The 72,089-nt window shown below is 45.4% G+C and overlaps 2 protein-coding genes across 2 annotated transcripts; both read left to right on the top strand.

Moving 5' to 3' along the window:
* The first annotated feature begins 26,250 nt into the window (after positions 1-26,250).
* LOC134965135 (IgGFc-binding protein-like) lies at positions 26,251-31,131 on the top strand. Its single transcript, XM_063941662.1, has 4 exons — positions 26,251-26,268; positions 26,486-27,053; positions 27,206-27,801; positions 30,469-31,131. The coding sequence occupies exons 1-4, from the start codon at positions 26,251-26,253 to the stop codon at positions 31,129-31,131; spliced, it is 1,845 nt and encodes a 614-aa protein (XP_063797732.1).
* Positions 31,132-33,288: 2,157 nt separating this feature from the next.
* Positions 33,289-48,669, top strand: LOC134965831 (IgGFc-binding protein-like). Its single transcript, XM_063942206.1, has 11 exons — positions 33,289-33,427; positions 33,910-34,238; positions 37,138-37,714; positions 37,814-38,415; positions 38,772-39,339; positions 40,734-41,329; positions 41,441-42,014; positions 42,134-42,333; positions 43,619-43,990; positions 45,121-45,401; positions 47,260-48,669. Exons 1-11 carry the CDS (start codon positions 33,340-33,342, stop codon positions 47,267-47,269), a joined length of 4,197 nt encoding a protein of 1,398 aa, XP_063798276.1. The 5' UTR covers positions 33,289-33,339; the 3' UTR covers positions 47,270-48,669.
* The last annotated feature ends 23,420 nt before the right edge of the window (positions 48,670-72,089 follow it).

Genomic DNA, 72,089 nt, shown 5'->3' on the forward strand with positions numbered 1-72,089 from the left:
ACATACATACATAGTAACATAGTAACATAGTATTTGAGGTTGAATAGAGGTAAATTGCCCATCGTGTTCAACCTGTTTTAACTAAGTTGTGATGTTTCTACATACTTGCTGAATTTTATGACTAGTTAGCTACTATAATTCATGTTACCCCCGGATTAACCACATTGATATTTTAAGTATTATAACCTTGGATAGCTTTTTCATTCAGAAATGTATCCATTCCTTTTGTAAATCCAATTACAGAGTCCGCCATTACCACCTTCCCTGGCAGGGAATTCCACGTCCAGATTGCCCTAACAGTGAAGAACCCTTTCCTCCGTTGCGTTTGGAACTTTCTCTCCTCCAGTCGCAGCGAGTGCCCACGTGTCCTAAACTGTGTTCTTTTAATAAATAATTCCTCTGATAACTCTTTGTGATGTCCCTTTACATATTTGAAGATATTAATAATATCTCCTCTTAGGCGCCTCTTTTCTAGTATATAGATATTCAGCCTAGTAAGTCTTTCCTTATAGTCCAGTCCTTCTAGGCCTTTAATCAATTTAGTAGCTCGCCTTTGAACACTTTCGAGTTCACTGATGTCTTTTTTATACAATGGTGCCCAAAACTGAACACAATATTCCAGGTGCGGACGTACCAATGCCTTATACAGCGGCATGATTACATCCGAGTCCCTTGTCTCAATTCCCCTTTTTATGCACGCTAGCACCTTACTTGCCTTCTTTACTGCATTTTGACATTGTGGTTATTAAGCCTATTATCAATGAATACCCCCAAATATTTTTCCAACTCTGTTTCCCCTAGGTGTTCCCCATTTAATATGTAGGATGCAAGTTTGTTTTTAGTCCCAAAATGCATAACCTTGCATTTGCCTGTATTGTCTGTATTGAACCCCCAACCTGTATTGACCCAGATTGGGGGTACACAGTTAGGGACAAGGAGGGGTACACAGTTTGGAACAGGGATGGGATACACAGCAAGTGACAGGCACAAGAAGGTGGTACACATATAGGGGGTACACAGTTAGGGATAGGGAGGGGTACACAGCTAGGGACAGGGAGGGGTACACAGCTGCGGATAGGGAGGGGGTACACAGCTAGGGACAGGGAGGATGTACAAAGCTATGGACAGGGAGTGGGTACACAGCTAGGGACAGGGAGGGGGTAGACAGATAAGGACAGGGAGGGGGTATACAGCTAGATATAGGGAGAGGTATACAGCTAGGGACAGGGAGGGGTACACATCTAGGGACAAGGAGGGGGTACACATAAAGGGACAGGGAGTGGGTACACAGCTAGGAACAGGGAAGGGTACACAGCTAGGGACAGGGAGGGGTACACATCTAGGGACAGGGAGGGGTACACAGCTAGGGACAGGGAGGGGGTACACAGCTAGAGACAGGGAGGGGGTACACATCTAGGGACAGGGAGGGGGTATACAGCTAGGAACAGGGAAGGGTACACAGCTAGGGACAGGGAGGGGTACACATCTAGGGACAGGGAGGGGTACACAGCTAGGGACAGGGAGGGGGTACACAGCTAGAGACAGGGAGGGGGTACACATCTAGGGACAGGGAGGGGGTATACAGCTAGGAACAGGGAAGGGTACACAGCTAGGGACAGGGAGGGGTACACATCTAGGGACAGGGAGGGGTACACAGCTAGGGACAGGGAGGGGGTACACAGCTAGAGACAGGGAGGGGGTACACATCTAGGGACAGGGAGGGGGTATACAGCTAGAGATAGGGAGGGGTATACAGCTAGGGACAGGGAGGTTGTACACAGCTAAGGACAGGGAGGGGGTACACTGCTAGGGAAAGGGAGGGTGTACACAGCTAGGGACAGGGAGGGGGTACACAGCTAAGGACAGGGAGGGAGTACACAGCTAGGGAAAGGGAGGGTGTACACAGCTAGGGACAGGGAGGGGGTACACAGCTAAGGACAGGGAGGGGGTACACAGCTAGGGAAAGGGAGGGTGTACACAGCTAGGGACAGGGAGGGGGTACACAGCTAGGGACAGGGAGGGGGTACACAGCTAGGGAAAGGGAGGGGTACACAGCTAAGGACCGGGAGGGGTTACACAGCTAGGGAAAGGGAGGGTGTACACAGCTAGGGACAGGGAGGGGGTACACAGCTAAGGACAGGGAGGGGTACACAGCTAGGGAAAGGGAGGGTGTACACAGCTAGGGACAGGGAGGGGGTACACAGCTAGGGACAGGGAGGGGGTACACAGCAAGAGACAGGAGGGGCACACATCTAGGGACAGGGGGGGTTAAAAAGCTAAAGACAGGGAAGGGTACACATATAGGGACAGCGAGAATCCGACCGCGGGATGATGACGGCGGGAAGGCGGGAAGATTCGAATCTGCCTAGGAACCGTGTAAAATGGGTGAAGTTCGGGGGGGTTCTGATTCCGAGGAACCGAACCCGCTCATCACTACCCTATACCAACTATAACAACAGAGCACTCAAACTAACTGTGGGTGTGGTGCAACAGAACTAGACACAAACTGTACAAACTAACACTTTGCCCTGCACGGTAACAACATACATCACAATACACAGTGCAAGATTCAACGGTGCCGTTCCTTTAAATCCCCACCTGCCACTAGGGGGGTGGGCGCCGTACAGCCTACCCACCTCCTGCACACTTCCTTAGCGGGCCTGCCTTCTTATCCACCTCGGGGTGGCCTGGACCTAGTGTCTATTGCCACCTGTATTACCCTTGGGGGGACACTTAGTCACTGGCCTAGCGCCCCTAACTGCACACAGGCCGGAGGCCTGACATCACCCACGGGCCTAGCGCCTGCCTAACTTGTCGCCCATTGGGTGACCTGGGCCTAGTGCCCAGGGTCACCTTATGTCCCTAACACAGCTGGGGGCAGGAAGGGGTATACAGATAGGGACAGGGAGGGGGCACACAGCAATTGACAGGGAGGGGGTAAACATCTAGGGACAAGGAGGGGGTACACATATAGGGACAGGGAGGGGTACACAGCCAGGGATAGGGAGGGGGTACACATCTATGAAAAGGGTGGAAGTACACAGCTAGGGACAGGGAAGGGGTTCACAGCTAGGGTGGAGGATGTACACAGATAAGGACAGGGAGGGGGTACACATCTTATGACAAGAAGGGGGTACACATCTAGGGACAGGGAGGGGGTACACAGCTAGGGACAGGGAGGGGGTACACAGCTAGGGACAGGGAGGGGTTATACAGCCAGGGACAGGGGGGGTACACATATAGGGACAGGGAGGGGGTATACAGCTAGAGACAGGGAGGGGTATACAGCCAGGGACAGGGGGGGTATACATATAGGGACAGGGAGGGGGTATACAGCTAGAGACAGGGAGGGGTATACAGCCAGGGACAGGGGGGGTACACATATAGGGACAGGGAGGGGGTATACAGCTTGGGACAGGGAGGGAGTACACAGTTAGGGACAGGGAGGGGGTATACAGCTAGGAACAGGGAGGGGGTACACAGCAAGTGAGAGGGTAACATACATACATAGTAACATAGTAACATAGTATTTGAGTTTGAATAGAGGTAAATTGCCCATCGTGTTCAACCTGTTTTAACTAAGTTGTGATGATTCTACATACTTGCTGAATTTTATGACTAGTTAGCTACTATAATTCATGTTACCCCCGGATTAACCACATTGATATTTTAAGTATTATAACCTTGGATAGCTTTTTCATTCAGGAATGTATCCATTCCTTTTGTAAATCCAATTACAGAGTCCGCCATTACCACCTTCCCTGGCAGGGAATTCCACGTCCAGATTGCCCTAACAGTGAAGAACCCTTTCCTCCGTTGCGTTTGGAACTTTCTCTCCTCCAGTCGCAGCGAGTGCCCACGTGTCCTAAACTGTGTTCTTTTAATAAATAATTCCTCTGATAACTCTTTGTGATGTCCCTTTACATATTTGAAGATATTAATAATATCTCCTCTTAGGCGCCTCTTTTCTAGTATAGATATTCAGCCTAGTAAGTCTTTCCTTATAGTCCAGTCCTTCTAGGCCTTTAATCAATTTAGTAGCTCGCCTTTGAACACTTTCGAGTTCACTGATGTCTTTTTTATACAATGGTGCCCAAAACTGAACACAATATTCCAGGTGCGGACGTACCAATGCCTTATACAGCGGCATGATTACATCCGAGTCCCTTGTCTCAATTCCCCTTTTTATGCACGCTAGCACCTTACTTGCCTTCTTTACTGCATTTTGACATTGTGGTTATTAAGCCTATTATCAATGAATACCCCCAAATATTTTTCCAACTCTGTTTCCCCTAGGTGTTCCCCATTTAATATGTAGGATGCAAGTTTGTTTTTAGTCCCAAAATGCATAACCTTGCATTTGCCTGTATTGTCTGTATTGAACCCCCAACCTGTATTGAACCAGATTGGGGGTACACAGTTAGGGACAAGGAGGGGTACACAGTTTGGAACACGGATGGGATACACAGCAAGTGACAGGCACAAGAAGGTGGTACACATATAGGGGGTACAAAGTTAGGGATAGGGAGGGGTACACAGCTGGGGATAGGGAGGGGGTACACAGCTAGGGATAGGGAGGGGTACACAGCTAGGGACAGGGAGGGGTACACAGCTGGGAATAGGGAGGGGGTACACAGCTAGGGACAGGGAGGATGTACAAAGCTATGGACAGGGAGTGGGTACACAGCTAGGGACAGGGAGGGGGTAGACAGATAAGGACACGGAGGGGGTATACAGCTAGATATAGGGAGAGGTATACAGCTAGGGACAGGGAGGGGTACACATCTAGGGACAAGGAGGGGGTACACATATAGGGACAGGGAGTGGGTACACAGCTAGGAACAGGGAAGGGTACACAGCTAGGGACAGGGAGGGGTACACATCTAGGGACAGGGAGGGGTACACAGCTAGGGACAGGGAGGGGGTACACAGCTAGAGACAGGGAGGGGGTACACATCTAGGGACAGGGAGGGGGTATACAGCTAGGAACAGGGAAGGGTACACAGCTAGGGACAGGGAGGGGTACACATCTAGGGACAGGGAGGGGTACACAGCTAGGGACAGGGAGGGGGTACACAGCTAGAGACAGGGAGGGGGTACACATCTAGGGACAGGGAGACGGTATACAGCTAGGAACAGGGAAGGGTACACAGCTAGGGACAGGGAGGGGTACACATCTAGGTACAGGGAGGGGTACACAGCTAGGGACAGGGAGGGGGTACACAGCTAGAGACAGGGAGGGGGTACACATCTAGGGACAGGGAGGGGGTATACAGCTAGAGATAGGGAGGGGTATACAGCTAGGGACAGGGAGGTTGTACACAGCTAAGGACAGGGAGGGGGTACACCGCTAGGGAAAGGGAGGGTGTACACAGCTAGGGACAGGGAGGGGGTACACAGCTAAGGACAGGGAGGGGGTACACAGCTAGGGAAAGGGAGGGTGTACACAGCTAGGGACAGGGAGGGGGTACACAGCTAAGGACAGGGAGGGGGTACAGAGATAGGGAAAGGGAGGGTGTACACAGCTAGGGACAGGGAGGGGGTACACAGCTAGGGACAGGGAGGGGGTACACAGCTAGGGAAAGGGAGGGGTACACAGCTAAGGACAGGGAGGGGTTACACAGCTAGGGAAAGGGAGGGTGTACACAGCTAGGGACAGGGAGGGGGTACACAGCTAAGGACAGGGAGGGGGTACACAGCTAGGGAAAGGGAGGGTGTACACAGCTAGGGACAGGGAGGGCGTACACAGCTAGGGACAGGGAGGGGGTACACAGCAAGAGACAGGAGGGGCACACATCTAGGGACAGGGGGGGTTAAAAAGCTAAAGACAGGGAAGGGTACACATATAGGGACAGCGAGAATCCGACCGCGGGATGATGACGGCGGGAAGGCGGGAAGATTCGAATCTGCCTAGGAACCGTGTAAAATGGGTGAAGTTCGGGGGGGTTCTGATTCCGAGGAACCGAACCCGCTCATCACTACCCTATACCTACCAACTATAACAACAGAGCACTCAAACTAACTGTGGGTGTGGTGCAACAGAACTAGACACAAACTTTACAAACTAACACTTTGCCCTGCACGGTAACAACATACATCACAATACACAGTGCAAGATTCAACGGTGCCGTTCCTTTAAATCCCCACCTGCCACTAGGGGGGTGGGCGCCGTACAGCCTACCCACCTCCTGCACACTTCCTTAGCGGGCCTGCCTTCTTATCCACCTCGGGGTGGCCTGGACCTAGTGTCTATTGCCACCTGTATTACCCTTGGGGGGACACTTAGTCACTGGCCTAGCGCCCCTAACTGCACACAGGCCGGAGGCCTGACATCACCCACGGGCCTAGCGCCTGCCTAACTTGTCGCCCATTGGGTGACCTGGGCCTAGTGCCCAGGGTCACCTTATGTCCCTAACACAGCTGGGGGCAGGAAGGGGTACACAGATAGGGACAGGGAGGGGGCACACAGCAATTGACAGGGAGGGGGTAAACATCTAGGGACAAGGAGGGGGTACACATATAGGGACAGGGAGGGGTACACAGCCAGGGATAGGGAGGGGGTACACTTCTATGAACAGGGTGGGGGTACACAGCTAGGGACAGGGAAGGGGTTCACAGCTAGGGTGGAGGATGTACACAGCTAAGGACAGGGAGGGGGTACACATCTTATGACAAGAAGGGGGTACACATCTAGGGACAGGGAGGGGGTACACAGCTAGGGACAGGGAGGGGGTACACAGCTAGGGACAGGGAGGGGTTATACAGCCAGGGACAGGGGGGGTACACATATAGGGACAGGGAGGGGGTATACAGCTAGAGACAGGGAGGGGTATACAGCCAGGGACAGGGGGGGTATACATATAGGGACAGGGAGGGGGTATACAGCTAGAGACAGGGAGGGGTATACAGCCAGGGACAGGGGGGGTACACATATAGGGACAGGGAGGGGGTATACAGCTTGGGACAGGGAGGGAGTACACAGTTAGGGACAGGGAGGGGGTATACAGCTAGGAACAGGGAGGGGGTACACAGCAAGTGAGAGGGTAACATACATAAATAGTAATATAGTAACATAGTATTTGAGGTTGAATAGAGGTAAATTGCCCATCGTGTTCAACCTGTTTTAACTAAGTTGTGATGATTCTACATACTTGCTGAATTTTATGACTAGTTAGCTACTATAATTCATGTTACCCCCGGATTAACCACATTGATATTTTAAGTATTATAACCTTGGATAGCTTTTTCATTCAGAAATGTATCCATTCCTTTTGTAAATCCAATTACAGAGTCCGCCATTACCACCTTCCCTGGCAGGGAATTCCACGTCCAGATTGCCCTAACAGTGAAGAACCCTTTCCTCCGTTGCGTTTGGAACATTCTCTCCTCCAGTCGCAGCGAGTGCCCACGTGTCCTAAACTGTGTTCTTTTAATAAATAATTCCTCTGATAACTCTTTGTGATGTCCCTTTACATATTTGAAGATATTAATAATATCTCCTCTTAGGCGCCTCTTTTCTAGTATATAGATATTCAGCCTAGTAAGTCTTTCCTTATAGTCCAGTCCTTCTAGGCCTTTAATCAATTTAGTAGCTCGCCTTTGAACACTTTAGAGTTCACTGATGTCTTTTTTATACAATGGTGCCCAAAACTGAACACAATATTCCAGGTGCGGACGTACCAATGCCTTATACAGCGGCATGATTACATCCGAGTCCCTTGTCTCAATTCCCCTTTTTATGCACGCTAGCACCTTACTTGCCTTCTTTACTGCATTTTGACATTGTGGTTATTAAGCCTATTATCAATGAATACCCCCAAATATTTTTCCAACTCTGTTTCCCCTAGGTGTTCCCCATTTAATATGTAGGATGCAAGTTTGTTTTTAGTCCCAAAATGCATAACCTTGCATTTGCCTGTATTGTCTGTATTGAACCCCCAACCTGTATTGAACCAGATTGGGGGTACACAGTTAGGGACAAGGAGGGGTACACAGTTTGGAACAGGGATGGGATACACAGCAAGTGACAGGCACAAGAAGGTGGTACACATATAGGGGGTACACAGTTAGGGATAGGGAGGGGTACACAGCTAGGGACAGGGAGGTGTACACAGCTGGGGATAGGGAAGGGGTACACAGCTAGGGACAGGGAGGATGTACAAAGCTATGGACAGGGAGTGGGTACACAGCTAGGGACAGGGAGGGGGTAGACAGATAAGGACAGGGAGGGGGTATACAGCTAGATATAGGGAGAGGTATACAGCTAGGGACAGGGAGGGGTACACATCTAGGGACAAGGAGGGGGTACACATATAGGGACAGGGAGTGGGTACACAGCTAGGAACAGGGAAGGGTACACAGCTAGGGACAGGGAGGGGGTACACAGCTAGAGACAGGGAGGGGGTACACATCTAGGGACAGGGAGGGGGTATACAGCTAGGAACAGGGAAGGGTACACAGCTAGGGACAGGGAGGGGTACACATCTAGGGACAGGGAGGGGTACACAGCTAGGGACAGGGAGGGGGTACACAGCTAGAGACAGGGAGGGGGTACACATCTAGGGACAGGGAGGGGGTATACAGCTAGAGATAGGGAGGGGTATACAGCTAGGGACAGGGAGGTTGTACACAGCTAAGGACAGGGAGAGGGTACACCGCTAGGGAAAGGGAGGGTGTACACAGCTAGGGACAGGGAGGGGGTACACAGCTAAGGACAGGGAGGGGGTACACAGCTAGGGAAAGGGAGGGTGTACACAGCTAGGGACAGGGAGGGGGTACACAGCTAAGGACAGGGAGGGGGTACACAGATAGGGAAAGGGAGGGTGTACACAGCTAGGGACAGGGAGGGGGTACACAGCTAGGGACAGGGAGGGGGTACACAGCTAGGGAAAGGGAGGGGTACACAGCTAAGGACAGGGAGGGGTTACACAGCTAGGGAAAGGGAGGGTGTACACAGCTAGGGACAGGGAGGGGGTACACAGCTAAGGACAGGGAGGGGGTGCACAGCTAGGGAAAGGGAGGGTGTACACAGCTAGGGACAGGGAGGGCGTACACAGCTAGGGACAGGGAGGGGGTACACAGCAAGAGACAGAAGGGGCACACATCTAGGGACAGGGGGGGTTAAAAAGCTAAAGACAGGGAAGGGTACACATATAGGGACAGCGAGAATCCGACCGCGGGATGATGACGGCGGGAAGGCGGGAAGATTCGAATCTGGCTAGGAACCGTGTAAAATGGGTGAAGTTCGGGGGGGTTCTGATTCCGAGGAACCGAACCCGCTCATCACTACCCTATACCAACTATAACAACAGAGCACTCAAACTAACTGTGGGTGTGGTGCAACAGAACTAGACACAAACTTTACAAACTAACACTTTGCCCTGCACGGTAACAACATACATCACAATACACAGTGCAAGATTCAACGGTGCCATTCCTTTAAATCCCCACCTGCCACTAGGGGGGTGGTCGCCGTACAGCCTACCCACCTCCTGCACACTTCCTTAGCGGGCCTGCCTTCTTATCCACCTCGGGGTGGCCTGGACCTAGTGTCTATTGCCACCTGTATTACCCTTGGGGGGACACTTAGTCACTGGCCTAGCGCCCCTAACTGCACACAGGCCGGAGGCCTGACATCACCCACGGGCCTAGCGCCTGCCTAACTTGTCGCCCATTGGGTGACCTGGGCCTAGTGCCCAGGGTCACCTTATGTCCGTAACACAGCTGGGGGCAGGAAGGGGTACACAGATAGGGACAGGGAGGGGGCACACAGCAATTGACAGGGAGGGGGTAAACATCTAGGGACAAGGAGGGGGTACACATATAGGGACAGGGAGAGGTACACAGCCAGGGATAGGGAGGGGGTACACTTCTATGAACAGGGTGGGGGTACACAGCTAGGGACAGGGAAGGGGTTCACAGCTAGGGTGGAAGATGTACACAGCTAAGGACAGGAAGGGGGTACACATCTTATGACAAGAAGGGGGTACACATCTAGGGACAGGGAGGGGGTACACAGCTAGGGACAGGGAGGGGGTACACAGCTAGGGACAGGGAGGGGTTATACAGCCAGGGACAGGGGGGGTACACATATAGGGACAGGGAGGGGGTATACAGCTAGAGACAGGGAGGGGTATACAGCCAGGGACAGGGGGGTATACATATAGGGACAGGGAGGGGGTATACAGCTAGAGACAGGGAGGGGTATACAGCCAGGGACAGGGGGGGTACACATATAGGGACAGGGAGGGGGTATACAGCTTGGGACAGGGAGGGAGTACACAGTTAGGGACAGGGAGGGGGTATACAGCTAGGAACAGGGAGGGGGTACACAGCAAGTGAGAGGGTAACATACATACATAGTAACATAGTATTTGAGGTTGAATTGAGGTAAATTGCCCATCGTGTTCAACCTGTTTTAACTAAGTTGTGATGATTCTACATACTTGCTGAATTTTATGACTAGTTAGCTACTATAATTCATGTTACCCCCGGATTAACCACATTGATATTTTAAGTATTATAACCTTGGATAGCTTTTTCATTCAGAAATGTATCCATTCCTTTTGTAAATCCAATTACAGAGTCCGCCATTACCACCTTCCCTGGCAGGGAATTCCACGTCCAGATTGCCCTAACAGTGAAGAACCCTTTCCTCCGTTGCGTTTGGAACATTCTCTCCTCCAGTCGCAGCGAGTGCCCACGTGTCCTAAACTGTGTTCTTTTAATAAATAATTCCTCTGATAACTCTTTGTGATGTCCCTTTACATATTTGAAGATATTAATAATATCTCCTCTTAGGCGCCTCTTTTCTAGTATATAGATATTCAGCCTAGTAAGTCTTTCCTTATAGTCCAGTCCTTCTAGGCCTTTAATCAATTTAGTAGCTCGCCTTTGAACACTTTCGAGTTCACTGATGTCTTTTTTATACAATGGTGCCCAAAACTGAACACAATATTCCAGGTGCGGACGTACCAATGCCTTATACAGCGGCATGATTACATCCGAGTCCCTTGTCTCAATTCCCCTTTTTATGCACGCTAGCACCTTACTTGCCTTCTTTACTGCATTTTGACATTGTGGTTATTAAGCCTATTATCAATGAATACCCCCAAATATTTTTCCAACTCTGTTTCCCCTAGCCGTTCCCCATTTAATATGTAGGACGCAAGTTTGTTTTTAGTCCCAAAATGCATAACCTTGCATTTGCCTGTATTGTCTGTATTGAACCCCCAACCTGTATTGAACCAGATTGGGGGTACACAGTTAGGGACAAGGAGGGGTACACAGTTTGGAACAGGGATGGTATACACAGCAAGTGACAGGCACAAGAGGTGGTACACATATAGGGGGTACACAGTTAGGGATAGGGAGGGGTACACAGCTAGGGACAGGGAGGGGTACACAGCTGGGGATAGGGAGGGGGTACACAGCTAGGGACAGGGAGGATGTACAAAGCTATGGACTAGGAGTGGGTACACAGCTAGGGACAGGGAGGGGGTAGACAGATAAGGACAGGGAGGGGGTATACAGCTAGATATAGGGAGAGGTATACAGCTAGGGACAGGGAGGGGTACACATCTAGGGACAAGGAGGGGGTACACATATAGGGACAGGGAGTGGGTACACAGCTAGGAACAGGGAAGGGTACACAGCTAGGGACAGGGAGGGGTACACATCTAGGGACTGGGAGGGGTACACAGCTAGGGACAGGGAGGGGGTACACAGCTAGGGACAGGGAGGATGTACAAAGCTATGGACTAGGAGTGGGTACACAGCTAGGGACAGGGAGGGGGTAGACAGATAAGGACAGGGAGGGGGTATACAGCTAGATATAGGGAGAGGTATACAGCTAGGGACAGGGAGGGATACACATCTAGGGACAAGGAGGGGGTACACATATAGGGACAGGGAGTGGGTACACAGCTAGGAACAGGGAAGGGTACACAGCTAGGGACAGGGAGGGGTACACATCTAGGGACTGGGAGGGGTACACAGCTAGGGACAGGGAGGGGGTACACAGCTAGAGACAGGGAGGGGGTACACATCTAGGGACAGGGAGGGGGTATACAGCTAGGAACAGGGAAGGGTACACAGCTAGGGACAGGGAGGGGTACACATCTAGGGACAGGGAGGGGTACACAGCTAGGGACAGGGAGGGGGTACACAGCTAGAGACAGGGAGGGGGTACACATCTAGGGACAGGGAGGGGGTATACAGCTAGGAACAGGGAAGGGTACACAGCTAGGGACAGGGAGGGGTACACATCTAGGGACAGGGAGGGGTACACAGCTGGGGATAGGGAGGGGGTACACAGCTAGGGACAGGGAGGATGTACAAAGCTATGGACTAGGAGTGGGTACACAGCTAGGGACAGGGAGGGGGTAGACAGATAAGGACAGGGAGGGGGTATACAGCTAGATATAGGGAGAGGTATACAGCTAGGGACAGGGAGGGGTACACATCTAGGGACAAGGAGGGGGTACACATATAGGGACAGGGAGTGGGTACACAGCTAGGAACAGGGAAGGGTACACAGCTAGGGACAGGGAGGGGTACACATCTAGGGACTGGGAGGGGTACACAGCTAGGGACAGGGAGGGGGTACACAGCTAGAGACAGGGAGGGGGTACACATCTAGGGACAGGGAGGGGGTATACAGCTAGGAACAGGGAAGGGTACACAGCTAGGGACAGGGAGGGGTACACATCTAGGGACAGGGAGGGGTACACAGCTAGGGACAGGGAGGGGGTACACAGCTAGAGACAGGGAGGGGGTACACATCTAGGGACAGGGAGGGGGTATACAGCTAGGAACAGGGAAGGGTACACAGCTAGGGACAGGGAGGGGTACACATCTAGGGACAGGGAGGGGTACACAGCTAGGGACAGGGAGGGGGTACACAGCTAGAGACAGGGAGGGGGTACACATCTAGGGACAGGGAGGGGGTATACAGCTAGAGATAGGGAGGGGTATACAGCTAGGGACAGGGAGGTTGTACACAGCTAAGGACAGGGAGGGGGTACATCGCTAGGGAAAGGGAGGGTGTACACAGCTAGGGACAGGGAGGGGGTACACCGCTAAGGACAGGGAGGGGGTACACAGCTAGGGAAAGGGAGGGGGTACACAGCTAGGGAAAGGGAGGGTGTACACAGCTAGGGACAGGGAGGGGGTACACAGCTAGGGACAGGGAGGGGGTACACAGCTAGGGAAAGGGAGGGGTACACAGCTAAGGACAGGGAAGGGTTACACAGCTAGGGAAAGGGAGGGTGTACACAGCTAGGGACAGGGAGGGGGTACACAGCTAAGGACAGGGAGAGGGTACACAGCTAGGGAAAGGGAGGGTGTACACAGCTAGGGACAGGGAGGGGGTACACAGCTAGGGACAGGGAGGGGGTACACAGCAAGAGACAGGAGGGGCACACATCTAGGGACAGGGGGGGTTACAAAGCTAAAGACAGGGAAGGGTACACATATAGGGACAGCGAGAATCCGACCGCGGGATGATGTCGGCGGGAAGGCAGGAAGATTAGAATCTGCCTAGGAACCGTGTAAAATGGGTGAAGTTCAGGGGGGTTCTGATTCCGAGGAACCGAACCCGCTCATCACTACCCTATACCAACTATAACAACAGAGCACTCAAACTAACTGTGGGTGTGGTGCAACAGAACTAGACACAAACTTTACAAACTAACACTTTGCCCTGCACGGTAACAACATACATCACAATACACAGTGCAAGATTCAACTGTGCCGTTCCTTTAAATCCCTACCTGCCACTAGGGGGGTGGGCGCCGTACAGCCTACCCACCTCCTGCACACTTCCTTAGCGGGCCTGCCTTCTTATCCACCTCGGGGTGGCCTGGACCTAGTGTCTATTGCCACCTGTATTACCCTTGGGGGGACACTTAGTCACTGGCCTAGCGCCCCTAACTGCACACAGGCCGGAGGCCTGACATCACCCAAGGGCCTAGCGCCTGCCTAACTTGTCGCCCATTGGGTGACCTGGGCCTAGTGCCCAGGGTCACCTTATGTCCCTAACACAGCTGGGGGCAGGAAGGGGTACACAGATAGGGACAGGGAGGGGGCACACATCTAGGGACAGGGAGGGGGTATACAGCTAGAGATAGGGAGGGGTATACAGCTAGGGACAGGGAGGGTGTACACAGCTAAGGACAGGGAGGGGGTACACAGCTAGAGACAGGGAGGGGTACACATCTAGGGACAGGGAGGGGGTATACAGCTAGAGATAGGGAGGGGTATACAGCTAGGGACAGGGAAGGTTACACATCTAGGGACAAGGAAGGGGTACAGATATAGGGACAGGAAGGGGATACACAGCTCGGGACAGGGAGGGGGTACACAGCTAGAGACAGGGAGGGTCTACACATCTAGGGACAGGGAGGGGGTATACAGCTAGAGATAGGGAGGGGTATACAGCTAGGGACAGGGAGGGGTACACATCTAGGGACAAGGAAGGGGTACAGATATAGGGACAGGGAGGGGATACACAGCTCGGGACAGGGAGGGGGTACACAGCTAGGAACAGTGAAGGGGTACACAGCTAGGGACAAGGAGGGGGTACACAGCAAGTGAAAGGGACAAGTAGGGGTACACATATAGTGGGTACACAGTTAGAGACAGGGAGGGGTACACAGCAAGTGACAGGGAGGTGGTACACAGCAGCGGACAGCTAGGGACAAGGAGGGGGGTACACAGCTGGGGACAGGGATAGGAACTTAGTAGACAGCAGTCACTCATTTCCTCTTTTGCACCTGGACACCTCCTCCTGATTCAGCACCAAGCAGCCATCCTTGCTGATGATCTGCTGCCCTTGGGTAGCAGTCATAGACTCTTCTGCGTAGCCATGAACAGATGAACTTACTCTCCTCCTAGCTCAGTCAGGCCTCACAGCCGCTCACAGCCCACTTGTGACACTCTTTCCAAGTCCAGGGTCCCTGGCATCGCCAGGAGTATTAATAGATTGTGGAGAATATAGGGATGACCATCGACCACAGAGGATCCCTAATCATCGATGGTTTATGGCCGATGTCAAATGCTTTTGCCATGGATGACAATCAATGAGTGAACAATCGAGGTCTTCCATAGCACAGTTGGTAACCATCGATGGTCACTCACGGTTTTACCATCGATTGTAACCATCGATTGCGAGCACACGATGGCCTCCCTAGGAAAATATCGAGCAGCCTGACACCTCATCTCTTGCTGGAAGTGCCCGATATATTTACCGGCACTGTTACTACTGCTAGTGCTGCTAGACTAAGGGGAAGGTGGTGTTAGGTGGCATTAGTTGCAGGCATCGGTCTTACCTATTAATCCAGCCTGTTCAGTTGGCGGGGAGGGCTGGCTTCTCCTGTTGGTTAACTCTGATGGTCAGAGAGCAGTATCCTTTCAAATTTAGTGCCTGCCGCTCACTGTCCTGCAACCTATCAAGAACGGCCGCTCCTGATTGGCTGCCAGTCCGCGAGCTGTGATTGTTTAACGGCCAGCTCCAAATTTTAAATGCCGGTGCTGTCTGTCCATGACTTGCTTCCAGAACATGGTCTGCTGTTGGCCCAGGCTCCCTCTCTGTCCCCCATGATGGTGGACCTGGCAGTAGCAGAGGGCAGGAACAGACAGGCGCCAGTGGGTTGACTGCAGCTGCACCCAAAGTCTGCAGTGCCCAGGGCAATAGCCCTGCTTGCCCACGGCTAGAACTACCACTGGTTAACAGTCCCAAGTGAGATGGGACTATAATGTTTCCATGCCATTTCAGCAAAATGTTGATGATAACCCTTCAATAGACTAATCTTACACTGCAACTCAGCACACCTGCCTCCCTCTCTGTACACTTCAATCTTCTCAATCTTTACTATAAGTAACCCCAAGCAGATCTTTGCTGAAGCCATCCAATCAATGACCATTGCTCCTTAATAATTTGACACTGTCCAGCCAGAAGCTGGCTGTTGTGTTGTGTGCACCAACATTCAGGAGCATGGGGTTGAGTATGCTGGAAAGAAATAACTAACTTGAAGATGTTACCAATACAAAAGAACTATATATTAATAAACTATATATACATATAAGAAGAGTAAAGGTAACTCAATAAAAATAAATAATATGCATAAAATGTGGATGGCAAGCCTTACTTGCACAATTTTCAAAGAATGTTTGAGGGGTTTAATAATTGTCTACTGAGTGGTCCCTACACTCAATGGGGGAGTTGTATCAAACTTTGGAGAGATATAAAGTGGAGAAGTTGCCCAAACCAGCCAATCAGCTTCTGTCATTTATCTAGTACAGCTTTTGTAATGACAGTTAGGAGCTGATTGGATTATTTTGATTACTTATGCACTCCATCCATCTCCAAGGATTGATACATCCTGCCCAATGAGAGAACAGTAAGAAAAGTATGTCTATTTGGTTACACTGAAAGCTATACCAGCCTTCCAAAAAGCATCAATGGAGTTAGCCATTGCTACACTAAGGCAAATCCATGGATATGAAAAAAGGAACTTTAGAAAATCTCTTCTTACAAAAAAAATGTTTCTCAAGAAGCATCTATACTGAGTACTTTATGTTATGTTTCCATTTTTGTTTTTCAGGAACTTGCTCAGCGGGTCCACTGGGCAAGAATTTTGTTACAGTCTTCATGCAGAACTTTTACGGCAGTGGTACCCTCAAACTCATTATTACTGGGTACAACCCTTCCACTACAGTAACCGTGTCGATGAACAAATCCGGCTTTAAACGGGTCTTAAGTGTAAATGAACAATCTTTGGCTATCCACATCCAGAAAAATGCAGAGTTGTCTGGTGTCACTAAGTCAAGTAATGTAATAGTAATCCAGGCTGATAAAGAGATCTCAGTCTTGTCTGTGAACTATAAGTTACTAAGTGCTGACACTAGCATTGTTTATCCTGCTGAAGACCTTGGCAATGACTACTATGTGGTGACACCTCTAGGTGGCCCTGATAATCAGTTTAAGGTATTCTCTGTAGTCAGTAATGAAGAAGCTACCAATGTAGACATATATCTCACAGGGGCAGTTACGTATCAAAATACACTCTACCCAGCTGGATCAAAGCTCAGTGTCCTTCTAGAAGCTTATAACGCTCTTCAGCTATTAAGTAGCGATGATCTGTCTGGGACCAGAGTGGTATCTCAGAAACCTGTGGCAGTCTTGAGTGGTCACACATGTACATGGAAGAACTCAAAGTGCAATCATGTATACGAGCAACTCAGGCCAGTCTCTAGCTGGGGTACCACATTCATCATACCTCCAATCTTCTTACAGACAAATCCTGATATTTTATATGTGGTGGCTGCTGAGAACACAAGGATCAGCTATCAAATTGGTCCAAATAAAATAACTCAGGACTTAAGTGCAGGGCAGGTAATTCAGCTGACGATTCCAGTGGCAACATCCATTTACCTTTCGGCCAGTGCTGGAATCCAAGTTATGCACTACTGTACTGGTTGGGTAGATAGGCTTTCAACACAATTTGACCCCCTGCTGATGACTATCCCACCAATAAGCAGCTATTGCTCTTCCTACAATATGTATGGCCAACAAGACTTTGAAAACTATGGAACAATAGTGGCAAAGACCACAGACTTCTCTAAAGTTCTCATCAACAAAGGCCCTGCTTATGTTTTACCATTGAATAGCATCAATGGAACCGATTACTCATGGGGAGCTCAGAGATTGGTAAAAGGCTTCACTTCCAACTTCGTTGAGAATCCGTCTTCACCTTTTATGTTGCTGTCGTATGGGTTTATCAGTCAAAACAGCTATGGATCCCCAGCTATGTGTGTTGACAGTAAGTTTTTTTCCTTTTTGCTTGTTTTACAAATATAGAATAATGTTGTATATAGTGAGATGTCTTGTCTAATAAGCGCTCTGATATAATGTCAGGAATCAAGTGTGTGTATACACAGATTGATCAAAACTTTCAAGATTTTAATATCAAGATTGTCAGCCTATTTCAATTGGTCAGGCTTAGGACCTAATTCAGACCTGATTACTGTGCTGCAAATTACACTGTCCTGCGATCAGATAGTCGCTGCCCAGAGGGAGTGAACATAGACAAATGCAGGGGGGTTTCCAGTTGCTCAGAAACCCCCCTCCTCTTGACAATTAGCTCACATTATGACAATAGCAATGGTATATAATATGATTACTAGAGCTGCCGCCACATCATGCAGTTTAAGGAACAGAGCAGAGCTGCTGCACATGCCCAGTGGTGGCAGCTTCTTCTACAAAGTTTGCTGTGTGTGTGGTTCTGAGTCGTCAATCAAGTGCACTGAACCAGAAAGTAGCTACCAGGAAGAGAAGACAGGAGCCTTACCATGAGGTGGGAGAATGTGTGCTTAGAAAGTGCAGTACTGATTCTATTATGTTTGTTAATGACCACTTTGTTTGATACAGCCTATACTATAGACCAGTGGTTCTCAAACTCGGTCCTCAGGACCCCACACGGTTCACGTTTTCCATGTCACCCAGCAGCTGCACTGTGTATCACCAACTGTCACATTTTAAAAATCTACAGGTGACCTGTAAAACATAAACCGTGTGGGGTCCTGAGGACCGAGTTTGAGAACCTGTGCTATAGACCATCTATAGTGTTAAATGTTAATACTGTATTCCATACAGTATCCAGTGTAAAAAAAAAGACCAATGTTTACATTAATGTCCAGGGTCGTTACTAGGTTCTTACTGCTCCCCCAGACTCCCGCACTTACTCCAACATTCCGCAGAGTGGGACTGGCATTTGGAAACCCCCCTCTAGAAATCCTGCATTTGCCACTGGTGAAAATTCGCACCCTGCAGGTGTGCGATTGCATGTGTACACTGTGCGAAAAATCCCCTTAGTCAGCGGACAGCTGCAAAACCTTTTTCGCATCACACTCACCATCAAACGTTTTTCCCATTCTGTGCAGTGTGTGCAGTCTGTGCGTAGCTCAATACTTACTCCTCCAGTGCAATGAAATCAGGCAGATCGGGGCAGGAGCTGATGTCACACACACTCCCTGAAAACACTTGGTATTGCTTGCGTTTTTCCAGACACTCCCAGAAAATGGCCAGTTTCCACCCACAAACATCCTCTTCCTCATCTGGCAAACGGCCATGCGATCCAAATTTTCTCACCATCCTGTCGCTGACTGGCGACGCGCCTGCGCATTGCGGTGCATACGCATGCTCAGCAGTTCGATAATCGCCCGCTCTGCGAAAACGCACAGCAGCGCTCAGGTCTGAATCGGGCCCTGAATCCATTACAAAAACCTAAATAGTGCAGTGACAATCATAATTTTTTGCAAGAATTCTAATTTTTAAAAGGGATAATTTAGCAAATTAGAGTAATATTTATTCTTCATTTTGCAGAGAACTCTGATCCATCTTGCAGCACCATAAAATGCAGCGCTAGAGAGACATGCAAGATGTCCAGTGGGAAACCAGTATGTGTTCCATACTCTGAGGCTTATTGTCATATTGTCAGTGATACCCATCACCGAACGTTTGATGGTCACCACTATGACTTCCAAGGCACCTGCAGTTACACCATTGCCAAGACTTGTGGTAGCAACAGTAGTAGCCTTCCAGCTTTCAATATAGAAGCCAAGAATGAAAATCGAGGTGATACCCGTGTGGCCTATGTCAGCTACATCACACTAGAAGTGTACGAGTACAAGATATCCATAGTGAGATATGAATATGGCTTTGTAAGGGTAAGTTGCATGGCTTGTGAGGGTGTGGATGTGAATGGATTATGTGTCTTAAATACATAAAGTTTCAATAAACAAATTGGGAATTCTACACACAAAACAATTCATCAAATCTTTCCCATTGTTTTAATATTATATTTTAGGTGAATAATCAACATCAAGGTCTCCCCTTCAGTCTGAATGATGGACAGGTCCATCTCTATCAATCGGGTAGCTTTGTTGTCTTTGAAACTGACTTTTCCTTGAAGGTATACTATGACTGGAACTCTATCCTAAAAATATTCATCTCCAGTAGCTTCTCTGGCAGTGTTTGTGGTCTATGTGGAAACTACAATGGAAACCCATCAGATGACCTGATGAAACTAGACGGCACTCAGGCTCCAGATTTAGTTGAGTTTGGCAAAAGCTGGAAAGTGGAAGATGGTGACCAGTTCTGCTGGCACAACTGTAATGGAGAGTGCAAGACCTGCCCTCTCGAAACCCCAAAAACATACACAAGTGAACAAAGTTGTGGCCTTCTATCTAAGGTGATGGATGGACCATTCCGACAGTGTCAAAATGTCATAGATCCAGAGCCTTACCTGGATAACTGTGTCCATGATCTGTGCATAAATGCGGGTTCCAAACAGATTCTGTGCCAGAGTTTAAAAGCCTATGCTGACGCCTGCCAGAGAAGCAATGTTCAGATTGCAGAGTGGAGACAAGTCTCCGGATGTCGTAAGTATAAAATGAACCATATAATCTTTCTCTAGGATGTGCTATTCAGTAGGGGTATTTACTTTAACTGTTATTTTGATTGGGATACTCTGAAAAGTTAAGGAGATTTGGCAGACTGGACATTTGATTTTTAGTAGAAAAATAAGTTTAAAATATAACTCATATTATTCCACAGTGACCTCAGTTCAGATTTTGCCACGCCATACCCTCCACGTAATCAATAGACTCTCATCTCAAGGGCATGGAAATGCAGATAGACATAAGAAGAAGGGGCTGTGGATAGAAAGGGATATGGGAGATGGTTACATAAATGAAATTAGAGACCAAATAAATGCCATCGGACCCCTCTGCATGCCCACTACAGTATATGTCATGACACACGTCCACATGGCTTTTATGTCATCACATGCCTTCACCTTCCCCTTACAGATGTGTTCTTTTACATCTTTGCTTGCGCTGCAGCATGCTGCAGCATGTATGCCATGAATGAAGGGCCTTCTGACGGCCGTGTTTGCAGCGTTCGTATACACAATCCTACAGGATTGCATAGTACAAATGGTTCAGCAACGTGGTGTATTGTGTCAGACACATGCGTGGAAATTGCATGCTGCAGTGTGCTGCAAGCAAAAACATAAGTAACACATCTGTATATGACATCAGATCCATCCACGTACCCCTGACATGCCATCATATCCATTCTTATGCCCCTTATATGCCATCAGATCTATCCCTATGCCCCTTATATGCCATTAGATCCCTCCACATGCCACTTTTATGACATCAGATCCCAGCCACATGCCATTATGCCATCACACTCTTCCACATGCTGTTGTACCATTTCACGCCTCCACTTGCCCTAGTCTCCATTACATTTGCCACTGGCACCCTGGGAGTTTGTTGGCATTCCTCACTTGTGCGCACTCTGCCATCTGTCCATTTACCATGTTTAGTACCGAGAGCCATAACTAGACATATTAGTACTCTGTGCCAAAAAGACAGTTGGTGCCACCTCCACCCCACATATATAAAATAGGGATAGTGCACTCTGAAGGCATGTGGATTCATTGGGAATGGGTGTGGCCACAGAATAATGCCAATTCAAATCACACCACAGAGTAGTGCCACTTATACACATTACACCATAGAAGAGACCCTTACACACGTTACGCCAGATAGAGTAACTTACACACATTATGCCAGGTAGAGCCCCTTACACACATTATACCATGGTAGAGCCCATTATACACATTATGCCATGGTAGAGCCTCTTATACACATTACACCAGGATGAGCCCCTTATCTATGTTATGCCAGGTAGATCCCCTTATGTACATTATGCCAGGTAGAGCCCCTTACACACATTATGACAGGTAGAGCACATTACACACATTATGCCAGGCAGTGTAATACACATTAGAGCAGGTAGAGCATGTTATACACATTATGCCAGGTAGAGCACATTACACACATTATGCCAGGTAGTGTAATACACATTAGAGCAGATAGATCATGTTATACACATTACACCAGAATGAGCCCCTTATACATGTAATGCCAGGTAGATCCCCTTAAATACATTATGCCAGGTAGAGCAATATACACACATTATGCCAGGTAGAGCCCCTTACACACATTATACCATGGTAGAGCCCATTATACATATTATGCCATGGTAGAGCCTCTTATACACATTACACCAGGATGAGCCCCTTATCCATGTTATGCCAGGTAGATCCCCTTATGTACATTATGCCAGGTAAAGCCCCTTACACACATTATGACAGGTAGAGCACATTACACACATTATGCCAGGCAGTGTAATACACATTAGAGCAGGTAGAGCATGTTATACACATTATGCCAGGTAGAGCACATTACACACATTATGCCAGGTAGTGTAATACACATTAGAGCAGATAGAGCATGTTATACACATTACACCAGAATGAGCCCCTTATACATGTAATGCCAGGTAGATCCCCTTAAATACATTATGCCAGGTGGAGCAATATACACACATTATGCCAGGTAGAGCCCCTTAGGAAGTAGTGTAATACACATTAGAGCAGGTAGAGCATGTTATATACACATTATGCCAGGTAGTGTAATACACATTAAAGCAGGTAGAGCATGTTATACACATTACGCCAGGTAGAGAACATTACACACATTATGCCAGGTAGTGTTATACACATTAGAGCAGGTAGAGCATGTTATACACATTACGCAAGGTAGAATCCCTTATACACATTATGCCAGGAAGAGCCTCTTACACAAATTATGTCAGGTAGCGCCCCTTACACACATTATGTCAGGTACAGCATGTTAAAATCATTACACCAGGTAGAGCATGTTATACACATTACACCAAGTAGAGCATGTTATACACATTATGCTAGGTAGAGTCCCTTATACACATTATGCCAGGTAGAGCCCTTATACACATTACACCAGGTAGAACCCCTTACACCCCCACCCTGCCCTTAGGGTTTAGTGTAGTGTAGTGTGTGTGTAGACACTTAAATTGTTTCTCCCTTCTGTGCTGCTGTGGCTCCTGACCCAGAACTCCCTCTGTCCACTGCAGGACAGGAGAGGGAGTGGGAATGCAGCACATGGGACAGAGAGTTGGCCACCAACACTGCCCAGCGCTGACTATCCTACTAAATAGATAGACCAGCGTCAGAGATTGGGTAGCTGCTTCCACTCAGTGAGCTTGGGGCTGCGGGTGCTAGATGGCAGATGCTGCAGAGAGCACAGGGGAGCGGGAGGAGCAGTCCTCCGTGGAGCACACGGGGGAATAGGCAACCAATCATGGTGTATGTGGAAGGTGCTCCCACAGGGCAAACGGTTGTGGGCAAAGAACCATCTGCACACACCTAGTTACGGTCCTGTTAGTACCGGTGTGAGTGACCTCCCTGCATTGTGTCAGATTGGCATAAGCGTGTGCTATTGGCATGAATAAAATACTGCCCTTAATATCCAACTATTTATGGTTTGGAGGGTGATGGTGGAGGCGATGTACTGTACCCTTGCAGGGGAGTGGTCCGGCCAATGCAGGCGTGGTTGGACCACTTTTGGGTTGGCTGCGTGACTGCGAAAGCAGGGGGCATCCACAGTTGCTGCAACCGCTATCTGATTGCGGCGCGATCACAATTACATTGCGACCGCAGCCGCTGGGCAGCAGCCTTGCCTTGCACTGAGCGACCCCCCAGCATACTATAGAAATTATTCAATCTGAACAGGGTCCATGGTCACTTTCTTGGGACATACGTGTAATGTTCTACAATACCAGTATTGTTTTGCATATGGTTTGTCCACTAACTGATTAACATATGAGAAAATAGACTCTGGCATTGAGCTGAAATGTCTCATTATTAATTTTACTATCCTACAGTATCAGCATATCCATTTATTAATTACAGACTGATCACTACACACAACATAAACTGGCCACAAATCTAAAGATTATCTTTACAACCAGCCAACTAGTTGGCTGTTTGGAACAAAAATCTCATAATGACATTGTTAAAAAAAAATATATTTAATTTTCATTTAATATTGTATCCAGCTATTTATACAGAGCTTTAACCTATGCATCTTTTCTGTGAAGTCTTATTGATTATGCAAGGGCATAGATGGACACACTCATTGGTGATACACCTACTGTACTATGGTGGTCATTCCGAGTTGATCGCTCGCTAGCAGTTTTTAGCAGCCGTACAAACGCTATGCCGCCGCCCACTAGGAGTGTATTTTGGCTTAGCAGAAGTGCGAACAAAGAGATCACAGAGAGGCTACAAAAAAAATTTGTGCAGTTTCAGCGCAGCTTCAGACCTACTCAGCGCTTGCGATCACTTCAGACCATTCAGTTCCGGATTTGACGTCACGAACACACCCAGCGTTTGCCCAGCCACGCCTGTATTTTTCCTGGCACGCCTGCGTTTTTCCGAACACTCCCTGAAAACGGTCACTTGACACCCAGAAACGCCCTCTTCCTGTCAATCACTCTGCGGCTGCCTGTGCGACTGAAAAGCATCGCTAGACCCTGTGTAAAACGACATCGTTCGTTGTAATAGTATGCCGCACGTGCGCATTGCGCCGCATACACATGAGCAGAAGTGCCGAGCTTTTGCCTGACCGCTGCACAGCGAACGAAAGCAGCTAGCGAACAACTCGGAATGACCACCTATATCTTCAGGCCTGCAAGAAAACCTGAAAAAGTAGGTGGAAGTACTGTAACTGCTGTATCCACAGTATAAATTGATATGTGAGGCATGGAGGTGTCTCCTAAGAGGATGATATTTTGGATATAATTTATTGTGTTTCTTTCTCAGCAATGCAGTGCCCTGACAACAGCCAGTACAAGCTATGCGCTCAAGCATGTCCACTTACCTGTAACGATGATGCTGTACCATCTGTGTGCTCTAACTCATGTGTGGAGACCTGTCAGTGTAAGGATGGATACGTGCTAGATGGAGGAAAGTGTATACCCAAGGCCAACTGTGGATGCGTCTACCAAGGGAAGCTGTACGCAGCCAATGAGAAGTTCTGGGGTGACAGTAAGTGTGAGAACCAGTGCACTTGTAATCCTGCCACCAGGAAGGTTGAATGCAAATCCACCCGTTGTAAGTCTTCAGAGAAATGTTCAGTGGTTAATGGCCTCCAAGATTGTTATCCCGTATCTTATGGTACTTGCTCGGCTTCAGGAGATCCCCACTACATCTCCTTTGATGGAGTGAGATATGACTTCCAGGGTACATGCCTCTACCAGTTTGCTGGACTTTGTAAGAAGTCACCAGATCTGGTGGACTTCCAGGTCAATACTCAGAATGATAACAGAGGGAGTAAAGTGGTGTCTTACGTCTCTGCAGTCCAAGTCAATGTCTTCGGCTTTGATATTGTCATCAACAGGCATATCCAGAACAAGATTTTGGTGAGTTTCTTTTTTTCTTTCCTCTTTCTCATTGTCCAATAATTATGCCTCAGCAGGTTATGCTATAATTGAATATTCTGCATGTATTACGATTGACCCCACAGGGGCACACCATTGTGACCACTTTAGCATCTTTTACCCTAGTCGCATCTATAACATTATGCTTATACTAGTTAAAGCCCTTTCCATTGCATATTATTGTGCATCTAAGGGCTGGGACACCCACTAAAACATGCCTGCAACACACCCATTAAAACCTAATACACTTAATATCTTTGTTCGTTTGTTTAGCGTTATCAGGTCACATTGTTGACAATTATCATTTTGACATTAATAAAGTCGACACCTCAATGGCAACACTAGAATGTGGACGTGGATCAGTATGTCAGTGGACAGCATTTTGATATCCTCAGAATGTCGGCATGTTCACAGTGTCAACAAATGAAATGTTACCATGTTGAAATGTTGACATTATCAGATACTGACGGTTTGGCATAGGCAACACCAGGAGGGTAAGGGTTTGGCTCTAGGAAGAGGTTTAGGGTCCGGCTGCAGGGTGGGGGGAGGTTATAGTTAGGCATTTTGTGGGTAGTTATGGTTAGAGATTAGGGGGACTGTACTCACATAAACACCGCTCTTCAGAATTCAGCGCCAAACTGCTTACCACATGACTACCTGGACCCAGAAGTTGATGTTACCACTTGGACCAGGTGAGTGACTGTTAGGCCACCAGTGACATTATGTAGACATTCAATAAGGATGACAAGCCATCCATTTAGGCTAGTTGAAAGTCGATATTATGCATGTTGATATAATAACTGGCGACATACAGTAGCATACCACAACTGACAGCCTCCTCCTAGTCACGACCCAAGATGCCTAATAATTCCAGAGTCAGTGCGGCTTAATCCAACCTGCAAGTCTGTACATACACAGCATGAACACATACCCCATGTAATTTTTTAGAGCTCTAGACACATACACATTCAGAAGAAAAATATACGTGAATATTGTAGTATGACTCAGAATCAGTCCCACAGTGTTTTAAATGCCAATTTTATTGCAATACTGATGTACTGTATGTTTTATTTCCCCCTTTCCCCCCCATAGCTGAATGGTATATTAACAAACCTTCCCTTCAAAGTTGATAACGGCAAGCTGTCCATCTACAAGAAGGGTGATACTGCTATCGTCCAGACAAACTTTGGTTTACGTGTGTCTTTCAACTGGGACCATCGTGTTGCTGTCACAGTTCCTGGTGGCTATGCTGGAGCCGTGTGTGGTCTTTGCGGCAACTTTGATGGTGACCAGAGCAATGACTTCCTAATGAAAAACAACCAGATAACCACCAAGCCATCTGACTTTGGCAATAGCTGGAAGGTGCAAACTGTGCCTGGTTGCTATGAAGATGACAAAGCAGAGTGCCCCAATTTAGCAGAACTGGAACTCCATCATATTAACAACAAGCAGGGATGTGGAATTATTACAGACAAGAATGGACCGCTTCGTGAGTGCCACGCCAAGATAGATCCACATGAAAACTTCAAGAGCTGTGTGTATGATGCTTGCTTCTATGAAGGCAGGGAAGATGTTCTCTGCAAAATAATAGCAAGCTATGCAGTCTTGTGCCAAGAGGCTGGAGTCACCATATACCCATGGAGAACCAACAACTTCTGCAGTAAGTGTACTTTGCAATGTTTCCAGGACTGTCTGCTGCTTTTTATAAATGTTCAATGACCATGTTGGATTAGCAGATATGAAAATGATTATATAGTAGCATGGCTTTATGATAACTATGGAATGTTAAGCTTTTTGGTCTTTCATCCACAGGTCCAGATTGTCCAAAGAACAGTCACTATGAAAATTGTGCATCTGGCTGTGCTCCAACATGTCTATCACCCTCACCTCCAGTAGGATGCAACCCTACATGTTCTGAGGGATGTGAATGTAATGATGGTTTTATCCTAAGTGGGGGAGACTGTGTCCCCATTTCCCAGTGTGGCTGCAGATACAACGATAAATATTATCAGCCTGGGGAAATATTTTTCCCCAATGAATTGTGCAACCAGCAGTGCGTATGCACATCTAGTGGAGTGGTGCAGTGTAAGGCTTTCGCATGTGGACCCAATGAAGAATGTAAAGTTGTCAATGGAGTCCAAAAATGTCAACCAGTGGGTTCCGCTCAGTGTTCTGCAGCTGGTGATCCTCACTACGTGTCATTTGATGGACTGGCCTTCAATTTCCAAGGTACCTGCACCTATACCCTCACCAAGCTTATCACAAACAGAGAAAACTTGGTACCTTTTGCCATCAATGTGGAAAACAAAAAATTGGGCGATGAAAAGGTTTCTGTCACTAAACTGGTGTCTTTTGAAGTCTATGGATATAACCTAACTCTTCAGTATAATGTCCAAGGACGGATTAAGGTATGTTATGTTTTATTCAGTACCAATGTAAGTCTTGTTTGAAGGGCAAATGTACATTTTTTTGAAAGTCTTTAAATGGATATACAGTAGATGTTGACTATTCAGATATTAGAAAAATACTATAATTAAGAATTGCATATTGTTAATTTCTAAGACCACATAAAAGTAGTAGCTGTATACTCAGATCCCACCGAGTCTGGAAGATTTTTTAAACCAACCTATTTTGTCTTTTAAATGTTTCTTTCTTTAAAACATCAACCAGGCTCATCGGGATTTCTTAAAAATGTCAACCAGACTCATTGGGGTTTCTTTAAAACATCAACCAGACTCATCAGTGTTTCTTTAAAACATTAACCAGACTCATCCATAGGCTCTTTCATTTACCCTATAGTCTAAAACACTACCTAAAGCCCAAAGACTGTACTATATGCTCCTTGTCATTCATATTGGTTTAGGGCCTTATTTAGTAGCATACAGTATGCTACTGAAATCATAGGTGTGCGCAGGGGGGCTTCCTGGTGTGCACAGGCACCCCCTAATGTCTGGCACCCCGATCTCACATGCCTGATGCAGCGATCGCCGAGCAGGCTGATTACTGTGCCCTCTGCGCTGCACCCTGTCAGGACTGCATTACTGACCGGACGCCTGGGTTAGTCAAGGGTGCCACTGACACAGCTTTCAAATTCCCAGCTCCACCTCTACGTACAAAAACAGTGTGATGTGACGTGATTACGTCATGCTGCTTGCATGCCCACCCGTCACACCTGCCACATACACACCTCTCTCCTTCTATGCTATGCCAACGCCAGCCACTGATGAGGAGCAGCATGCAGCCAGCGTTCCTCTTAGGAAGACAAATTCAATACTGGCAGGCGGTCGGCAGCAGCATTGACACGTCACTCGTTTTTCCAGCAGCAGCAGTACTAGTCTGCGACTGTCAGTGTCAGTTTACTTACCGACTTGTAAGTAAGCTGCTGCAGCTTGCAGGGGAAAGAGAGGGGGAGCCAGACGAGGCTGAGGAGGAGCAGTGTAATTGCAGTGAGTGCCATCAGGGGTGTTTGTTTGGTGCACACCACAACATCTGACAATGTATCTGCTTTATTAGGATTGGTATAAAGGTGGATATTTTATATCCGTTGACCATCAATAGATGGTGCTAGACAAGCCCAAAAGGCGATGCTAGACACACCCCTCCGACGGTGCACCCCCTAATAAAATGAGCTGCGCACGCCAGTGACTGAAATTCGATTGCATGACTGATTGACAGCCAGAGGTGTTTGTGGGGCGGTGATGCGGCGTTGCAGGGGTGGTGTGGCTAAAACGGAGGCGGGTCCGAGCCATTTTTGGGGTGTGATGTTACACGTGGCCATTGCGAAGCAAAACATGGTGGTGGTGTGTCTGCCTTTGCAGCTAGGCTGTCAGCAGGGGGATATCCTTTTTTGCCTGGCTAGCGATACGATGATACATTTTTTTTGGTTCTTGCTTTGTTCCAATCAAAACAAGGGTCCTCTTATTAGTTTTAAACATGGCATGCCTTGTTAGAATACCATATTCCTACTTATTGTAAGTGTTTAATTAATATCAAATAAAATCAGCTAAAAAAAAAAAAAGGTCAATGCCAAAGCAAAAACCAAAAATATTAACTACGTAAATCCAATGTGGATAGATTTTATTGCTGTTAAAAAAAAATTATTACATGTAGGCTGCTTGGATTTCTAAAATTAAAGACAAATTGGGAAAACTATCAAAAAACACTTACAATGTGTAGGAATAAGGTAGTCTAAGAAAACGTACCATGTTTAAAACTAGAAAACCTTCCAAATTTTAACAAGAGGACCCTTGTTTTGTTTGGCAGAAAATGGGAGAGATGTGGACGTTAATAATACAATACTATACTGTAGTGTTAAGTTTTATTGTCTGATAATGAGACAATAACTATTAATTGGACATACAGTATCTTTTGAAAAAAGGAATCTCTTACTTACATAAACGTGTGACGGAGATCTCCAAGTGTCCTACCCAATCTCTAGAAAACATAATGTGTTCTGCAGTGCATGTTAGAGTTGTGTGATCACCAGTCAGTACTCTATTGACCGCTTTTTTTTAAACACAATTGCCTTCTTCTATATGGGTGTGCCCATGAGACTCTTGATCCTCTCCCTTTCCTGTACTTTAAGGAGTTATCTTCTGGTCACCAGTTATTTATCTCGTTACAGTATTGGATTATTCATATCCAGAAAAATTCTTATGATAATCCAAATGGCACAGCTGCACCTATGAGATACCTACTGTATCTTTCTATTAGTAATACTAAAGGAATTTTGGATTCCCTGTCTATCTCAAGTACAGTTGGTAGCAAACCAGACCGTTGAGCTAATTTCAGGGGAGTGTAGTGGATATTAATGTCTTAAGCTCTTGGAGTTAAATGCAATAGCCTGTGAGAGGCAGGAAGTGTGGGATTTTGTGTGGGTCTAGTTATACCATGTAAATGATGGGCAGACTTGCACAAAAACCCGCACTTCCTCCTTCTCGCAGACTATAACATTTAGCCCTAGGCCTTGGTTATGGCAAAGGAATATTTAATATGCCCAGTTACATTTAAAAAAAAACACCAAATCAAATGTTCAGAAAATTTATATTTCTACTTACAATGTGTTTCCTAAACAGATTAATGGAGTGTACAGTTACCTCCCAGTGACCTTAGAAGATGGCAAGATACGAGCTTACCAGCACGGCATCAGGGTGATCATTGACACCGACTTTGGTGTTCAGGTGAACTATGACCTGGTCCACCACGTGATGGTCACCGTTCCCGGAAACTACAAGGAACAGTTGTCTGGTCTGTGTGGCAATTACAATGGCAACAAAAATGATGACTTCCAGCTCCCTGACAAGAGTCTGACTACAGATGCCATCATATATGGAGCCTCCTGGAAGGTTCCAATCTTTGGTGTAACTTGTGACAAAGGGTGTGGTGGCAGTGGTAATGCTTGTCCATCCTGTGATGACCGAAAAGTAGAAATCTTCAAGACTGAAATCTACTGTGGATTCCTAAAGAAGACTGGAGGTCCCCTGAGCACGTGCTATGCCACTATTAACCCTGATACATACTTCAACAACTGTGTCCATGACCTGTGTGCTGTGGCTGGGGATGGAGGCATCCTCTGCAATAGCATTCATAGCTATGTTGCTGCATGCCAAGCAGCCGGTGTCACCATAAATCCATGGAGAACTGACGCATTCTGCCGTAAGTCATTGCAGCTTTATGATTACAGCCTTACGATATACTGTACAACAATCTACATTTCATGTTATACATGTGATTCATAAGTGGGCAAATGGGATGTATATAAAAATATTGCAAATATGTGAAAGATGAAACAGTATGACCCATATCAAAGAATGAGATATTGGCTACAACCACCGATGAACATACAGATGTCTCCTCATAGTTTTGAGCCATTTGGTGTGAGATACCTTGACATGACTCAGACACTCTGCCATGGTAGCGATTCCCGAACATGCATACTTTTTCCTGAAATTTGATAATACTGTACTAGGTCATTAGAATTATTATTCATGATGCAAAGGAATTGGTATTAAGTCACAAATTAAGTTTAATGATGTATGGGGACGAGATATGGCGTGGGCCACACCTGTATTGGTAGAAACAAATTTTCTGACACAAATGTATTGGTAGAAAGATACAGATTAAGGTGCATATTTCAAGAAAATTAAAAAGTTCTAAAGTTTGTGGTGCACCAAACAGGGTTACCTGGCACCATTTAAGGATAGTAACAAGTGTATACGTCTGTAGGTAGTCAGTAACTGTCTAATAGTCCAGGATGCCATAGAAGCTATACAAGCTCTTTGGACCATTTCCACAACAGATTGATACCCTCATGCTATTAAAGCCTTATTTGGTAGGTTAAACAAAGTCAAGCAAACTAGTTCCTATGTGTTCCAGCTAGAGATGAGCGGGTTCGGTTTAGCTCGGTTTTACTCAGATTTACTCGGTTCTCAAAACGGCATCTTATTGGCTCACGGATGTCTCGTGTTTTGGATAGCCAATCAGATGCCGTTTTGAGAACCGAGTAAATTCGAGTAAAACCGAGTAAAACCCGAACCCGCTCATCTCTAGTTCCAGCACATTATGTTACTAATTATTAGTGTACGGCATAATTTATTCTTGACAAGGCAAAAGAAGCCTCCTGTAGGTTATATATTACTACTTTTGTATACAATGGGTATGAATCCTTCAGTCAACACTAATTAGGTCGACAGTCGATAGATCGACACCATATGGTAAACATGGCATAGGTCAACTGGGTTGTAAGGTTAAGAGGGTCATTAGGTTGACGTGGAAAACATAGACAGATGAAAAGGTCGACAGGTGCAAAAGGTTGACACAGTGCAAAGCTCAAAATTGAAATTGTCGGCACAAAAAAATGTTGACACAAATTGTTTTATGTTTTTTGTGTGCCACTTAACATATTATGACACATGTGACCCCAATTAGTGTACCGATTTGTTTGCCATGCTTCAGACAGGATTCTTTTCCCAATCATAGACTACGTGGATGGTAAAGGATGAAAAAGATGGAAAAAAAACCTTGTGTTGACCATATGTGTGTTGACCATTGTCACGTCAACCATTTGAACCTGTTGACATTTTGTCCATGTTGACCGTAAAACCTGTCGACCTTTTACATATTGACCTTTTGGCAATGTCTAATTATTGACTATGTCTACCTAATTAACGTCGAGCATATGGGGTTGACCTACTGACTGTCAACCTATTTAGAGTCGACCAATCAACCTGATCCCACATAAAATATTGCCATTGTACTACTCATTAAATTGTATTTACCCATCAAGCTACTCTGAATTAGACTTTCACAGAGAACTGACACCAGGCTGTGCAAAACTGGTCAAAGATTACTTGTGTACAGATTTGTATTCTAATCCAAACAAACACAATGTATCACATGAGCCCTACAAGAACGTAAAACGCGTTGGTAAATCAATGTTTTTATTAAGTTGCTGAAGAATGTCCTTGAAGTAAAATGTTTTTTTATTTTCTCAATCTAGCGATGACCTGTCCAGCCAATAGCAAATATAAAGTCTGCGCTGATGTATGTTCTACAACTTGTGCTGGGATCACCGATCCTGCCGTATGCCCCACCACATGTTCGGAGGGCTGCGAGTGTGACAATGGCTTCTTTTTTGATGGGACAGGCTGTGTGTTGATGAACAAATGTGGCTGCTTTGCAGATGGAAAATACTATCAGGTAGGTGTAACTGTGCCCTTGATGTACTGTAGGTCTGGAATGGTACAGATGAACAGCTCCTCAAACCATACTTCTGTACTTCAATATCTTTTTGGGGGGACCCTCTGATTTTTCTTTTTTAAAACATTCATATTAAGCTTTAGATACACTTACAGCTATTTATTTACTGGCTTGGTATGTTCTCATTTCAACAGCCTAATCAGCCAGTTCTATCCAACGATTGTGAAGAAGTTTGTACCTGCAGCCCAATGGGGAAGCTCATCTGTGAGGACACCGACTGTGCGTCGGATGAGAAGTGTCAGATTACGGATGGTGTCATGGGATGTGTTAATAAAGGTAATGTTTTTAAAAGTCCTGAAAAGTAAAATCTACCAATCAATAAACTACATTGTATAATTATTGTTTGTTAAGTCCAACGTCATTGTTCAGGATCAAAATGTAGGTTGGTCTGTAGATACCACATTACATATTGCTGCCTATGAACTGATATAGTTTAGAAACCACTGCTAAACAGCAACATCAACAGTGACACCTGCAGGTTGCAAGCAGGTACTACATGTTATAAAATGTTGCACCATTATCAGTATGGATAATTGACAATCTGCTGCCTAAAATGACAACTTAAAGGATGTCCCTATTATGGATCATTTTTACATCAATGAACTAAACTGTACTGTGTGACACATCTCAGTAAACGGCAGGAGTTTTACTAGCGGTGTACAAGCTCTGTTTTATACATTTGAGGTTAAAAATAATTAAAAATGTAAATATATATTTTTTAATGTTTTTTTTTTTTTTTTTAATTATTATTATTTCAGATCCATGTAAATCCAAAAAATGTAGGATCCAGGAAACTTGCAAAGTGCAAGATGGAAAACCAATCTGCGTTCCAAATTACACTGGCACCTGTTGGGCGTGGGGAGACCCTCATTATCACACTTTCGATGATTATAACTATGACTTCCAGGGAACCTGCACATATGTCCTATCTAAATATGGCGGTGGGGATGACGGCTTGGTGCCATTTACAATTGAAGAGAAAAATGACAACAGAGGAACACAAGCTGTGTCCTATGTCAGAACGGTCAACATATACATGTACGGGTATAAGATTACCATTACGAAAGGCGAGTTTGGTAAAGTTCGGGTGAGTCTCACCTTTTCTCCATATACCAATAGAATGTTAACCAGCTTGGATTTTTTTTTTTATATTGTGTGTGTTTTGTGTGTATATAGAATTAGCAATGGGCTACAATTCTTTTAACTATATTCTTGTAAAATACTACTTTTAAAAATGCCAATAAATATATGTACAATGGAGGAGATTGTGATATTCTTAAATTCAGGAATATTTTAGAGATTTGCAGATCATTTTCAGTTAAACAGATCTGCCAATCTTGAAAGACTCATTAGTTTACTAGAACCGGTCTGCAGATTTGCTGATTGTCACCTATACACGAGCAATCTACAGCTCCAACTGATCTGTGAACTTAAACATGTTGAAAAACCTGATTTAACAATCCCAAACAATTTGTGGCTGAAATCTGCGATTTGTGAACCCCATACATTGCAGATTTGTAGACACAATCATCTGATTGTCCCAATTGATTGCTGATCTATCGGCCCCTTATGGAAATGTAGAAGTGAAGATACCAAAGCATTTATTTATAATCATTTTCTTTCTTCAATATAACAATTTGTAATGTTTTTATAAGTTCTTAAATTCTGATGTCACGTGGAACAAAATTAACCTTTAAAGTTTTTTTGAGCGTAAAAAATTAACATGAAGATTCTAAACGATCGCCCATAACCTCTTTGGGTATGGGAGACCGGCGGTAGGTATCCTGTCAGTCAGCATACTGAAGCCGGGATCCCAACCGCCAGAATGCCGGCAGGGGGGCGAGCGCAAGGAAATCCCTTGCAGCACTCGCCACAGGTTCTGTTTTCACTCTATGGCTGTCGTCGACACCCATGAGTGGGAATAGCCCCCTGCCGGCATTCTGGCTGTCGGGATCCTGGCGTCGGTATGCTGACCGCTGGGATCATAACTACATCCCCTTAAATGTACCTAAAATTACTTTGTTTTAGCAAGTAGCAAAATTGTTTATTTAAACCAGGGATGGGGAACCTTCGGCCCACCAGCTGTTGTTGAACTACACATCCCAGCATGCCCTGCAGCAGTTTTAGCATGGTCAAATAGCAAAACTGTAGCAAGGCATGCTGGTATGTGTAGTTCGATAACAGCTGGAGGGCCGAAGGTTACCCATCCCTGATTTAAACCGTTAACAGAACACTTTGGGCCTAGTTCAGATCTGATCGCAGCAGCAAATTTGTTAGAAAATGGACAAAACTATGGGGCTAATTCAGACCTGATCGTAGCCGTGCAAAATCTACGATCAGCCACCCTGATGTGCGGGGGGACGCCCAGCATAGACCTAGTCCGCCCCGCATGTCTGGCCCTCCCCCCGCCGCATAGGTACAAAAGCATCGCACGGTGGCTGATCGCAGCAGCAATCAGGTCTGAATTAGCCCCCATGTGCACTGCAGGGGGGCAGATGTAACATGTGCAGAGAGAGATAGATTTGGATGGGATGTGTTCAAACTGAAATCTAAATTGCAGTGTAAACATAAAGCAGCTAGTATTAACCCTGCACAGAAACAATATAACATACCCAAATCTAACTCTCTCTGCACATGTTATATCTGCCCCCCCCCCCCTGCAGTGCAGCATGGTTTTGCCCGTTAGCTAACAAATTTGCTGCTGCGATCAGGTCTGAATTAGGCCCTTTGTACCTAAAGTTCTATGGGCCTTATTCAGGTTTGTCAGCAAACCAAAAAAGCACACAAATGGGCAAAAGCATGTTGCACTACAGGTGGGGCAGATGTAACATGTGCAGTGCAGGTGGGGCAGATATAACATGTGCAGAGAGAGTTAGATTTGTGTGGGGTGTGTTCAAACTATCTAAATTGCAGTGTAAAAATAAAGCAGCCAGTATTTACCCTGCACAGAAACAATATAACCCACCCAAATCTAACTCTCTCTGCACGTGTTACATCTGCCCCACCTTCACTGCAACTTGGTTTTGCCCATTAATGTGCTTTTTTTTTGTTTGCTAGCAAACCTAAATAGCCCCCTATGCATACTTGCCTACCTGACCCTCTCCATGAGGGAGAAAATGCTCTGTTCCTGGACTTTCCTGGTAATGTATGATTGCCATCACCTGTGGTGAAACACCTTTCTTATCAATTAACTAGCTCACCACATGTGATGGCAATCATACATTACCAATTCTCTAAGATAATACTTATAAGATGCAAAAGTATAAAGTGGAAATGGCGTGGTTCTCCAGAAATCCGAAACCATTGGATTTTTGTGGATCTGCACTTAACAATCACCCATGGCTAGATGAGTCATTACTTGGAGAGTAATAAAATGGAGAGAGAAAAAGTCCCAGCCAGTATGCTCCTAACTGTCATTTTTCAAACACATGACAGTTAGGAGCTGATTGGCTGGTTCTTTTCCTCTCTCTCCATTTTATCACTCCCCAAGCAATGATGCATCTAGCCCACAGTCCGGATCCTCAAAAGAGAGCCGATCTAAGTTCTGGTTCGAACAAATCTAACCACGGTTCGGAATTTTAAATTTTAATTTTGGGTTTTGGGTAGCAAAAATAACATGGTTTAAGCTATTTTTATACATTTTAATTCTATTTCTTTTTTTAGCAATGATTATCAATATTTTTGATCAATTTTAAACCGAGCTGAAATCCGAATCTGAGCCAAAACATTTGAGGGCGGTTTTGCAAAACCAAAACACGAGAATGAATCTGGAACCAAAACCAAAATAGGGGGTGGGCGCGCATCTCTAGTATAAAGCAAACTATCTTTTAGAGACTTACTTTATGTATTTATTTTATTTTTAAGGGGAATGCCACTGTATCCATGCCTTATGTGTTATATAAAGTAATCCAGGAGTAAGACAGCAAGTTAATGGTATATTTTCAAACTGCCATGTTTATCTAATGGCACAAAATCTTCTTTAACAGGTCAATAATCAAATCACCAACCTTCCACTGAGATTGTTAGATGGAAAGATCACGGCAAGTATCAGTGGTCTCTATGCCGTGGTGAATACCGATTTTGGCCTTCAGGTGACCTACGAGTATAACTGGCATGTTGTGGTCACACTCAGCAGCAGCTACTATGGACTTACTGTTGGTCTTTGTGGCAACTTTAACAAAAATAACAAAGACGAGATGATCAATGCTGACAACAAAGCAGTTACTTCCATCATAGAATGGGCTAAGAGTTGGAAAGTCAATGATCGGGATCCTTTCTGCTTTGATTACTGCCCAAGACTCAATTGTCCAACTTGTGATGACAGCAAGAAGGCCGTGTATGGAGATGAAAAGAGATGTGGCCTCATCAGCAAAGTCAAAGATGGGCCATTTAGAGAGTGTCACTTGAAAGTTAACCCAGACAATTTTTTCGATAGCTGCTTATATGATGTCTGTATTTATGGTGGCTCTAACCCATTTATATGCCAGGGTCTCAGTGTCTATTCCAACACCTGCCGAAAACAGGGCATTCAAATATATGATTGGAGAACACCTTCTGGATGCAGTAAGTAGTGATATTCGCAAAAATAAATCAACACTGATATTGATTTATAAGCATAGATTTTTAACATAGTAAAAATATATTTTTGAATTTTTTTTTCAGCCTTGCCATGTCCTGCAAACAGTCACTATGAGTTCTGTGGAAATGCTTGTCCAGCCACATGTACGGATCGTACTGCTCCATCTCGGTGCACTAATGACTGTGTGGAGACCTGCCAGTGCGATGATGGTTATGTTCTCAGTGTAGATAAATGTGTGAAGGCTTCAAGCTGTGGTTGCACTTACAATGGTGCCTACTACGAACCAAACCAGGAATTTTGGTCCGATGACAACTGCCGCCTTCTCTGCAAGTGTGATCCAGGCCTTGGCATGGTGGTCTGTAAGGAGAACAGTTGTAAAGAAAGTGAAAGGTGCATGGTAGTGAATGGAGTGCGTCGCTGTCAACCCATAAGCTTTGCCACGTGCACGGGCAGTGGAGATCCTCACTACACAACTTTTGACAACAAGAGATTTGACTTCAGGGGAACCTGCATATACCAACTTGTTGGTGTGACCTCCAATGCACCATCACTGACCCGTTTTACTGTCAAGGTCCAAAACAACAACCGTGGTGGGAACACAGCTGTCTCCTACACAAAAATGGTTGCACTTGAAGTCTACAATATGGTTTTGACTCTTAGCATGGACTACCCTCATCGTATTTTGGTATGTATGAAGTTAATGTAGACATTTGTTTTATGAACATATTCACATGCAAAGATCTTGCTAAAGCTGAAAGAAACAAATATTTCTTATCCTATCCACACATATAGGCAACCATATTTGATAAGATCTAGCTACAGTATGCTGCACCGGCTAAGCAGGAGGTTAGTGTAGTTAGAAAATTACCACAATACAGTAGACAGTGGTCATCCTCGAAAGGATTTTACCATCATAAATCTCCGTAGTTCTAAAGTCACCAAAGTCCAACATCAATATTTAAGATGCAATATATTTAGACAGATAAAGAGAGAGATGACTAGGAAGTAGATCACTGATCTCTTATATTCCTTTTTCTTCAGGTTGATGGCGTTGTCACATCACTGCCATTTTACTTCCAAACGAACAAAGTTGTAGCATACCTCAGTGGCAGCCAAGGCATCATTAAAACTGATTTTGATGTTACTGTAAGGTATGACTGGAAAAGTTATGTGGCGGTGACTATACCAAGCACTTATTCCAATGCTGTTGGTGGCTTGTGTGGAAACTGCAACAAGAATCCCAATGATGACTTTGCCATGAAGAATGGTGGAACAACACCAAACGCCGTTCAGTTTGGTAACAGCTGGAAAGTTGGTGAGGTTGCTGGTTGTACACCAGAGTGTACCAAGAACTGCCCTCTATGTTCTGAAGCTCAAACACAAAAGTACAAGAGTGAGAAATACTGTGGACTTATCACCAAGCCTAAAGGACCATTCAGCCAGTGTCTCTCAGTTGTTGACCCGACTCCTTTTTTCAATGACTGCATTTTTGATGCCTGCCAATACAAGGGACATCATTCATCGTACTGTAATGCTATAGGTCTCTATGTGGCCGCCTGTCAGGCTGCTGGTGTCACACTTCAAGAATGGAGATCGGCCTCTTTCTGCGGTATGTTATGGTTCTAAAGCTCTCTCATTAAAGTGATGTCAGTTAGTCTTGAAGGGAAGTTTACTAAAGTGTGGTTTTTGCCATTTGTTCTACTGCAAGTGTGCACTATAAAGAATGCTTATCAAGCAGTTAGAACGTTTACTTTTGTCATATGTCAATAGAACATTATTAAGCAGTCCTTTAGCGATATGGTATAATCAGCTGATGTGAAGGTCGCAGTGTTGCCTGGCTAAACACGATAGACTCGGAATATAAAGAAAGAATACAGATCACAGTAGAGGCATGGGTTCATTGTGAGGGAGAGTGGGGTGTTAAATTAAATATAACACACCATAAACCGAACATCAGAGAGAGAGAGAGAGAGAGAGAGAGAGAGAGAGAGAGAGAAAGGAACAGAAGAAGGAAAATTACAGGTTGAGGAAAAGAAAGGGAGATCGGGGGAGAGAAATAGATAAGTGTAGAGAGGAAGAAGGAGTGAAACGAGGGAGGGAGTAAGACAGGAAGCAGACAGCCAGATAAAATAGGAAGAGCGTAATGGGTAAGAGCATGAGAGAAAGATATTGGGCAAGGGGTTGAGAAGTTGCCTCACTAGGCATGAATGATAAGCAGATAATGTTAGTACTTTTACTAAAGAGTATTTATCTTGGATATAAGGGGACATTCCAAGTGTTGATATCCAAAGTATTGGAATCCTCAAAAGCACAACTCACATGGACTCTACTGTATGACATATTTTTGCTAATTGACACTGTGATTTGATTATACATTGCACAATATAATAATACTACCCGTTGTTCTCACGAGAGTTTCTGATTTTTACAGTTGTAAATATAAACGAGTGTTCAAAATTTGGTAAATCTATTGAGACGTGAATTGGAGACGTCTTAATGTAAGTAAATATTGATCCATGGTTCTTGGCGTTAGACGAGGAGCATCCGTAGCAGATACGGTAAAAAGTGAAAGGACCATTTTTGTAGTTTATTAAATTCTACACACTGGAGATGTAATCCAAATTTTGATCCGATTGTCCATTTGGGCGTTATTGTTCACACAATGCAAGCCACGCATCGGTAATGACGTCATTATGTCAAACCTATCCTCCTCTCCTTAGGGTAGGTTTATTAAAATTCTAATTGCATTACGTCGGTTTACTATTTCCCACCTGAAGAATACATATGTTATGTTTCAGCTTCCTAATATATTGGGAAGTAAGAGAATTAGTAATGAGTCAGTGAGTCAGTGAGTGGGTAAGGGCTTTTGTGTGTATGTGTGTGTGTGTATATATATATATATATATATATGTATGTATATATATATATATATATATATATATGTAATGTTATTTTACACACCTTTATGGAAAGTACTAATATTGACTTGCACAATTTTCCTAGGTCCATCCTGCCCTGCAAACAGTCATTATGAATTGTGTGGAAATGCCTGTCCAGTCACCTGCTATGGGTTGTCATCACCGACTGGCTGTGACTCTCTTTGCAAAGAATCTTGTTACTGTGACAATGGGTTCTTAATGAGTGGTAACAAATGTGTTCCCATTGCCCAGTGCGGCTGTGTCTATCAAGATAAATATTACCAGAACAACGAAGTCTTCTATCCTAAAGGTCAATGTAATGAGACATGCCAGTGTGGGGCTGATGGCATTGTCAAGTGCCAATCAGAACGTTGTGGACCTGAGGAAAAATGCAAACTGGTCAATGGGGCTTGGGGATGTCAATCTAAGAAGAGTGGCAGATGTGAGGCTTCTGGAGATCCACATTACATCTCCTTTGATGGTCTCAAATTTGACTTTCGAGGCACTTGCACATACACTTTTGCAAAGGTTGTGGTGGATGATCTTCGCCTTGTGAACTTCTCTGTGGTTGTTGAGAATGAAAGCTATGGAAATGGTAATCTTGCTGTGACAAAACTTGTGGTGGTGTCTGTATATGGTTACACTGTGGCCATTGCAAGAGACATGAGATCAGCAGTAAAGGTTAGTATCAAATATTAACTTATTTACTTTTAGTATTACATTGCCATGATACTGTGTCTTGATCTACGTTTTCAGTACCTTTAAGGAAAATATTCTTCAATATTTCCATAGGTTGATGGAGAGCTCAACAAATTGCCATTGACCTTAGAAGATAACGGTATCGTAGTAAATCAAGAAGGGAACAATGTTGTCTTACAGACAGACTTTGGCTTGAAGATTCTGTATGATACCATTTACCATGTAGTCCTTAGTATTCCTAGTTCATACTGTGGCAAGATGGGTGGTCTCTGTGGCAACTTTAATGGTGAAATCAAAGATGAATTCCAACTTCCCAGCAAAGTGATTGCCAATTCTGTGAATGAGTTTGGGGCAGCCTGGAAAGTGAGCATGGCTGGTGCCAAATGCAGAGATGGATGTGATGATGGAGAATGTCCAGTATGTGGGCACGCCAAGCTCCAACCATTTAAGGCTACGTCCTCTTGCGGCATGATCACAAACCCAGCTGGGCCATTTAAAGATTGCCATTCCAAGATTAACCCAACTGAATATTTTAACCACTGCATCTATGACTCTTGTGCTGTTGATGGAAAAGATGATATTGTGTGCAAGGGGATTCAGGCCTATGCAGCAGCTTGCCATACTGTTGGTGCTACTCTAAGCTCTTGGCGAAGACCAGCATTCTGTGGTAGGTGAAAAGCAAACATTATTTCATGCATGCTTTGTTTTTAATTACTGTCCAGATCTGTCTTTGGAATTATTGCTTTGGGTCAATGTCCTACATGTTTTTTATCTTTTTTTTTTTAGCTATGTCCTGTCCAGCGAATAGTCATTATGCACTTTGTACCAGAACCTGTGAGCAAACTTGCTCTGGGATCACCGAGCCGATGAGATGTACCGATCAATGTTTCGAAGGTTGTGAGTGTGACGCCGGCTATGTGTTAGATGGAGATAAATGTGTCACCATGGACAAATGTGGATGTGTATATAGTGGACGATACTTGAGTGTATGTATTAAGTTATTGCAGTTATTTTGTATCTACTGCATTTTTATGCTGTTCTTATTTATTTATAGTCTAGAAAATGTAACATGTTGTACTTTTTCTTATTTGAATATGCTAAATGAAAGGAATATACTTTTTTTCTATTTTGACCTATCATCATTGTCAAATTACGGTTATGGGACTCAGGGTCGACACCAATTAAGTCAACACCCATTAGGTCAACACCCACTGGTTGACAGTGGCTAGGTCGACACGACCATTAGGTTGACATTAACAAGGTCAACATAAAAAATGTCGACATGAGTTTTTTATGTTTTTGGGGTATCGTTTTCTCCTTCAAGTGACCGGAAACCCCAATTAGTGCATGATAAGCAAACTGCGGGCAAGGTGCCTCACAAGGTTACCGTTCCCAATCATAGTCCACGTCAATAGTAACGTATGAAAAAGTCCCCCCCAAAAATTAGAAAAACTCACGTCGACCTTTTTTCATGTCGACCTTTTCATGGCGTTGTAATGGCCGTGTCTACCTATTTCTAGTGTCAACCTAGCCACTGTCGGCCAATGGGTGTCGACCTAATTGGTGTCGACCCAGAGTCTGGATACCTCAAATTACGTAGAACCTTCTAGACCTGTGGTATTCAGAGCAAGAAATTTATAAACCATATAGTAAGTTCAATTGCAATCATTTATTACATTAGTCCCAATGCCTAGATTAATTTTAAATAATGTACTGTATGTGTCTATCTATCTATCTATCTATCTATCTATCTATCTATCTATCTTTGTATTCATATTGTAATGTACCAAATTAGGGTCCATGGGGAAGACTGGAATTGTGGTATAATAAAGGCGTAGGCTCTAAATTAGAGTTATGGCAAAGTGTGTGCATGCGACAAACAGGCCAACTAATATAAACTTTAACTAAACCAATTATTATACCACAGCCTAGATAATTTAAACTATATATGATTTGTTTTTTACTGTTCTTACATTGTAATATACCAAATCTACCCCATAGTCTCTGATTTAGAGTTGCATATAACAAAGACACATCTTATAGCAGAATTGACTTGCTGTGCATACACATAATTTGAATACATATTTAAAGTATCTTACACCTGCACCCCCTTGTGTTTGGCTAAGTTCACTACATAAAGGATATTGAATCTCTCTTTGTCCATGGACACTTTGAAATTGGTGATCAAAGCATTTTTTATTTATTTAAATAGAACCCTCTTAATAAAATTAGCTTTTTTCAACATTTCGTCATATAATTTTACTTATTTAGGAGGGCGAGTCCTTTGTCACAGCAGACTGTACACGTCAATGTAAGTGCCAAGCAGGTGGTGTGACCTGTGCAGCAGTTTCATGTGGTTCCAAGGAGCGCTGTGGTCTTGTCAATGGTGTGCGAGGTTGCTACAAGGTGGAAGGCCAATGTTCTGTAGGCCCACAGAAGTTGGTCACTTTTGATGGTGTCTCGGGCGGAGCTGTAGGAATTGGCCCGGTAGAGGTTGCGTCTCTGTGTAATATGGATGCATCCGGATGGTTCAGAGTTCTTGCCGATATCCAGAGTTGTGGAATAGAAGTACCATCTGTCTCCAGACTTCATATCTTCATTCGTGGTGGCCTAGTGACCATCTCCAAGGACAAGGATGTCTGGGTAAGTAGCCTACAAAGCACTTCCTAAAACATTCTAATCAGTCAGAAACTCGTTTCTCCATAATTTAATTTCAGAAATTTTTTGGAGATATAATGTAGAAAACTGGCGGTGGAACTTCCTCCACTGCCCCCACCATCATCTAAGATTAAACACAGTGACCTCAAAATCAGGCCTCATCCCACATAAGTAAGGCCCGTGAGTATGCTCAGAAGAGAAGAATAGAGCCCCCAAATTTTACTACATTGCCCAGGAATATAGTGGACCACCCCTATACAGAATCATGATTTTGGAACATTAGCAGTCAAACCTTACTATATAGGGTTCCTTAAAACTGTAAGACCATTTTTTTTCTAGGCTGAAAAATAAAATATATTGGCACATAGGTTTGAATGTCATGGATGTGTCCAATGTTGATTGAGGTTTTGTGAGAATTCTAGTACAGTAGGACCCTTTGCTGCTTCTTATAGATCTGTAGGGGGCCAAACCGAGATGCTCAGATGGTGTCATTGAGTAACTACTGTATGAAGTGGGCTCCTATGACTAATACTGTCTGTCAATTTATTGGAGTAATGATACTCCAGGATACAGGACTATATACCGTAATCTATGTTGTATGGTTCCTCAGTGGTGGAGCTGGAACCAGAAAAGGTGAAGTAAAGGAGAGAGCTAATAGTCTAGTGCATAGGTTCTCAAACTTGGTCCTCAGGACCCCACACAGTGCATGTTTTGCAGGTAACCCAGCAGGTGCACAGGTGTATTAATTACTCACTGACACATTTTAAAAGGTCTACAGGTGGAGCTAATTATTTTACTTGTGATTTTGTGAGGAGACCTGCAAAACATGCACTGTGTGGGGTCCTGAGGACCGAGTTTTAGAACCTGTGGTCTAGTGGATTAGTTGTCATGCTTTCATTAAAATTAAAATTAAATCCACAAGTAAAGCAAGCACTTAAAATAAAGTAATTGTATTATCCCACGACTAGTGAGTAATCCAGCCAGATTCCTGCTTCCTTGGCAGATGTTTTCTCATTTTCAGTAGCTTAATAGAGTAGTTTGCTGGACAAATGTAGACATACTGTGTGAAAATCTGCATTACAATGAATTGATGAAATGAATTACATATTTTACAGGTGAATGGGCGCATGGCTGCTCTTCCCACTGTGTCTGGCATTGTGTCAGTAAGTGCTGGAGATAGCTCCGTCTCCATCCAGATTGGCACAGACTTAAAGATTGAGCTTAGCAACAGTGGAAGCCTCTTGCTCCGGGTCTCCGAGGGTCTGTCTGAGGCAGTTTGCGGGGTCTGTGGAAACTTTAATGGAGACACCTCTGATGACCTCAGGGCTCCTGGAGGGAAGGTGGTCAAGGACAATTTGCAACTCATAGCATCTTGGAGAGCTCGTGACTTCAGCTGGTAAGTAAAGTGATTTACAAATTGGTCATTCTACACTTGCTGCCTCTGCCCTTACCCCTCTGTGGGGCTTAACATATTAAACTGATCATGATCCAACAAACATGACCCTATCACTGTCAGCAGTCATACAGGAGACATCCACACTCCATACTCATTTCCTTTTCTGCTAATCATGTGTAAGAAGCTGGAAATATGAATGAAATACATGCACTTACAGTATCTCAGTGCTCAGGTTCCAAGATAGTAAAATAGTTCAACAGAGTTTACACTGTTATAAACAAACTAGAACTGGGCAGGACAAAATAATACATTACCTGGGATCACAAAGCTCTTGGGGTGTCCCACATGATTCACTTCATCACCACATCATGAATAGAATTGACATACTGTAATGGACATGATGGTAATTAGGATTTGTCAGTTGTGATGGCTTATTACATTTTATTGTGATGCAAGGACAAGAGTGGTGCAAACCCATATAGCATAGACCCTGCACAATGGCATTAGATGAAGATTTTAACAATAACCTACAGCATGCTATACAGTATACACAATAGTGATATTAACACAATGTTTATGATTCTAAATGTAAAGATTCAGTATCAATATATGTTCCTCATAAATTCTAATAACTCCAAATTAATTTGTATTGTCAGATAGGGATAACAATTTCACAGTTCTTAGGCAAACTTTAAGCTTTGCAGACTTCAGAAGTAACCGGTGGCGGCTCGAGCGCAGACCAAAATTCAAATAGGGGAGCCACACCAACTGCCATTCCAAACTGACTCCCTGGCAGTAGGTGTGGCTTCCCTATTGGAATTTTGGACTGGCTGCAGCCCCACCTCTGGAGCCGCCACTGGAAGTAACTCAACCACTGATTTTAATGCTCCTATCCTAGAACTCGGCCCTTGGACTGCCCAGGGCATAAATATCAGTGCAAGTCCAGAGGGATATTAGCTATTAAGATATGATCACCACTGAAATGTCTTAGAAGCTACCAGGGCCAACATCGGGGTGGACTGCCGGTACTGGAGTCCCGAGCCAAGACAGAAAGGGGCCCAGCCTGGCACCTGCAAGTAATAGAGTGAAATAGATTCTAGAACCCTTATTCTTGCTCTCTCTCTCTCTCTCACCTATTCCTTCAGTTTCTCTCTACCATGTCCCCTATTCCATCTGTTTATTCTTTCAGTCTTGCGCTCACTTCACCCCCCCCCCCCCATGGGAATCATGACAGAAGGCAGGGGGCCCTGCCTATTTGCCAGTCCCGGGTCCAACCATTTATGAGGGCAGCCCTGAAAGCTACATTAAGAGGTGGACACCACTGACACTGTTGCTATGCTAAATTATGCCAATGCTGCAGGAGTAAATAGACATTTTGTGTAATAGTCATCTACCACTGGCTTCATCCAACATTGCAGCATTGGATCATCTGTGTTTACCTTGGACATCTCAGGATGTCCAGTTAATTTACTCAGCCTGGGCCTGTGAAGTTGCATCCAAGGATGCAGCCACTGGAAAAGGCATGCCCAGAAAATGGGTCCGACAAACTCCATTTTCTGGAACGGTGCACCTCCATGCCCCCAAAATGGCTGCAGACTTTCACTCACCTGACATCTGCCCTGTACTGTGCACGTCATCACTATTCCTGATCTGCGCATATACAGATCAAAAATTAATGGAAAACTGTGAAAACATCACTCCAGCATCCACTTCTGACTCGGGCCATTAATCCTGGTGTCCTTTCTGAATTGCATCTTACAGTAATATTTATAAATATATATTTTTTATTTTTTTTATCTTTATAAATTATTATGTTCTGTGATTGACCTGATTAAGTAACTTTTTGTTGTTGTTGTAGTAACGCATGAGGCACAATGAAGACACCTGACTAGAGCCTAGAGGATGTCCCCCTTTGACCCAAATGCACAGCAGATCTCCCCTTTCTGAAGATATTGAATGAATGACAGTATACATTAGGATCTCTGTACTTAATGAGAATTACTACATGTTAGATACATTGGAAGAGTTTATGTACCATGCATGGAGAAAACTTTTTATTCCGGACTTCTTGCTCCATAGTCTTTCATCCTGAAATTTTCCGTAACACATTGCTTCTATCTGTCAATCTGTACATATTTCACCAATATCATTACCTTTTAAATTCTCCCTCCAGAGCTCTTAGAGACGGCACAGAGCAGCTTTGTACAACTGATTCCACAGATCTGACTGCTCATATCTATTGGCAAAGATAGCTGGTTGTAAATATTGTAGATATCTCCAGTTAGAGACAACGGAAATTGGTTGCAAGTTAGGGGATCAGAGGTGAATGGAGAAAGTAGGGACTAGAGGGGGTAGCAGTCTGACTGTAAGGTCGCCCTTCTGGCTGTGTAATTATTGCACATTCAAAGATATTACTGACGTACTATGGGGCTAATTCAGGTTGGATTAGGGATGGCCATCAATCATCAATGATTCAAAATCATCAATGGTTTATGGCCAATGTAGAATACTTTTGCCATCGATGGGGGAGAACCAGATGGTTTCCCTTCATCGATGGAAAGGTATAACCAAATATTTTATTTTATTTTTTTTATGTGGTGCCAGGACACAGAGCACAGCTCCACCCCCCGACACATGTGAAGCCCCGCCCCTATATTCTGATTGGCCCATGGGACAGTCAGAGAATAAACAGGGATGACCATCAATAGTGGGAAACATCGATGGTTATCCACTGCATAGTTGGCAGCCGTTGATGGTTACTTTACATATCACCATCGAAGGTAACCATCGAAGGCAACCACACCGATGGCCATCCCATCCTGCGCATGCGCCTGCACTGTCTGCAGGGGGCCACAGATAATTAGCAGAATTTGCAATCCTTACTGAATTAGGCATAAAACTCAGACATTTCAAAAATGATGTAACCTGACTTTTTCCCAATTGTTCTCACTTTCACTACTTTGCACTTTTTTTTATATGAAGGATATTATAATCTTACAACCCTAATGCTGCCACTCTAAGCTGCCAGCCTGATGCAAATAACTGCCCTTTATAGTGCAGCAATGAATGTGTCTATGTTTTTACTTACTATTATCGATGCAAGATTAATGGAACAGAGGATAATACGTGTTCTTATCAGGGGATCGACATTGTGCATTTTTCATCTGAGTATCTGGGACTGTATGTAAAAAATAAATGTGTAACGTTGTTTTGAAGATCACACTTATACTGCTTACTTGCTTTAATAAATAGTTGGTAAATACTTGGACATGTGATTTTTTTTTGTGTTGAGTATATTTAAATGAATCACCCAGTGCAGTAAAATAGTAAGTTGACTGCTTCTATTACCGCCACTGCTTGGCCTGTCCATGTCAGACCACTGAGTTTTATTTACACATGTTATACACACACAAACTGCCCTGGCAAAGCTCAAAAATTATTTTAAATTAAAATTAGAATATTTCATTGGGTTGTTTAGCAAAATATGTACAATGCAGACAGGGGGATAGCAGTGGCAGAGTGCTCATATTAGATACAGTATGAAGGTAAACCAACAAACTGGAAAAAAAAACATAATAATGCAAGATGCAATTGTCCCTCCCATACTTATGTTGTACTGCACAGTATATTACAAGGACATTCACAGTTTAACAAAACAAACACTTCAATGAATACCTTGGTTTGTTTGGACGCTCACAAATGGAAATATTTTGGTGGTTGGCATTGCTTGTTAGACTGTAGAATAGCATAGATAGGGATTTTAGCAAATTACTAATGGATATAACATGTGCAGAGAGAGTTAGATTTGGGTGGGGAGTGTTCAAACTGAAATCTAAATTGCAGTGTAGAAATAAAGCAGCCAGTATTTACCCTGCACAGAAACAAAATAACCCACCCAAATCTAACTCGCACATGTTATATCTGCCCCACCTGCAGTGCACATGGTTTTGCCCAACTGCTAACAAATTTGCTGCTGCAATCAACTCTGAATTACCCCCTAGATTTGTACAGTAACTGCTGGGGATGATGATTCTAATGTTCCTGGCCGTGCTAAACACACATTCAGAGGGTATATGGTTTTACTGATGGTAGCCACATATTGCCAAACATTCAAGATTTGACCCTTCAAAAGTTGGAAACCTCTTATCTGTCTAGTGGATAGTAGGTCATTTAACTACACCATGACTACTTTGTATAAGGGGCTCGTATTTGATTTTTTTGGCATTCACAGAATTCAAAGGGACAGTCTGAGTTACTGAATTCTACATTAGTGTACAAGTAATCCTCTGTCATTCTACAAATCTAGAGTGTATCAGACTGAAAGGTGGTACAGTGGCCAATATATCAGGGCATTTGTTTCAAGCCTTACCAGATGTCATATTAGTGCACTATGCGGACTCAACGTCAGTGCGACCAGTATCATGGGTGGGAGAAGATGAATCAGGACGTATCATCTGTTACTTGACCTGAAAATGTGCTCTCAAAACACTGTTGCACCTCTAAAGATCTGTGTCAGTTGTAAAGAAATATGCAAAGGATAGACTACGTGGGTGATTAAGACTAGAGATGAGCGGGTTCGGTTCCCTGAGAACCGAAGCCCCCCCCCCCCGAACATCATGCTCCGAGGCCTGCTCGGGACTTCCCGCTAGACTCGGAAACAGCTGTGCATCACCGGCATTTTAACTCTGGACTTGGAAAATGAGGGAGACAGACCTCTGTTTCTCCCTGTGGGTGGTGGCATCAGGTGGGGTTAGTGTGTGCTCTGTAGGGGGGCTACTGCAGTCACTGTGGTCTAGCTGTGCTGTGTTGGGGGTGCTGTCCTGGCTGTCACTGGTGTTTCATGTGCTGCAACTGTACATGGTTGTTGCTGTCCTGGCTGTCACTGTGTTGTACAGGGTGCAGGGGCACTGTCCTCCTGTATGCTGGAGAATATAGGGGTGCTGCTGGCCTTGTATGTTGTAAAAATTCATGTACGCAGTTGTTAAAAATTAAAAGCACACTGCTCCTGTATGCTTTAAAATATAGGGGTGCTGCTGGCCCTGTATTTTGTAAAAATTCAGAGGTACAGTTGTTAAAAATTTTAAAGCACACTGTTTCTGTATGCTGTAAAATAATGTGGTGCTGCTGGCCCTGTATGTGATAAAAATTCAGGGGTGCAGTTGTTAAAAATGACAAGCACTTTGCTGTATGCTGTCAAATATAGCGGTGTTGCTGTTCAAATAACATTACACTCTCCCTGTATGCTATAAAAATTCAGGGGTGCCGTTGTTAAAAATTAAAAGCACACTACTACTGTATGCTGTAAAATATAGGGGTGCTGCTGGCCCTGTATGCTATAAAAATTCAGGGGTGCAGTTGTTAAAAATTAAAAGCACACTGCTGTATGCTGTAAAATATAGGGGTGTTGCTGTTCAAATAACATTACACTGGCCCGCTATGCTATAAAAATTCAAGGGAGCAGTTGTTAAAAATTAAAAGCACACTGCTGTATGCTGTAAAATATAGGTGTTGCTGTTTAAATAACATTACACTGGCCTTGTATGCTATAAAAATTCAGGTGTGCAGTTGTTAAAAATTAAAAGCACACTGCTGTATGCTGTAAAATATAGGGGTGTCACTGTTCAAATAACATTACACTGTCCCTGTATGCTATAAAAATTCAGGGGTGCCGTTTTTAAAATTTAAAAGCACACTGCTTCTGTATGCTGTAAAATATAGGGGTGCTGCTGGCCCTGTATGCTATAAAAATTCAGAGGTGCAGTTGTTAAAAATTAAAAGCACACTGCTGTATGCTGTCAAATATAGGATGTCACGATCCGGGTATCTGGACGCCATTTCTTACCCATCAGATGCCTCCTAAGGCTGGCTCAGCGCTCCAGCACCGGATCCCATCTGTTATCCTAATGTTCACATTCCTGCATCCTCTCCTGTCTCTCTGAGACGCTGTCACAGTAACGCCATAATACATCTGGCATGGCGTCTCCCGCGGCCTCCGCCGCCGTCCCTGAGCTTCTGCATGCAGAGTGTCAGAGTGGATTACGTCAGCCGCGGCCTCCGCTGTGTCCGCGTGGTTGGATGTGCACTTGTCTGCCTGGCGTCTCCTGTCTCCAGTGGCCGGCGCCGCCATTACTGTTTTCATTACCACATGGATTACAAACCAAACTTCCCTCCAAGTGTCTGCATGGGCGCAGCCATCTTGGATTCTGTCAGCTGATCATTTCCTCCAATCTGTTGTCAGTATTGTTAATCTGCATAATTGCCTAGCCAATCCCTTCCTTGCTGCAGGTATAAATACACTGTGCCTGAGCAAGGAAGGCGTCAGTGCTTTGGTTGTCAAACCTAGTTCCTGTTTGTCTCTCTCCTGTGATTGTCTTCCAGGTTCCAGCTCCTGTCTCAAGACTTCCACCATAGAGACCCGCACCAGCATTCCACCTGCGGTGTAGCCTGACTCCCCGATCCATTTTGGATTCATCTGTTTCCAGCCACAACATTACCTGCTTCCAGCAGAGTACAGCTTCTCTTAAAGGGCCGGTGTCCTTTCTACAGTTTACCACTCTCCACCGGTATTATTATTTCTCCGCTCTCAAGCTCTACATTTCATTCATATTGCATCGCTCTCAAGCTTCATTTATTATTTAACTGGTTCCAGCCAGTATCCACTCCGTGCCAACATCTGTCTGGTTCCAACCAGAACCCACAGCAGCTATTTTATTTACAGCAGTCCAGCTTTCCCTGGAACACCAGCTGGTACGATCCTGGGCTCTCTTCATTGCTACAGTCGGGCCTGGTAAGGACTTTCCAACTCGCAGATAATAAGAACTGTCTCATACTACCAGAGCTCTGTGGCCCCTGCCACCCTGTAGTACCCAGGAACTGTATTATTTCTCTGCTGATTTTATGTTTCTTTTACTGCTACTGTGATGCATGGAGTTTGTCATAAATAAACATCATTGACTTTTATTCAAGTTGTCGTGGTCACGCCTTCGGGCAGTTATTCTTCATGTTACTTACATGTCCAGGGGTCTGATACAACCTCCCAGGTTCCGGTACATCTCAGCCCCTACAACTGAGGCTGCCTCCCGTCAGCTCAGGCCCTCAGTTGTGACAGTAAGCACTGACCTAATGAATCCAGCCGGAGACCAGGATCAAGCGGCCAGGCCGATGCAAGAACTGGCAGCCCGACTAGAACATCAGGAGGCTGCACAGGGCCACATCATCCGCTGTCTCCAGGATCTCTCTACTCGGCTGGATGGGATTCAGACAACTCTCCGTGGATCAGGCGCGTCTGGTGCGTCAACCACAGTGACTCCAGCTATAACCCCACCCACCTTACCCATTTCTGCTCCACGTCTTCATCTTCCAACGCCAGCAAAATTTGACGGATCTCCAAGATTCTGCAGGGGATTTCTCAACCAGTGTGAGATTCAGTTTGAGCTACAACCTGGCAATTTTCCCAGTGACCGTACAAAAATTGCCTACATTATTTCTCTTCTCAGTGGCTCAGCCCTTGATTGGGCATCACCGTTATGGGAGAGGTCCGACACCCTGCTATCTTCTTACACTGCATTCGTGTCAACATTCAGGCGCATCTTCGACGAGCCAGGCCGGGTAACCTCAGCTTCATCCGAGATTCTCCGTTTACACCAGGGGTCACGTACTGTAGGACAATATCTGATACAGTTCCAGATCCTGGCATCCGAACTGGTCTGGAACGACGAGGCCCTGTATGCTGCATTCTGGCATGGCTTATCTGAGCGTATTAAAGATGAGTTAGCTACCAGAGACTTACCCTCTAAGTTAGATGAGCTAATCTCACTCTGCACGAAAGTTGATTTACGTTTCAGAGAGAGAGCAACTGAGCGTGGAAGATCATCTGCTCCAAAATCTTCTGCTCCTCCTCCTCGCCAACTGTCACCAACTAAAGATGAGCCCATGCAAATTGGCCGTTCCCGTTTAACTCCTGCTGAGCGCCGAAGACGTCTCTCCGAGTCTCTCTGTCTTTATTGTGCGGCTCCGTCTCACACCATTAATGCCTGTCCCAAACATCCGGGAAACTCCAAATCCTAGCTCGCCAAGGAGAGGGCCGGCTAGGAGTAATGATCTCCTCTCCATCTCCTCAAGATTGTAATCTCCCAGTCTCACTTCAAGTTGCTCAACGTTATCGGAACGTCATTGCCCTCCTTGATTCCGGAGCAGCTGGGAACTTTATTACCGAAGCCTATGTTAAACGGTGGTCCCTACCCACCGAGAGACTTCCTTCGTCCATTTCTTTAACTGCCGTGGATGGCAGCAACATTTTTGATGCAGTTATTTCTTTAAGGACTCTACCAGTTCGTCTGAGAGTGGGAGTTCTTCATTCCGAACTTATTTCTTTTTTAGTGATTCCAAGAGCCACACATCCTGTGGTCCTGGGCCTTCCATGGCTCCGTCTTCACAATCCTACAATTGATTGGACGACTACGCAAATCCTGGCATGGGGTTCCTCCTGTGCTGAGACATGTTTGTTTAAAGTATTGCCTGTCTGTTCTTCCTCCCCAAGGTCGTCTGATGTTCCACCTCCTCCATATCAAGATTTCACGGATGTGTTCAGTAAAGCTTCTGCTGATATCCTTCCTCCTCATAGAGAATGGGACTGCCCGATTGATCTCATTCCAGGGAAGGTTCCACCTCGAGGCCGAACTTATCCGTTGTCTCTGCCTGAGACGCATTCTATGGAGGAATACATTAAAGAGAACCTAGCAAAGGGGTTCATTCGACCTTCTTCTTCTCCAGCCGGCGCAGGCTTCTTTTTTGTAAAGAAGAAAGATGGTGATCTGCGGCCGTGCATCGACTACAGAGGTTTGAACGACATTACCATCAAGAACCGTTATCCTTTACCCCTGATTACTGAGCTCTTTGACAGAGTTAGCGGAGCTACCATCTTTACAAAGCTGGACTTGAGAGGTGCATACAATCTCATCCGGATCCGTGAGGGTGACGAGTGGAAGACCGCCTTTAACACCCGTGACGGACATTATGAGTACCTCGTCATGCCCTTCGGATTGAGCAATGCTCCAGCTGTCTTCCAGCATTTTGTCAATGAGATCTTCAGAGACATTCTATAACGTCATGTCGTGGTCTATCTAGACGATATCCTCATTTTTGCCAACGATTTAGAGGAACATCGTTTTTGGGTTAAAGAGGTTCTGTCCCGTCTCCGTGTCAATCATCTCTATTGCAAATTAGAGAAATGCGTCTTTGAAGTCAAGTCCATTCCGTTTCTAGGGTACATTGTGTCCGGTTCCGGACTAGAGATGGATCCTGAGAAACTACAAGCAATCCAAAATTGGCCGGTACCCTTAACCCTCAAAGGGGTCCAGAGGTTCTTAGGGTTCGCCAACTATTACCGAAAGTTTATACGAGACTTTTCCACCACTGTGGCGCCTATTACTGCTTTCACTAAGAAGGGTGCTAACCCGTCCAAGTGGTCTGAAGAAGCCATGCAAGCATTTCATCTGTTAAAACAAAGGTTCATCTCTGCGCCTGTTCTGAAACAGCCTGACATCGACTCTCCTTTCATCTTAGAGGTGGATGCCTCCTCCGTTGGAGTAGGAGCGGTGTTATCTCAGAGGGCTAAAGATGGCCATTTACACCCCTGCAGTTTCTTCTCCCGGAAGTTCTCCCCAGCTGAGCGCAACTATGCCATTGGCGACCAGGAGTTGCTAGCCATCAAGCTCGCTCTAGAAGAGTGGAGGTATCTGTTGGAGGGAGCTTCTCATTCAATCACCATACTTACAGACCACAAGAACCTTTTATATCTGAAAGGCGCACAATGTCTCAACCCTCGTCAGGCCAGATGGGCACTTTTCTTTTCCAGGTTCGACTTTAAACTCCAGTTCTGTCCGGGCTCTCAGAATCGCAAGGCCGATGCCCTTTCCCGCTCATGGGAGCAAGAAAATGAGTCAGAGTCTTCAGACAAGCATCCTATTATAAATCCGTTGGCATTCTCCACGGTAGGGATGGACTCTACGCCCCCATCAGGGAAAAGTTTTGTGAAACCGATGGTAAGGAAGAAGCTCATGCATTGGGCCCATGCTTCCCGTTTTGCCGGACATACAGGTATCCAAAAAACCCTGGAGTTTATCTCTAGGTCCTATTGGTGGCCAACTCTGAAAAAGGACGTCTTGGAGTTTATTGCATCTTGCCCAAAGTGTGCTCAACATAAGGTATCCCGCCAGTCGCCTGCAGGGCAACTGGTTCCACTATCTGTTCCCCGTCGACCTTGGACCCATTTGTCGATGGATTTTATTACAGATTTACCCATGTGCAATAAGTTCAATACCATCTGGGTGGTAGTTGACCGGTTCACCAAGATGGCACACTTCATTCCTCTCACCGGTCTTCCGTCAGCTTCCAAGTTGGCTCAAGTATTCATACAAGAGATCTTCCGACTCCACGGTCTTCCTGAAGAAATTATCTCAGATCGAGGAGTTCAATTCACAGCCAAATTCTGGCGAAGTTTATGTCAAGTCCTCCAAGTCAAGCTAAAGTTTTCCACGGCTTACCATCCTCAGACCAATGGTCAAACCGAGAGGGTGAATCAGGACTTGGAGGCCTTCCTCCGCATCTATGTGTCCTCCTCTCAAGATGACTGGGTTCAATTACTTCCCTGGGCCGAGTTCTGTCATAACAACCAGTATCATTCTTCATCTGCTTCAATACCATTCTTCACTAACTTTGGATTCCACCCTAAAGTCCCTGAGTTCCAACCGCTTCCAGCAACTTCTGTTCCCGCAGTGGATATCACCTTGCATCAGTTTGCCAATATCTGGAAGAGCGTACGATCAGCTCTGCTCAAGGCATCGTTCAGGTACAAGAAGTTTGCGGATAGGAAGCGTCGAGCAGTTCCTGCTCTCAAGGTGGGTGATCGGGTATGGTTATCCACGAAGAATTTGAGGTTAAGAGTTCCCAGTATGAAGTTTGCACCTCGCTATATCGGTCCTTTCAAGATTGAACAAGTCATCAATCCTGTTGCTTACAGACTCCAGTTGCCTCCCTTCTTAAAAATACCCAGGACATTCCATGTTTCCCTGTTGAAACCGCTGATCTTAAATCGGTTTCATTCCTCACTTCCTCCAACTCCGAAAGTCCAAACTCAACGAGGCGTTGAGTATGAAGTGGCTAAGATCCTGGACTCACGTCACCGTTACGGTCAACTACAATATCTTATTGACTGGAAGGGTTACGGCCCTGAGGAACGTTCATGGACCAATGCTTCTGATGTCCATGCTCCTGCCTTGGTCCGGAGATTCCATTCCAAGTTTCCTCAAAAGCAAAAGAAGTGTCCTGGGGCCACTCCTAAAGGGGGGGTGCTGTCACGATCCGGGTATCTGGACGCCATTTCTTACCCATCAGATGCCTCCTAAGGCTGGCTCAGCGCTCCAGCACCGGATCCCATCTGTTATCCTAATGTTCACATTCCTGCATCCTCTCCTGTCTCTCTGAGACGCTGTCACAGTAACGCCATAATACATCTGGCATGGCGTCTCCCGAGGCCTCCGCCGCCGTCCCTGAGCTTCTGCATGCAGAGTGTCAGAGTGGATTACGTCAGCCGCGGCCTCCGCTGTGTCCGCGTGGTTGGATGTGCACTTGTCTGCCTGGCGTCTCCTGTCTCCAGTGGCCGGCGCCGCCATTACAGTTTTCATTACCACATGGATTACAAACCAAACTTCCCTCCAAGTGTCTGCATGGGCGCAGCCATCTTGGATTCTGTCAGCTGATCATTTCCTCCAATCTGTTGTCAGTGTTGTTAATCTGCATAATTGCCTAGCCAATCCCTTCCTTGCTGCAGGTATAAATACACTGTGCCTGAGCAAGGAAGGCGTCAGTGCTTTGGTTGTCAAACCTAGTTCCTGTTTGTCTCTCTCCTGTGATTGTCTTCCAGGTTCCAGCTCCTGTCTCAAGACTTCCACCATAGAGACCCGCACCAGCATTCCACCTGCGGTGTAGCCTGACTCCCCGATCCATTTTGGATTCATCTGTTTCCAGCCACAACATTACCTGCTTCCAGCCCAGCTTCCAGCAGAGTACAGCTTCTCTTAAAGGGCCGGTGTCCTTTCTACAGTTTACCACTCTCCACCGGTATTATTATTTCTCCGCTCTCAAGCTCTACATTTCATTCATATTGCATCGCTCTCAAGCTTCATTTATTATTTAACTGGTTCCAGCCAGTATCCACTCCGTGCCAACATCTGTCTGGTTCCAACCAGAACCCACAGCAGCTATTTTATTTACAGCAGTCCAGCTTTCCCTGGAACACCAGCTGGTACGATCCTGGGCTTTCTTCATTGCTACAGTCGGGCCTGGTAAGGACTTTCCTACTCGCAGATAATAAGAACTGTCTCATACTACCAGAGCTCTGTGGCCCCTGCCACCCTGTAGTACCCAGGAACTGTATTATTTCTCTGCTGATTTTATGTTTCTTTTACTGCTACTGTGATGCATGGAGTTTGTCATAAATAAACATCATTGACTTTTATTCAAGTTGTCGTGGTCACGCCTTCGGGCGGTTATTCTTCATGTTACTTACATGTCCAGGGGTCTGATACAACCTCCCAGGTTCCGGTACATCTCAGCCCCTACAACTGAGGCTGCCTCCCGTCAGCTCAGGCCCTCAGTTGTGACATAGGGGTGTTGCTGGTCAAATAACATTACACTGGCCCTGTATGTTGTAAATATTCAGGGGTGCAGTTGTTAAAAATTAAAAGCACACTGCTACTGTATGCTGTAAATATAGGGGTGTTGCTGTTCAAATAACATTACACTGGCCCGCTATGCTATAAAAATTCAAGGGAGCAGTTGTTAAAAATTAAAAGCACACTGCTGTATGCTGTAAAATATAGGTGTTGCTGTTTAAATAACATTACACTGGCCCTGTATGCTATAAAAATTCAGGGGTGCAGTTGTTAAAAATTAAAAGCACACTGCTGTATGCTGTAAAATATAGGGGTGTTGCTGTTCAAATAACATTACACTGGCCCGCTATGCTATAAAAATTCAAGGGAGCAGTTGTTAAAAATTAAAAGCACACTGCTGTATGCTGTAAAATATAGGTGTTGCTGTTTAAATAACATTACACTGGCCCTGTATGCTATAAAAATTCAGGGGTGCAGTTGTTAAAAATTAAAAGCACACTGCTGTATGCTGTAAAATATAGGGGTGTCACTGTTCAAATAACATTACACTGTCCCTGTATGCTATAAAAATTCAGGGGTGCCGTTTTTAAAATTTAAAAGCACACTGCTCCTGTATGCTGTAAAATATAGGGGTGCTGCTGGCCCTGTATGCTATAAAAATTCAGGGGTGCAGTTGTTAAAATTAAAAGCACACTGCTGTATGCTATAAAATATAGGGGTGTAGCTGGTCAAATAACATTACACTGGCCCTGTATGTTGTAAACATTCAGGGGTGCAGTTGTTAAAAATTAAAAGCACACTGCTGTATGCTGTAAAATATAGGGGTGTTGCTGTTCAAATAACATTACACTGGCCCTGTTTGTTGTAAAAATGCAGAGGTGCAGTTGTTAAAAATGAAAAACACACTGATGTATGCTGTAAACTATAGGGGTATTGCTGTTCAAATAACATTACACTATCCCTGTATGCAATAAAAATTCAGGGGTGCAGTTGTTCAAAATTAAAAGCACACTGCTCCTGTATTCTGTAAAATATAGAGGTGCTGTTGGCCCTGTATTTTGTAAACATTCAGAGGTGTAGTTGTTAAAAATTAAAAGCACATTGCTACTGCATGCTGTAAAATATTGGGGTGCTGCTGGCCCTGTATGCTATAAAAATTCATGGGTGCAGTTGTTAAAAATTAAAAGCACACTGCTGTATGCTGTAAAATATAGGGGTGTTGGTGTTTAAATAACATTACACTGGCCCTGTATGCTATAAAAATTCAGGGGTGCAGTTGTTAAAAATTAAAAGCACACTGCTTTATGCTGTAAAATATAGGGGTGTTGCTGTTCAAATAACATTACACTATCCCTGTATGCTATAAAAATACAGGGGCGCCGTTTGTTAAAAATTAAAAGCACACTGCTCCTGTATGCTGTAAAATATAGGGGTGCTGTTGGCCCTGTATGTTGTAAAAATTCAGAGGTGCAGTTGGTAAAAATTAAAAGCACACTTCTACTGTATGCTGTCAAATATTGGGGTGATGCTGGCCTTGTATGCTATAAAAATTCAGGGGTGTAGTTGTTAAAAATTAAAAGCACACTGCTACTGTATGCTGTAAAATATAGGGGTGTTGCTGTTTAAATAACATTACACTGGCCCTGTATGCTATAAAAATTCAGGGGTGCAGTTGTTAAAAATTAAAAGCACACTGCTGTATGCTGTAAAATATAGGGGTGTTGCTGTTCAAATAACATTACATTGGCCCACTATGCTATTAAAATTCAGGGGTGCAGTTATTAAAAATTAAAAGCACACTGCTGTATGCTGTAAAATATAGGGGTGTTGCTGTTTAAATAACATTACACTGGCCCTGTATGCTATAAAAATTCAGGGGTGCAGTTGTTAAAAATTAAAATCACACTGCTGTATGCTGTAAAATATAGGGGTGTTGCTGTTCAAATAACATTACACTGTCCCTGTATGCTATGAAAATTCAGGGGTGCCATTGTTAAAAATTAAAAGCACACTGCTCCTGCATGCTGTAAAATATAGGGATGCTGTTGGCCCTGTATGTTGTAAAAATTCAGAGGTGCAGTTGTTAAAAATTAAAAGCATACTGCTGTATGCTGTAAAATATAGGGGTGTTGCTGTTCAAATAACATTACACTGGCCCTGTATGCTATAAAAATTCAGGGATGCAGTGAAAATCAATGTACACTGGCCCTGTCTTGTATGCTGTAATAATTCTAGGGTGCAGTGAAAACCAATGTACACTAGCCCTTTCATTATACTGTAATTATTCTAGGGTGCAGTGAAAATCAATGTATACTGGCCCTGTCTTGTATGCTGTAATTATTCTAGGGTGCAGTGAAAATCAATATACACTGGCCCTGTCTTGTATGCTGTAATTATTCTAGGGTGCAGTGAAAATCAATATACACTGGCCCTGTCTTGTATGCTGTAATTATTCTAGGGTGTAGGGAAAATCAATGTATGCTGTAAAATTACAGGGCTGTTGTAAAAATACAGGGGTGCTGGCAATGTCAGTGGTTGCGATGTCTAGTCCTGACCTTCACAACACTGTATGGGAGAGGAGACTCCTACTACCATTTACACACTCCCTGCAAGTGCTGGGGGGAGCTCTGCCAGTCAGGGCCGGCGCTTCCATTAGGCAACTTTAGGCAGCTGCCTATGGGCGCCAGGACCTGAAGGGCGGCCCGCTGAGGCTGTCTGGAGGAAAAATGAAGATCTTCTTCCAGACACCCAGAGATGGCAGACTACACTCAGTCTGACGAGTGTGCGCCCGCCCATCTCTTTTCCTATTTGCCAGAGCTGGTCATCGTGTGTAGGTCAGATAGTCGTGTCACTCCCCGCCCCCTCCCAAGTACCTGGCGCTCCTCCACTTCCGAGGGCAGGCTGGACAGCCACTCCCACCGACATCCCCCCTGCATGATGACCGCGCTGATAGATCCCTGCAGCTCTTCGGCCAGAATGGCAGCAGGGGCACCGACAGGAGACCCGTGGATACATGGTGAGTCATGTGATTATGGCAGTGCTGGCGTTTCTTCCCTGGAGCCTGGCCTGGCTCTGTAGTGCCGGCTTGCTGTGTATGTATGCAGCAGGGCCAGATTCTAGGGAAGACGGGGCGGTCATCCAGGGGACCCCACAATGTGGCAGCAGGGGAATGCATTGCCGCGATTCGCGGGTGGAAAGGGGGCGGGCCTAATTATGTGACTCGCCCGCCCCCATCAGAGACATCCCCTGATGCCTAGCAAGGCTGGAACAGGTAGTGTGTCTCTCCTCATCCCCCTCTATCTCTCTCCCCCTCTATCTCCCTCCCCCCTCTCTCCCTCTCTCTCCCCCCTCTCTTTCTCTCTCTCTCTCTCTCTCTCTCTCTCTCTCCATCTCCCCCTCTCTCTCCCCTCTCTCTCCCCCTCTCTCTCTCTCTCTCCCTCTATCTCTCCATCTCCCTATCGCTCCCCCCCTCTTTATCTCCCCCCTCTCCCTCTATCTCTCCGCTCTCTCTCCCTCTATCTCTCCCCATTCTCCCTCTATCTCTCTCCCTCTATCGTTCTCCCTATATCTCTCCCTTCTCTCTATCTATCTCCCCCTCTCTCTCTCTCTCCCTCCTCTCCCTCCCTCTATCTCTCCCCTCTCTCTCCCTCTATCCATCTCCCTATCGCTCCCCCTCTCTATCTCCCCCTCTCCCCTCTCTCTCCCTCTCCCCTCTCTCTCCCTCTATCTCTCTCCCTCTATCACTCCCCTCTCTCCCTCTCTCTCTCCCCTCTCTCTCCCCCCCCCTCTCTCTCTCTCTCCCTCTATCTCTCCATCTCCCTATCGCTCCCCCTCTCTATCTCCCCCCTCTCCCTCTATCTCTCCGCTCTCTCTCCCTCTATCTCTCCCCACTCTCCCTCTATCTCTCTCCCTCTATCGTTCTCCCTCTATCTCTCCCCTCTCTCTATCTATCTCCCCCTCTTTCTCCCCCCTCTCTCTCCCTCTATCTCTCCCCTCTCTCTCCCTCTATCCATCTCCCTATCGCTCCCCCTCTCTATCTCCCCCTCTCCCTCTCCACTCTCTCCCTCTGTCTCTCCCCTCTCTCTCCCTCTCCCCTCTATCTCCCTCTATCACTCCCCTCTCTCCCTCTCTCTCTCCCTCTCTCCATCTCCCTATTGCTCCCCCTCTCTATCTCCCCCCTCTGCGGACACGGTCACTCTGTCATCACTGCAACCCTTTATATATGACAGAGCCGCAGCTGCCCTACAGAGCTCATACACCGTGAGACCCTCTTTTCTATAACCCCTGAGTGTACCCATGCAGGGTTTTATTGTGGTAGATACTGTACACCACTGACTCTAAACTAATCAGTAATATTTTCACTGCACAACTTATACATTGTACCCATCTATGCAGCAGACTTATTTTGAACTGTACTTTAATGATTCTGATTTGTTTCTTTCATTACCCTTACACAGCAGTATTGTATCACATTAAGTTTTACATTGACACATTGTTACCCAGTTCAGCAACACATATGTTACCATATAGAGGGAATCTGTTAGGTTATTGAGATGGACTGCATATGCCACTCATGTATTTTGCGACTGCATGCATGTGTTACTAATTTATTGTGTGTGTGTGTGTGTGTGTGTGTGTGTGTGTGTGTGTGTGTGTGTGTGTGTGTGTGTGTGTGTGTAAATAGCTTCAGCCTAATAGAGTGTCAGTCTGATTAAACTCCTTATATCGAAGCATCCGGCTTTTTATTATCTATATTTCAGGTTCTGGACAATTGTATAACAGTATCAGACTGTCATTATATTTATATAGGACTGCCTATATGTTTTGAATTGAGTCATTGAACTCCAATTTCTTAATATTATTCCTATTTTCGCCAACCCTAGAAATTTCTTTCTTGTGTTATGCCCGATGTGAAATTTATCTGAGAGCTATCATATATCTATTCTAATTCTAACTAATAAAAGTTAAGTTTGAACTATTTCAATTTTTTCATAGACAAGAGTGCCCCAACAAGAGAGTTTCTCTCTGTCTTTTTTCTGTTAATACTATATTTACTCTCTAGACGCACCTCCACCTGCTATATGAAATATACGCTAGTTATTTGATGTCATTTTGATGTGGACTGTTCTTTGACCCCTCTCTAACTACTTTAACTTAAATTGCTGTGCTCGTTTACTGTTTCCCAAAACCTCCCCTCTCCTTGGTTGATACCCTCTCTCTCCCTGATACCCTCTCTCTCTTTGTTTCTTTCTCGCGCTCTCTCTCTCTCTCTCTCTCTCTCTCTCCCTGACACCCTCTTTCACTATCTCACTGTTCCCTTTCTCCCTGATACAGTCTCTCTCACTCATCCCACCTTCTCTCTCCCTTGCTCCCCCCTCTTTTTCTCTCTCCCTTAAACCCTCTCTCTCTCTCTCTCTCTCTCTCTCTCTCTCTCTCTCACACTCTCCTCCCCGTTCTGTCTTACAACCACCCCTCACACACCGTGACTCACGACTCACCCCTCTCACCTTTCCTAGATGGAAAGAGGGTATTGGGAGGGGAGGGGAGGGGGGGCAGTAGGCAGAAGTTTTGCCTAGGGTGTTGAGAAACCTTGCACCGGCCCAGCTGCCAGTCCAGTAGCTGATATTGAGATTGAGGATGTCACTGTAGAAGTACACCAGGATGAGGAGGATATGGGTGAAGCTGGCGCTGCCAGGAAGTTGACGATGAGGATTCTGATGGTGATGTGGTTTGTTTGAATAAGGCACCAGTGGAGACAGTTGTTGGCCATGGGATGAAAAAGTCTGTTGTCATGCCTGGGCAAATTACAAAAAAAGCTACCTCTTCAGTGTGGAATTATTTCTCCACAAATCCGGACAACAGGTGTCAAGCCATCTGTTGCCTTTGTCAATCCATAATGAGTAGGGGTATGGACGTTAACCACCTTGGAACATCCTCCATTATACGTCACCTGCAACGCATTCATCATAAGTCATTGTCAAGTTCGGAAACTTTGGGTAATAGCGTAAGCAGTCTACTGAAACCTAAATGATGTGGTTTTATTTGTTTGAATATTATTTCTCTGTAAGGATGAGGATGTATACACTGAAACACTGCAGTGACGGAACTAGCGAGCGGTGGGCCCAGGTGCGACAAAATGCTTTGGGCCCCCCATCCCATCCAAGTCCACCCCCTCACCAGTGACGTGCGGTGAGGTAATTGCCTGGGGAGGCACTGGCTAAACTCGCTAACTGCACAGCGGGAACTCCTCAGCTACTAGTCACACTCCCCATAACCAGCACCGCTAGTCCTACAGCATACCTACGGACTGTCCCGATTTTGGCGGGACAGTCCCGTTTTTCACGGTCTGTCCCGCTGTCCCACCCGCGGGTTGCAGTGTCCTGTGGTGGTGGTGGGGGGGGGGGGGGGGGGCAGTTGGGAGATCCCCCTGTCACCCGCTGTTCTGAGCAGAGCAGTGGTGAATAGATGCTGTCTGCATGTGCACAGCGTCAGTAGCGGCTCTTGCCACGGGCAAGCAGGCTTTTTGCCCGGGAAGCCGCTATTCTGAGGGCGCCGCCGCCAAGACAAGAGCCGCTACTGATCCACCCTCCCTCCCCGCTCCCCGGCTGCAGCGAGCGCCGTGTGCGCCCGCTGCAGCTGGCGTCTTTCACTGACGCCAGAGGTCAAAATTGACCCCTAGTGTCAGTGCGGCGCTGCTATGGGAGAGATGTCATGACATCTCTCCCACAGGGAATTGCCGGCGCCCGGAGACAGCAGCGGCAGCAGCGGTCCGGAAGTAGGAGCTGTCAAAGTCAGAAAAATATCTCTACACACACTGCCATATTTGCACCTCATACTGGTCCACGCTGCGCATGCGTACGCTCTCCCGTACGTGCACATACTCACAGTCGCGGGCACCCGCAGGCGCACGGTATGCGTATTTACGGTAGAGTTTATGTAATCGTAGCGTGCGACTCAATCGTTACATACTTTCAGTAATAATGTATTTTGTAGATCATGGTCCCTTTGATAGATTCTGAAAGTTTAGTTAACATAGCATGTTCCTGAAAAGAGAGATCCCTCTTTGTAATGTACGAAGGGTCTAACAGGGGTCATACAGTGGTGTTTGGTACCCATCGGAAGAGTATTTAAATAGCAATATTCCGGTGTTGGTTTGGAGCGGATTAATCGCTCGTGCGAATAGTTATGGACATAAGAAGTTTATGTCCATTTACTATTATTTGTTCTTACTTAGTCATGCGGCGGGAAACTCAGTATCCCACCCACCTGAACAGTTGGAAATAGTCACAACCCACCTGTATGAATCAACCTGTGACCTTTTGTTATAATGCGAAGCCGAATTCCTGTGTCCAATGAACAATAAGATTGTAGGGACCATTGAATTGCATTGTGTGTGGGGCATAAATAGGCAGGCCGACCATATCCAGTTCTCTCTCTCTTCAACGGTTCTCATTGCTGATAATCGGGAGCTGGATATCGAGGCGCATGCGATCGTTTCCCCTTGTGCGTAAGTGTTTCTCCGCAATCATATTGTCTTGATGTTATTGTGAGCCATTTCTCTCTCTCTCTCTCTCTCTCTCTCTCTCTCTCTTCTATTTCTCCCGTATTTTTCCCTTAATTGTATTGTATTGTATTTCCTGTGTAGTTATCTGGTTAGTTAGTCTATGTTATATTGTAGTGTATGCTTTGTACTGTGATTCTTTTGCAAGTATAATAGTCATAATACATATAATAGGTTTTGGACCCTAAGCCCAGGTATCTGTGTATTTCTTATAGTGTTAAGTATTCCCTGAGCATCGGTGACACTCAAGCAGCTTTTTAGTTAATCAGGTTACACCAGGTTGCACTTACACTCTGTCACCACACTAAGGTTTTTAACGTTATAAGCGTCTGCACCGCTGGTGATCTCCTCGTGGTCCCGAGCGTCCGCTACGCTATAGCGAACCATTACGTTAGTCGGCAGCCAATAGCGTGCCTGCCTGTGATCTCTGGGCCGTAAGCGAACGTGACGCTTGAGCATCTCGACTACGGTTGAGCGATCGTTACGCAACTTGCGTACCCTTACGGTACTTCTTACGTAGATAGCGTATAGTGTTCTTAGACCTCTTAAAGTGTTTTATATACGATAAATATTTAGCTTTATCAATTGCGGGCTCGTCCAGTCCTTCACATATCTGCACTAGGTAGATCAGCAGACATTATCCCTCAGCAAAGGGCGGGAGGTTGTATCCCTCGTAGTGCTGACGGGATAAGCGTCTGCTTCGCTTAGGTAAAGGGTGCTGAAGGAATCCGGGAACCGGAGGTAAGAACAAAACGCTAGTGTCTTTTAAAACTGTTTATTTTTCTATCTTGCGTACACACGCACGCATATATCTGCATTTCCTTTTCATTTGTGTATTTTCGTATATCACTCTCCTGTCTGCCAGTTTTATAGTTGATAAAAGTGCTAAAAGAGATTTGCTGTTATTTCATAATTTAAGAATAGAGGTAATATAGTTAAAGTATAGACAAACACACAGTTTTTGCCTGGAAGATAAGGCGAAGTCAGTGTGGTGTGTGGTAGATGATCAAGGATCATCTACATTGATAAAAGTATAAATTGTGTTACGGTGGATCTTTGCTTTGCGTGCACGTGTCCCTAACAAAGACTTGCGTACGCAATCCAAAGGCCGACACACGCAGCGTATATTATGCAACGGAGCGTCCGGTTACGCCCACGTAGCTCAAGTCACGATAAGTTGATTTTTAACGCAAAGCGATAAATAACGCAAAGCGATAAATAACGCAAAGCGGTAAATAACGCGAGGCGAGAAATAACGTAAGTCTATTTTTGGGTGTCCGAAATTTAAATTAACAGATCCTGCTCCTAATTGGTAACACATCTGGTCTAAAGAAAAATTTCTGCGCAGAAATAGAAATAGAAACAAAAGTGTACATGTGATGAGTGAGTGTTTTTGTATTACATAAGTTTATATAACTTGGAGGTTGAACCAAAAGAAATCACCGAGTACTCGTGAGGAACATACGTGTAAGTGACATGCACGGTGGCTAGGGAGGCATCCTTAGTTAAACATACAATTTGAGCATTAGAGTATAGCGGACCAGGAGGTCGTATAAAACAAGACCAGGAGGTCAGACCAGGAGGTCGTATAGAACAAGACCAGGAGGTCATAGTAGACCAGCAGGTCCAGGTACAGTAAACAAGGAAGTCCGCTATACAGTCCACAGGCACAACACCGAAAAGGGTTGGTGCAACACCCATATAGGCCATACAAGCTCTCGCTGAAGGAATTCGCAGCCGCAATTTTCGATTCCATTGGTCTTTCCGTACATAAGCTTAGTTGCTTGCGTGCTGAACGATTGGACCGCACGTAATTGTGTACAGTAATTAGTAATCTGACCTAGTACCATTAGAGTAAAGGGGTCACAAACGCTATTTGTACATTCTAACGTGATTTGTGTAATTTTTTATTTTTTCAAAAAGGGAAGTTCGCTGGTCACTCAGGAACTATCTGACAACCCCACCTTTACTGGAAAGGGTAGTGCTCTTCGGATCACACTCGCATTTTTCAAGTAAACAAAGGTTAATAGGTGCCCTGGGTCGAGTGCGCCAGCACCATATCGGTGTGATCAGGTCGCATTGGTCGGCGTGGGCGAGCGAGTGGGGTGCTCGGTAAACTTCACCGTCTGCCTATCGTGAATATTTTGGTTTTCTGTAAGGGTTCGCTGAAGACCCTGATATAGAGATCAGAGGTAGAGCAAGCAACACCTGCAGATTATGGGGGCCAGTTGTTCAGGAAGGGAGCGATCAACCTCGGTTCGGGTTGACTCTGTAAACCGACCAGTAGGATCGGCCAGATACGTAATGTGTGAGAAATATGGAAGTCACACAGAGGTTTTATGTGATGAATGGGAGAGAATGACGGTACATGACGGGGAGAAATTCCCAAGAATAGGTAGCTTCAGCCCAGAAGTGTTAAAAAATTTAAGGAGGAGGATATGTCTCATAAAATCAGCAAAGAGACAAATCAAGCATTATGATTATTTGCAGTTGTGGCAACAGGAAGGTGAGATACAGAGAGGTTTGGCTCAGGCGGCGGGTTCTGGGTCGGTCAGGAAACTGATAGCCACGGCCCCGCCGCCACCATATATAGCGGGAGAGAAGTTGATTGCGGAGAAAGACGCACTAAGGTGTAACACACAATCACTTAGTAACCATGTAAATGTTAAAGATAATGTTGAACCATTAACCCATGCAAGTATTAACCCGTGCAAGTTGTACCCTGTTTTGAACTTTCCTCAGGAGTGTGATCAAGAAGACGATTCGGCAAAAATTTCAGCGCTCTCTCTAGCGGCCACCATATCGGAAACCACAGTAGGAACTGCTCCACCCCCGAGATTAGTAACAAAGGCCCCTAGCGGAGGGATAGGTGAGGTCGTGTCAACGGGTAAGTACGGCACCATACATTATGCTGAAACAATTTCACCACAGGCTGTAGAATCTACACAGAATGAGGTTGTTAGAGTAAATCCTGTTAAGGTAATAGTAGTTCCCAATGGGAAAATAGACACGTCAGGAGCCACACCCGTTAGGAACATTGCCATGTATTGCCCGTTTACCCGAATGGAATTGAGGACCATAGTGTCTGAATTCCCTGACCCTAGAAAAGATTTAGTTGCTAGCCAAAAATACATCAGGGACCTAGGAAACACTTTAGAGCCCAATAATAAAGATTGGCAGATATTGCTAAGAGCTTGTTTACCCTCCAATGTCGACGCAGCTCAATTCTTAGTTGACTGTGGATTAGATCAGGATGTACCTCTTACAGATGTGTACAACAAAGATAACGTAAAAAGGATAAATTTACAGTTAAAGGAGTATTTCCCAGCCGTTGTTAAATGGAACAAAATATTCTCCATTAAACAAAAGGAGTCAGAAACGGCAGCAGAATATTTTCACCGGGCACTATTAGAAATGGCAAAGTACACTGGTATAGAGGACATTAAGACCAATGCAAACCATCAAGAAGTAGCAGTATCTGTACTAATGGATGGTTTAAAGGAAGCATTAAAGGCAAGGGTACAGACCACGCAACCATGTTGGCGAGGTCTGTCAGTGGCCACTTTGAGAGAGGCTGCTATTGATCACGACCGGAACATCACCAGACACAGGGAGTCACAAGGTGATAAGTTAATGTCAGTAAGTATACAGGCCCTGACCACAAAGCAGCCTGTGGTAATATCACCAAACCCTGTGGGTAAGTCAACTGTGGTAACATGTTATTTTTGTCACAAACAGGGACACTTTGCACGAGACTGTAGATCAAGAAATCGACAAAAGTCTTACCAACCCCCTAGACAACGACACGACACACGACATTGGGATCAGGGTCCACAGAGACGGAGTTATGAGCCACATACAGGGGAAACAATAAGATATCCCCCGAACAGAGACTGGCATGCCTCTGGTAGTTCCCAGCTATCTCCCTCACAAGTAGTTGCTGCCAGCGGGATTCAGGGAGGTCACCATACCCAATAGGGGTGTGGCCATACCTGTAATCTGCAGCCAGTAAAATTGATTGCAAGCCTTGGAAGTGAACCCGAAATTGCAATTAATGTAGCTGGTAAATCATTAAACTTTCTTGTAGACACAGGGGCGGCCAAGTCAGTGATAAATTCGACAGTGGGCATGAGAACCACTGGTAGGACAATTCCAGCCATGGGAGTAACAGGAGTAGTCCAGCACTACCCTGTTAGCAAACCAGCCGAGATTACAATAGGGCCTTTGCATACCAAGCATTCCTTTTTGCTGGCTGCATTGGCACCAACTAATCTCCTGGGAAGAGACTTACTGTGTAAAATGGGGTGCGTCATTTATTGTACTCCTGAAGGCGTATTCTTGGACATACCTGAGAATCACGCTCAGGAAGTGCGAGACATGTTAGACTCCCCATCAAAATTAATGTCGCATACCATTATGACAAATAGGAATCCATCCCAAGTAGAAGAGATGACATCTCAGATACCAGAGTCACTTTGGACAAAAGACGGACAGGACACTGGATTAATGGCAAACGTAGCTCCAGTAGTTGTACAAGTAAAAGATGGTAGGATAGCTCCAAAAATCCCACAGTACCCTCTGAAGCCAGAGGTGGAGTTAGGAGTTTACCCAGTAATAGAGCGCTTGCTACAACAGGGCATTCTGGTAAGAACGTCCAGCACTGCCAATAGTCCCATCTTCCCTGTTAAAAAAAGTGGGGGGAGGGGTTACAGACTAGTGCAGGATCTAAGGGGGATTAACAAAATAGTTGAGAGTCAGTTCCCCGTAGTGCCAAATCCAGCTGTCATCCTAATGCAAATCCCTCCCACTGCCAAATTTTTCACTGTCATTGACCTCTGCTCCGCTTTCTTTTCGGTACCTCTGCACCCTGACAGCCAATATTTATTCGCATTCACATACAGAGGAGTCCAATACACGTGGACTCGATTACCCCAAGGTTTCATAGATAGTCCAAGTATATTTTCTCAGGCTTTGCATGATTGTTTACAGTCTTTCCAACCAGTGAGTGGATCAGTATTAATACAGTACGTGGATGATCTACTACTGTGTTCTGATTCATTGGAGGCATCCCTGAAGGATACGAAACAGCTCCTGTTTCATCTTTCAGACACAGGACACAAGGTTTCCAAAGACAAGTTGCAATTATGCCAAACTAAGGTAAAATATTTGGGACACTGTTTAACACAAGGACTGAGACACCTGACCGCTGATAGAATTCAAGCAATTAGAGACATGACTCTGCCACAAACCCAGCAACAGATCAGAACGTTTTTAGGAATGTGTGGGTATTGCCGTAATTGGATCCCAGGGTTTTCCATTTTAGCGTTACCTTTGCAGGAAATGGTCTCCTCAAACAAACCTGATAGGATTTCGCATACAGACGAGTCCGAAACAGCATTTGAGAGACTTAAACAGTGCCTAACGCAGGCACCAGCACTAGGTATGCCAGACTATGGGAAACCCTTTGAACTATACGGAACAGAAAGTGCTGGTTGCGCGGCAGGCGTACTAACCCAAAAGCACGGTGATGCCAGCAGGCCAGTTGCATACTACAGCGCTCAGCTAGACACGGTAGCGCGATCCCTCCCCACATGCTTGCGAAGCGTTGCTGCGATAGCATTGCTAGTGACAAAAAGCGAAGATGTCGTGCTAGGCCACAACCTCACAATCCATACGCCACATGCAGTGTCAGCCTTATTGAATTCTGCCCAAACCAGACACGTATCATCAGCGAGGTTTACAAGATGGGAATTGGCCCAAATGGCCCCCGTAAACATCACCATAAGGAGATGCAGTGCATTAAATCCTGCAACATATCTCCCAGGTGTGCCTGGTCAGGCACAAAGGGTGGAAGGTGAGAGTGATGGGGAAGGAGGATTTAATACAAAGGAAGATACACATGATTGTATGGAATATTTGACCCAAAATTTTACCGCAAGGCCTGACATCAGTGACAACCCACTGGAAGATGCAGAACTCACGTTCTACACGGACGGTAGTTGTCATAGACAGTCAGACTCGGGAGACTTGTGTACTGGATACGCAGTCGTAGATGACCAAGACACCATAGAAGCGGAACCGCTAGGCCCACCTCACTCAGCCCAGGTTGCTGAACTGGTCACCCTAACCAGAGCATGTGAATTGGCTAAGGGTAAGTCAGCCAATATTTACACCGATTCTAGATACGCCTTCGGGGTAGTCCATGATTTCGGAGCCCTTTGGCGCCTCCGAAATTTCATGACGGCAGCTGGTACACCGGTAGCGCATGCAGCTCACATAAAAAGGCTTCTAACAGCAATACAGGAACCCGACAGAGTGGCTGTTATCAAATGTAAAGCACATACATATAGCCAAGACCCAGTATCGCTTGGTAACAGCCGAGCAGACGAAGCAGCTAAGTTAGCAGCTGCTACCCCCAGACAGACAGACACAACACAACTGATGGTATTTAAT

The sequence above is a fragment of the Pseudophryne corroboree genome, chromosome 10, assembly GCF_028390025.1.
Source record: "Pseudophryne corroboree isolate aPseCor3 chromosome 10, aPseCor3.hap2, whole genome shotgun sequence".
NCBI classification, from domain to species: domain Eukaryota; kingdom Metazoa; phylum Chordata; class Amphibia; order Anura; family Myobatrachidae; genus Pseudophryne; species Pseudophryne corroboree.

Coding starts and splice junctions, on each gene's coding strand:
- LOC134965135 (XM_063941662.1), top strand. Junction 27,054..27,205: donor GAGAACCAACAACTTCTGCA/GTAAGTGTACTT, acceptor TTTCATCCACAG/GTCCAGATTGTCCAAAGAAC. Junction 27,802..30,468: donor ATGTCCAAGGACGGATTAAG/GTATGTTATGTT, acceptor TTTCCTAAACAG/ATTAATGGAGTGTACAGTTA.
- LOC134965831 (XM_063942206.1), top strand. CDS start 33,340: ATGGGGAAGCTCATCTGTGAGGACACCGACTGTGCGTCGGATGAGAAG. Junction 33,428..33,909: donor CATGGGATGTGTTAATAAAG/GTAATGTTTTTA, acceptor TTATTATTTCAG/ATCCATGTAAATCCAAAAAA. Junction 42,015..42,133: donor GCGAAGACCAGCATTCTGTG/GTAGGTGAAAAG, acceptor TTTTTTTTTTAG/CTATGTCCTGTCCAGCGAAT.